The sequence below is a fragment of the Lepisma saccharinum genome, chromosome 5 (genome assembly GCF_977018435.1).
Source record: "Lepisma saccharinum chromosome 5, izLepSacc3.1, whole genome shotgun sequence".
In the NCBI taxonomy this organism is placed as follows: domain Eukaryota; kingdom Metazoa; phylum Arthropoda; class Insecta; order Zygentoma; family Lepismatidae; genus Lepisma; species Lepisma saccharinum.
In genome coordinates, this window is record NC_139233.1 from 8,085,337 (window position 1) to 8,151,807 (window position 66,471).

Below are 66,471 nucleotides of genomic sequence, written 5' to 3' on the forward strand. Positions count from 1 at the left end.
TTAACACAACTTATGACGCATAGCTGAATGAAATAACAAGTTTCTTGCCTAAAATATTGCCAATCAACCGAATTTGATTGAATTTCTGATGAGTATTGAGTCAGATAAAATCGAACGGAGCTAAAGGAACCTTCCTCGAAATATAGCTATATATAATAACCCATGGCACGTCATCCCTCGAAGGGCCTTGGCCTATCTCCCTCCCACAATCCTACTTAGTGGTGTGCAGTTCTTCAAACGGTAATGAGGTGACTGGGGGTCAGCACGTCGAACCCTCAGCCGTCATAGGAGATTTTTATGACCGGTTTACGCTACTCACTCGTAACTTCCTAATTTCCTCACGTTAGTGTGTTGCCATATACACAGGCCGAATACCCAGAGACTGAACCCAGGCAGACTCAAACCCATGTGTGAAGTTAAAACAATGCAAAATCTTCCGCTCCCCCACTTACAATTTTCCACTTTACACTACACCTCTATAGAAATGTCTATGTCTTCATCTCTCGAACAGTACTTAAAGTAACGTGAGCATGTCGGCGTGGTGTAGGAGGATCGTGTTTGTTTGCGGAATCAAAGGTCGTTGATTCAAACTTCTTGCTTCTTTGCGGAGACTTTTTCAGAAAGTAAACGGCCTTGGACGAGAATAGTTATCTACATTTCTGAGAAATTTCCGTTTATATTTATGCAATTTACTTCCAGCATTTCCTGAAGACATTTTAATCGTAGTAAGCAAGATGCAGCGTGGAATGAGAAGAAACATGTGATGTTAATTCTGAAGTGGGTAGTTTCAAACGCAAAATATAGCATAAAATTTGTGGTTGTATCATGGAAAACAATTTGAAGAGCGCAAGAAAACAACATTCTATTCGTATATATATTTGTATTGTTTTATTAAAACTACTTTATGCACATACAGACTTATCGGGACTCAACCTACATTATAAACTGGAATCCGAACCCATGTGTAATGTGACTCCACCGGGTGTCGAGCCCGGAACCCATTGATTACAATATCGTCAAGAACAGATGTCAATGACATGTAAGTTCTTAATATGTGTTAACTTATGACAGCTGAATGAAAGGAAAAGTTTTTCCTGAAATCCTGCCAATCTCTGAAAGATTAAGAACATTAGTAGAAGCATTACTTGAGGCATGCACAGTGGCGACGATTAGGGAGGTCTGGAGGGGCAGTTGCCCCCGCATTGTGCTAAACCAAGGGAAGAAAGTAAACTGTCCTTGCCCCCACCAGTTTTGGCACCTTACCCCATCAGTTTTGGAACTCAATCGCCGTCACTGAGCATGCATCGCATAAATATTTACAGTAATATCATATAATCTTATATTACGTTATTACAACACTTCGTACTCGGTAAATAAAATGGAAAAAAATAATCAGGAAAGGGTGGGATTTGAACCTACCGATCTTGTCGAAAACAGTAAAAAAAAGTGCTGTCATCTAACCAACTACTCCAGGTGATTACTAACGGAAAGCTCAGTAAAGCACGTTGAAGCAACCTTGTGCCAGAGTTTCGAACCATTTTTCGCCAAGAACCGAGGAAAAGAGACACTTTGCAGAATCGCTTGGTATTGTGCAAGGTATCTTTACTACAGATTTCGTATAAATCATCAGAAATTTGCCTCTTTGCATTCAAATGTGACGGCAGTTCTTTCCAGGTGGATGAGAACCTGTTCAGTGTTTCAAAATGCACATAAATTTCCCTATTTTCAAATTCAGAGCGAAGAATCGTGAAATATTTTCACCATTTGTATTTCTACTTAAGTTTTTTTTGTCTACTCATGTATTTTATTACTGCTTTAGGGTATCTTAACTTCATGGAATATGAAAGAATTTTATAAAAATCACAAGAGCGTTTCCATTTAGGAAGAAGAAATGTTGCAAAGTTGGCTCCGAAGCGCTATGCTGCCAAATTTACGAATTCCGGACTTTGAAATTTTTCAGGGCGGTCAAATAAGATGTTGCGAAGTGTACAGGAGGGGGAAGGAGGGTGTTGCCTATTTAAACGAGGCAGACGGTAAACCAAAGGTTAAGAACCGCAGTATGTAGGCTATCGAGAGTAAAGTACGAGGCGTATCCGGAAAGTAAGGTTACATCCTGTATAGGTCGAAAGGTGATGTTTTAGTGCGTACGTTGCCAACACTGGCTTTGACGTTCATCCTTCCGCTTTCGTCTCGCGGAAGTTCGTCTAGTTCGAGTAACACGTACTGACAATGGCTGCGGCGATTCAGAATTCCGCCAAATGTGAAGTGCGTTCCGTTATACGTTTTCTCCATGTAAAAGGAGAGTGCCCAGCGGATATCCACAAAGCAATTGTTCCGTGCTTGAAAACCTTATGACTAGGCTTCGGATAGTTATTCATCTTGCATATATCATATGAAAATGCATATTATCAGTATCTTCAGGATATATTGCATATTTTACCGATTTTTTCTTACAAGTGCATATTCTGCTGTTTCTGTCTGAAAATTCGTAGTATCCTTTCCTTTGGAGCAATTCAGAAACATGATTCAGTATGTGTTCGCGAAGAATTCTGGCTACAATCTCCTAAAGAACATTTGCTCTATTCATGAAGGGACACAAAATGTGGACGATATTCCAAGTGAAATGCAAGTTTCCGATTTGTTGAAATTACAACATGCGCCTATTGTTTCTTGTGATGTGGAGAGAGTGTTTTCAGAGTATAAAAGTATTCTCGTGGATAACAGGCATAAGTTCACTTTTAAGCATCTGAAACAATACGTAGTTATTAAGAGCAATAGTAACCTTTCATGCTGAGAAGAATGAGAGGCAGCTGGTGAAATTCCACCTTCTGCTATTCGTGACAGCTAAGTCAGAAACAGTAGCCTTGCTACTGATTTTTAGGTTCTAAAAAGTGTGCTCTTTGGTTCCTAAAATAGGTTCTAAAAATCCTATAATACGTCCTAAAAATCATAGGTTAGGCTCGAAAAACCTGAATTAGGTTAAAAAAAACTTAAAATAGTTCAAAATTCCTGAAAAATGCTGATTAGGTATGGTCACCGGCAATGAAAATGGGACACCCATATCCTGAAATACTGACTATCTTGCATAACATTATGTGTGTTGCCTAACCCTACGGCGATGGCAGAACTTATAACTTGACAATTTTTAAAAAAAAGACACCATATTTCTCCACTCCCTTCTCCGCGGCGATGTTGGTTCGCAGTGTTGCAACCTGGAGGGAGCGGAATGGTCTGAGGATTTTCAATGAAATTTTTATTCGCTTTTACCTGGGCTGTTTTCTACCCGTCGGAGTACAGAAATTCAGCTCACCTTTCGCCAACGACTATTTTCCTTCTTTTAAAACTTGAGAAAACATCCATTTAGATACTCCCGTGGCGGCGCTTGTGGACTAGACAACATTATACTTAAGTTTATGTAACTCCTTCTGATTTCGCAAATATGTTGCAACATTGTAGACAATTTCTCTGGCCTGTCCTCTGAGGGGCTTTCCAGAGCAGATACTGGATTTCGTTGGACCCGGCATGATTTGATTTTTGCATTTCAAAAATATACAACCAAGAGTAAAGAGCAAGAACATTTCAATGCTTTAAAAAAGAACACAGGCAAGAGTGTTATCAGATTGCCTTCTCGTAGTGATTGTTGTACGATAAACAAAAGAACCCCCATCCCACTCGGCTTTAAAAAAAACACGCTACTGCTCGATGTCGCATTCAGAAAATTAAGTCATTCGCCCTCTAGTTTCTCTTCGTTATAAACCTTAGCGCGCGTGCGTAATATTACAGTTTACGATCCGCGCACCGCACGCATTTTCAAAGACAGGATTAAATCAAATGAACCACTGATAAACTGATATAATATGAGCCGGTGCGGTACCGTCAATTTGCACAGTAAAAATAGTTTGTCAGATTTGTTTTAGTTTAATTTTGCTGAGTTGACATCACTGGTACTCTGAAGGCCAGACCAGTACGTAGAAGAGTGGTGGGGAGGATGACGTAATAGGAAGTGCTCCGCAGCGATCTGCGCATATTGGGACTTAACTTGTCAGGTTATACCATTGGAAATTTGCTATTAAAATCCACTCTTCGCCGTATAGTTAGGCAAAAATCTTTTTTCATGTTATCCACAGTCAAACTCCGCAAATTTGTCTGTGAGGATCATCTTATATGCTGAAAATAATCTTTCAACAAAAACAAAGTCAGTGGTGTAAACTTCAATGCTGAAATGTTAGTTTGCAAGGCGTGTTCCATGTTCACAACAAAGCACCGAAGTGACGCGAAAGTGAGCAAGACCACACAGATTACCTCTTCGGATTGTACTGGTAACAGTGGAACCAGACATTTTGCTTTGTTTAGAGCTTTGAAAAATCAACATGGACTTTGAGGAAGGAAAATCGACAGAGAGTACGTTTCAAATACGTTCGTTATTGAATTTTTTCCTGACTAAACAAAGCAATGTCTGTGTGTGACATAAAAATCCCGTAAAACCTTTAAAATATATACAAAAACATTTAAAAAGGCTTGATTTAAGCGCATAAACCTAAAATAGGTTCTAACAAGCAAAATAGGCTTTTAGGCGCTATAAAACTTCATCAATTGTTGCGTTTTTTAACGAAACGCTGACATAACTTATTATTTCTTACATACCTATAAAGGAGAAATAGGTTAAAACCTAAAATCCGAGGTCTAATTATAATGTCATTGTGATGTTAATAATAATGTCACGATTCAACATATGTGTGTATTAATTTTATTATTTATTAAGCATGCTATCTCAAACTATATTTATTTATTTGCTCCTGTTTTCAGTTGAGCAACTAGGTTTTTTTAAAAAAATAATCGGTTGGAAATTCTTGTAGCGAATACAAGTAGTATAAAAGTATATAGGATAAGGACAGAATTTTTCAGAAAGGAAGAGCCCCTCTCATGCAGATTTGGCCATACTTAAAACTTGCTCAACATGCCCATATGAGTTTTTTGCTCTAGTGTGGAACTCTGCCTAACCCAAGGATTTTGGAAAAATTCCCGAAGGGGATTTTTCAGAAAAGAAGAGCTCTTCTCATGCAGATTTGCTACACTTAAAACTTGCTCAACATGTTCATATGAGTTTTTTTGCTCTAGTGTAGCACCCTGCCTAACCCAAGGATTTTGTAAAAATGCCCTCGGGAATTTTTCAGAAAAGAAGAGCTCCCCTCAGATTGATTTGATGCACTTACAAAAGTTGCATCAGCCAGATTTTTGTCCATAAACTTGTCAAAAATTGATATTTTTTTTTGGCTACACCTGAAATTAAGCAAAACACCCACACACACACATATATACCCACACATATCCCCCCTCACACACACACACATACACACACATATACACCCATACACACACACATGTAATGCAAGAGCTCTTGCATCATGCTGTGCAACAAATTATTATTCAGCAACAAATTATGATGCAAGAGCTATTGCATCATGCTGTGCAACAAATTATTATCCAATGCAACAAATTATTAGCCATGTATTGTTTTTTAATTGCTTAATTATGATATAATATGATGATGTGTTATATTTTGATTGGTTTATTTGTTTCAGAAGTTTTAATTTGTGCTTAGGGTATATAAAGAGATTTTGTATTGCATCAGCCAGTATTGTGAGAGTGGCTGAGGGGAGCAGATGTGTTGTTACAGTCCTTCTCATACTTACAGGCCTGTTTGTTTTAATTTATATTTCTGGTATATTGAACAATATTTTGCCTGACATCCAGCTTGTTTATTGTAATCCACTCATATTTAGGGTCAGGCTTATATCTCTCCCAGCCTGTTATACAAAAAATCAATACATAACAAGGCTATTCTAGACATGCATGTCCGTGCAGGTATTTGCGGAGGGTCAGTTTAGATCAATATTTCTACTTGTGGGCTATTGGCCTTACAACTTGTCATAAGATAGGCATAGAGTTTTGATTTAAAACCCAAAAAATTATATAATAAAACCGAGGATAAAAATTAATAATAATATTAATAATATTAATATTAAGTATATACACTAAATATACAAATCACACAGCTGAACCTAACTGATATTTTTATTAAGTATAAAGTTTTGAATTGAAGCCCAGAAAATCTTATATAATAAACAACAAGAAAAATGCCAAAACAAAAATATTGTGACCAATGCAATAAAAATATATTTAGCTCTAATTGGGCCAGACACCAAAAGATTTGTAACCCAGACAAATGCAGAACTCCCACAAAAATTTGCCCCAAATGCCATAGAAAATATAACATGCAATACTTCACATATACACATAAAGGTATTTGCTCTGCACAGTCATCAACATTGCCCCCACAACCATCTACATCTGGTCTGAAAAGGAAGCATGAAACACCTGTTAATGCTTCACCTGCAAAGCAGCCACGCTATGAACCTATCCATAGCAGTTTTAATGCCCAATTAAGAGATTATCGGTTTGTATCAGAGCCAAGATGTGGCATTGAGAATTTTTTGAACAGTATAAATTCTGATCTGCAGGCAATTCTAAATGCACAAAATGGCTCTTATAAGCTATCCCTCAAATTGTTTACACAATATAAGAAGCCAAATGGCACAAAATTTTCACAGCCCCACATAACAGAAACTGTACCGGTATATTCAAATGCAAATTCGGACAGAATAATAAGCAGGTTGATGGAACAATTGAATATTAAACACTCTGAATTTGCAGCAAAAGAGTCTGGATGGAGCCTATGCGGATCTCCACACAAGTTATATGTTAATATTTCTGAATTCAGCCCATTACAAGGATCTACATATGTGCCATTACCTGCAAATATCAAAAACAAAAAAGTTGTGGTTAATATAAAAAATACCGACCAGAAATGCTTTTTGTGGTGTATTTTAGCTGCTTTGTATCCAGTTTCAAGCCATCCTGAGAGAATAACTTATTACAAACAACATGAACACAATTTCGATGAGGCAATGGAGGGTTTAGAATATCCAATGTCTGTTCAGAATATTGATAAATTTGAAAAAAGGGCCAAGCATATCAATGGCAAACAATTATCTATTAATGTATTTATTTGTTCCACTGGCCGTGGCAATTGCTTGATAGAACCTCTCAGAATCAGTATAATTGATGATGAATCTGCTATTCCGATTGATTTGCTCTTAATTGAAGGGGATGGCACAAATCATTACACTCTGATACATAATCTTGAAGCTTTGGTGAGAACACAACTAGACAAATCCAATACAATATTTAAGTTGTGCAGAAGATGTTTAAGTGTATTTGATGGTAAAAAAATAATAAAAGGGGTTTGTAAAGTGAATGCAGAAATTGCCAAAAACAAGTTAATTGAGCATCTAAAATACTGTAAAAACCATAAACCTGTTCATATGGTGATGCCAATGCCAAGTGAAAATTGCAAATTCAAAAAGTTTGAAGCCTTGTTGGAACACCCAGCATATATTGTCTGTGATTTTGAATCAAACCTCAAACCTCTTGCATTCTGCAATCCAGATCCTGAAGAATCTTCAATTACACCATACCAGCTACATGAACCTTCCAGTTTTTGTTATATAGTTATACGGGATGGTGTAGCTAGTGAGCCACACTTATACATGGGACCAAATGCCATCAAAGAATTTGCAGATAGAATAGAAAATGAGTGCCGTGACATAGCATCTAATATTTTATTAAAATCAAAGCCTATGTTGCCTTTAACAGAGAAACAGATTGAAGATTTCACCAATGCAGAAAAATGCCCGGTATGTGATTCTGAATTTTCAGATACAAATATCAAGGTGAAACACCATTCTCATACAGATGGTAAATTCAAAATGGCCCTGTGTAATAGCTGTAATATTAAGATCAAGAGACCAAGATTTGTCCCCATATTTTGCCATGGAGCATCCAATTATGATTTTCATCATCTGATCAGGTACGAGGGGTTTGACAAGCAGAATTTAAATATTTTAGCTGAAAATGATGAGAAATATATATCTATTAGCAAAATAATTAAAGTTAATAGTGTTTCTATTCACATAAGATTTCTTGATTCTTACAGAATTTTATCGGCTAGCCTGGCTACACTGGCCACTCAATTATCTGATGATCAATTCAAAATCACAAGTGCTTTGTTTCCAAATCAGGACCTGAAATTAATTAGGCGGAAGGGTGTATATCCATATGACTATGTTACAGATTTTTCTAAATTTGATGAGTGTTCCCTGCCACCACAAGAAGAGTTTTACAGCAAAATCAGAGGATCTGGAATCACTGATGAAGATTATCACCATGCCCAATTGATGTGGAACAATTTAAATTGCCAGACATTTGGTGATTATCACATGGCATATTTAAAACTTGATGTCACCCTCTTAGCTGATATATTGCAGGCATTCAGAAAATCTTCCATGCAAAATTATAAACTAGATCCAATATATTTTTTCAGTGCCCCGGGCCTAGCATGGGCCGCAATGTTTTTTAACACCAAAAAGCCATTGGATCTGATCCAAGATCAAGATACGTATCTGTTTATGGAGAAATGTATAAGAGGAGGGATGGTGCAATGTTCCCAGAGATATGCCAGAGCAAATAACAAATATATTCCCGATTATGATCCAGCACGGCCATCAAATTATATAGTGTATGTAGATGCAAACAGCCTCTATGGTCATGCCATGATGCAAAAACTGCCATATGCAGGGCTTGAATGGGTTGAAGATTTCAATATTGAAGATCTTCAGGACTTTGATGACAGTAATTATGGCCTATTCTTAGAAGTTGATCTGACAATTCCTGATGATTTGCACAATACATTTTCTGATCTGCCCCCAATTCCCGAGGTTCAGTGCTCACCTGGCTCTAAACAGAAGAAGCTCATGATAACTCTGGAGCCAAAACAGGGCTATGTCATATATTACAAAAACCTCCAGTTCCTGATGAATCATGGTGTTCAAGTGACCAAAGTTGGAAAAGTTTTGAGGTTCAGGCACTCAGAATGGTTGAAACCATATATTGATACAAACACAGAGCTTCGAACATCTGCAAAAAGCCAATTTGATAAGGGCTTGTTTAAATTGATGGTCAATTCTGTATATGGCAAAACTATTGAAAATGTCAGAAAACATACCGATGTTAAAATAATTACTGACCCCAGCCTGAGCAAAAAAATTGGTTGCAAAGCCTAATTTCAATTACAGAAGAATTTATGATGAAAATATGGCACTTTTCAACATGAAAAAAACAAAGATTAAGTTTGATAAACCTATTTATGTAGGGGCTGTGATATTGGAATTGGCCAAATTACATATGTTAACATTGTATTATGATGTGTTGAAACCTTTTTATGGTGATAATATAAAATTGATGTACATGGACACGGATAGTTTTATTCTTGATATTAAAACAGAAGATGTTTATCAAGATATAGCACAGCCTGAATTGTTTAAATATTTTGATACCAGTGAACATACAAAGATTCAACTCCACAACAAAAAGGTGCCTGGCAAGTTAAAAGATGAGACACTTGGTGATGTTATTGTGGAATTTGCTGGGTTAAGTGCCAAGATGTACAGTTTTGAAACATGTAGTGGCGCTATTGCCAAAAAGGCCAAGGGTATTGGCAAAGTAACTGTTGAAAAAGAGCTCCAATTTGAAGATTATAAAAATTACCTCAAATCCCAGAATTTAATCAAAACATCAGAATCCAGAATTCAGAGTGTGGATCACTTATTGACTAGCAATATTGTAAGAAAAGTGGCCCTGGACCCACATGATGATAAGAGATGCATTTTATCATGTGGCATACATACTCTACCATGGGGGCATTGTGATTTGAAAAATGGCAATCAATGCCCAATTACAGAGCATGATTTGAAATAAATAAACATGCCTATGAACTTATTTGGGTTCAAAAAACAGGCTATTATGGACCTGCCAACACCACAACCCTCTTCTGATATGATATCTAAACTGAGTGCTTTGTTAATTATTCATCTGAACAGCATATTTACAGATGTTGATGATGAAACAGGTAAAACATTGTACATATTTAACAATAATTTAAATCATTACCAATTACCTGTAGGTGGGCAATTACAATTTATTACAACCCCTGAGGGTGATGTCAAGATTTCAGTGGGGAGAAATATTTATAGAATTAAGCACTCAAACATGATTTCTGGCACTGTATATACTGTTTCTGCTGGTGACTGCTTATATATTGAGGTCCCTGGGTCATATGACAAGCTTATACCCTTTTTTATAGAATTAAAAATCAGATATTCAATAATAAATAACCACTAAAACAAAAATGCCTAATGATATATTTGGCCATACAAGACATGAAGATCACAGTGATGAGATTCTGATGCTTGATGTCAGAGTCAAGAAATTGAGAAGTGATTTACAAGCTTTACAAACTACACTCAATGCCAGTCTTCAATTAGAAATTACAAATTTACAATCACAATGCATGGACCCTCTTCTTAAAATTGACTCAGAACTTAAATTATTGCTTCAGAAATATACTGATTTGGCCACATTAGATAATTTTCAAAGTTTAGAAGAAGCTGTAGCAGCTCTTCAAGCCAAATTTAAGAGCCAGGCCACCAACTCTGACCAATTGAAACAACAATTGGAAGAGCAGATAAATAATGTCCAGGCACAGCTCCAAACAATTGTCAAAAGCATAAAATCACAAGAAGATTTTGATCTAGTGATTTCCACTCTAAAAGAACAGATTCAATCACTCCAAATACCTAATCTGGATCCTCTACACAATGCCATAGCCGAGGTTAAAGAAAAAATTGAGACACTTGAAAATTTTATGAACAATTTGCCATCTTCTGATGCTTTGAGTGCAATAACTCGGAGTGTAGCAAATATTAAGCTGCAACTTGAAACATATGAAGATTTTGGAAAAATTCAAAGTACCATAACCCATCTTGAAGGTACAATAGCAGCAGTGCAAAGTGATTTGGCAAATGTACAAGAATCTCTAGAATCCCGCCTGCCTGGGATTGTAGATACCCTTGTTAGTGTCCAGCAACAAATCACAAAGCTTGAAAACCTCAACACCGAATCTGAGCTATCTCATTTTCATCACTTGATCGATGATATCCAAACAAAGCTTGAAATTTTACAACAATCAACATCCTCTCAGGCAGATATAGCCCTGCTCCAAAATGCTATGCAAAATGTGGCTGATGCTTCTGAATTAAATAATGTGAAATTTGCACTTGAATTTTTGCAAAATACAGTATCAAATCTGCCTACATCACAGGAACTTAAAAATATTAAGAGGGCAGTGAATCGCATATTGAAATCAGAAGATATCAAGAATATCCAGACAGAGATCAAACAACTTACTCAGACAGTGGCCACTCTACCAACCAATAAACATATTAATGAACTGCATGCCCTGTTTGAGGATATCAGAAGACAGGTCCATGATCTTACTGCTCAAAATTCAAAATTGGCAGTTATTGAAAATTTGCAACAAATTGTAGCTAATATCAAGCAACAGCTAGGAACCATGGAATCCAATCAAGCAAATGCTCTGTCTGTTTTTGCCACCCAGCTACAAGAAATTGTGCAACAATACAAGAAACTTGTTGTGGACATAAAAATCAAGCCAGGCCATGATGATGTTGTTAGGACCATCAATGAGCACCTTGAATCTGTAACAAGCAGATTGCTTACAGCAGAAAAAGAAATAACAGGCATAATCGAGAATCCAAAACATACAGTAATTCTTGAATTGTACAGCATCCCCAACAAAGAATATGATTCACCATTTACACCAGGTGGCAAAATATATATGCTGTCCCCTGCACAATTTTATTACCAGTTTTTTGTTGGGGGCACACTGAGACCAATCAAGATCAAATATTGGCTTCAACCACAGGCACACCACTACCCCACCTTATCAATAACAAATGCTGACAACAAAGCAAAAATCACCAGTGTAGAGTTAGAGGATTTTACAGATCCCAATACATTAGAAACAGCCTATACTGAAGATGATGGCTCTCTGGAATTTAAAATACAAATAGGGGACAAATTATATTTAGAAAATCCTGTAGTATCAGCTGCTGAACACCCTATAGTTGCAATATTCTTGTTTTCATATTATGTCTAGAGAAATTATTGTTGATGAATTACACAGACAAGCCAGACATAATTATAAGAGACTGCCAGTAGTCACAAAAGGCATAGATGATTTATGGCAAGGGGACTTGATTGAGATGGCAAGTGGACAGCTGAAAAACTTAGACAAAATCAACAAGGGCTACAAGTATCTACTTACTGTAATAGACACATTTTCAAAATTTGCCTGGGCTGTGCCACTCAAATCCAAGACTGGAAAATGTGTTACAGAAGCCTTCAGGACAATCATCAATCAGAGTGGAAGATCACTGCGCTATTTGCAAACAGATAATGGCAAAGAATTTTATAATTCTGTGTTCCAACAATTTATTAAAAGCCAGTCAATAAAACATTACGCGAGTTACAGTGATCTGAAAGCCTCAATTGTAGAGAGATTCAACAAAACCCTAAAAAATCTTATGTATAAACAATTTACACTTCAAGGTAATTATAAATGGCTTAATATTCTTCCAGAACTTCTACATAAATATAACAACTCGGTCCATTCCACAATCAACATGAAACCCTCTGAAGTAACTTCATATGATGAGCAAAAATTGATCAGGACTGTTTATTATCCTAGATACCAGCCAACAACAAGAAAGGCCAAATACAGGGTGGGTGATCAAGTAAGAATCAGCAAATATAAGCACTTATTCAAAAGAGGCTTTACAAGAAACTGGAGCACTGAATTATTTACAGTGGTTCAAGTTAAACCTGGGGCCCTTAACACATATATAATAAAAGACCACCGAGGAGAAATTCTCAAAGGCAGATTCTATGAAGAAGAACTCAGCAAAACTAAACAGCCTGACACATATCTCATAGAAAAAATCATCCGCAGAAAAGGCAACAAGTTATTTGTCAAATGGCTAGGACTTCCAGAACACAGCTGGATCGATGCAGACAAAGTGATAATATGAGCACCTGGGATGTTATAAAGAGGCTGCCAGAACCTGAACAGCAGATTAAGAGAAATGGCAAGTTGCTGCCTGAAAATATTAGATGTCTTATTGTTGGGCCATCGGCTTGTGGTAAAACTACACTAATGATTGATAATTTTTTATTGGCACCCAACTGGTTAGACTGGAAAAACAGACACTTGTATGTCTTTTCTAAGAGCTTGGAACAATTAAAATATCAGCAGCTGATGAAGCTATATGATGGATTGGATATAGCCACTTTGAATCAGATGTTAAGCCACTTCATGAATGTCTCTATAATTCTGTTGTTGTGTTTGATGACATTATACTGGATAATCAAAACAAGGTTAGAAATTTCTTTACACAGGGCCGACACAAAAACATTGATTGCTTCTACCTGGCACAGACTTTTTCAAAAATACCGAAGCAGCTGATCCGAGACAACAGCAATTTTATATGTGTGTTTCATCAAGATCATACCAACCTCAAACACATACATGATGAATATGTAGGTGGGGACTTGAGCTACAATGATTTTTCCAAGTTTTGCAGTAGGTGCTGGAACCAGGACAGTTATGGGTTTGTCACAATTGATATGACAAGAAAACCCAATAGCGGCAAATACAGAAATAAAATCAACAATTTTCTAGACATTGAAATATAAATAAATAAACATGAAAAGGCCAATCATTGATGATCTTAAGTTAAGAGATTATCTTGTAAAAAGATTTAAGGGATGGAAATCACAGAACCGAGGAATTTATGAACAACACAAACAAACAGAACAGCCTATCATTGATGCTATTAGTGAATTAGGTAAGAATATCAAAACTGTTACAGAGCAAAATCAAAATTTGATCACAGAGCTTGTACCTGTAGCTGCAAGCAACATATTAGATTATCCATTCACCCCACTTTCCAGTATTCATACACCTAGTCCTATTGCTCCTCGAAGAATTGAAGCTACTCAGGATCCTATTGAATTGGGTCTTCTTGCTCAAAAATATTTAAGCACACCTAAAGACAACAAAGATGAGGTATTTGGCTTACATGCTGACACAGAGCGTGATGGTAGTATCATACATAGAATTGGCAATTTCAGAGTAACATTTATGGGGGATGATCTGATTGTTTATTCAGAATCTCGTCTCGGAGAAAAAGGTGCTTTTGTTAAGTACCCCGGCACACCTGGGTTGTGGGAACTGATGACTAGGAAAAGGCCTGGCAGCTATACAGATCAAGATTATGAACATTACAAAGAAATATTAATAAAATCAGATGCTCTATACCAGAACAATGATCCCACACAAAAAAGGGTCAAGTCTAGCAGTGGAGCAAAATACAACAATTTAATCAAGCCCATATGGTCACAAATTAAGACTGGCAGTGGAATCAAACAATACAACACCCTGCCTAAAGAATTTGTCTGGGTTGATGATGTCAGGAAACTTGTAGATAGGTTATTGGTGATAGCTGGGGAGGAAAATGCTGGCAACAACAATTTTTACAATGAAAAGGTTGGAATTATGGAAATGATAAGCACAAAATTGTCTAATTTTATAGTGAATGACACTAAGGGGATTGGATATCTTATAAAAATTATTAATACTCTACCCCCCAAATTTTGGAATATTTCTGAGGGTCGGGGCCTGGTTAATGACATTATAAACAAGCTGCCATTTGAACTACACATTCCAGGCTATCAGGATTGTGGTCCAGGCACAAAATTGGACTATAGATTAAACAGAGGTGATCCTGGTGTTAATCCTTTAGATGCTGCTTGTAGAGACCATGACATAGCATACAACACACATTCTGATCTTGACAAGAGACATGTTGCAGACAAGAAATTAGAAGAGGCTGCATTTGGTAGATTTGTAAGCAAAGATGCTTCTTTAAGTGAAAAAATAGCAGCATTGTGAACCACCATAGCTATGAACACCAAACAAAAACTGGGGTGGGGGCTGTGAATATATATATAATAAACCTACAATGAAGGCCAAGGGTGTTATGTATCAAATACCTTATGCAGGTCTTAAATCTCTTGGGCCTATTGATAGTCTTTTAACCAAAAAGCAGCGCAAGAAAAAAAAATCTTGTATTGCCAAGGGCCATGGTATGAAATTGTTGCTTAGTACCCCCCAATTAAAAAAATTACAGCAATCAAGAAAAAAATCACATGTGGGGGGTTTCATATTTACTATCCCGGCCATCTTAGCAGCACTCGGGGCTGTTGGGAGCTTGGCTGGGGGATCAGCTGCCATAGCAAAAACAGTAATAGATGCCAAGAAAAATAGGGCAGAATTAGATGAGCAGAAGCGCCATAACCTGGCCATGGAGAAACAAGGCAAAGGTGTTAAGAGAGCCATGAATAAGTTTAAAAAAAACAAGAGCCGCTTACAAACCAAGATATTGAAGCTTTAATCAAGCCACTGGGCATCAAAAATTTTAGAGGTGTGTACATGTCTGATTCTTTACCAGAACAACCACTCAACAAAGAGTGTGGTATTGTTAATTTGGATAAGTACAAAAATCAGGGCACTCACTGGATCTGTTATCTTAAATATTTAAAAAATGAGGCATTTGTGTTTGATTCATTTGGAGGTGTTCCACCTGAAAATTTAATAAAATATCTAAAATCACCTAATCTTTATTACAATAATGCCCGTGTTCAAAACTTCAAAGATGTTAATTGTGGACATTTGTGTTTATCTGTTCTTAGATATATGTCTCAAATAAATAAACCATCAATTGAAGATTTTCAAAAAGCCCTGTTGTATCTGAAACATCATGGGGGTATTCCATCTCACCAGCCAAAATTCAATATTGAAACTCAAATTGCATGATGACATAGTGTATCCCAAAACAATAGCTCTCAGAGCATTTTATGGCATGTACTTGATCCCTAATATTACACACCACAACAACACAATTGCAGTAGGGGATCAAAAAATTGTCATCACTCCAGGGCAGTATAATCTGTCCACTCTAAATGCTCAATTACCCAGAGGTATAGTATTAACTCAAAATTCTGTCACTCACAGAGTAGAGATTGTATCTGCTACAGAAACAGTGGATCTGGGTACTATAGGAGAGCTGTTAGGCTTTGAGAACAACACAAAACTTGAACCAGCCATCAAACACACTGCTATGAATATACCTAAATTCTTAGCCATAGAGACTCTGAATATTCACTGTAATGTGGCAGAGGGTATGATCACCAAATCAAATGGCATAGGCACTCACAAACAAACTGGCATCATTGCAACATTTAAACCTAATTCTGAATTTATGGAGCCCATCATCTACACTCCATCCCCAACATTATATTTTCCTGTGTGCCATAATAGAATAGATTATATTGAATTGATGGTCACTAATGAAAAAGAAGAATTAGTTGATTTTGCTGGAGCCACAACAACTGCAATCATAGAGATTAATATTTAAATAAAAATACATACAAGAAGAAAATGGAAAATATTGAGAGTTATGAGCTACAATCATTCCCTCCAAACAGGAGAACATTTTCAAATTTAAATCAACCCAACACAGAGATTGAGGTTGATCTTGATGTAGGGGATGGCTTTATACACCCTCACAGAGCAGATCTATACATCAAATTTGATGTTGTAAAGCTCGATGGTACAGATTATCCGGCAAATTCAAATATAAGATTGGTGGACAATTTTGTGCCGCATCTGTTCTCTGAAATTGAGACCAGAAAGCATGGCGTTGTTATAAACAGAGTGAATTATCCCGGCATTACCTCCACAGCTTTGGCCACATTAAAATTATCCAAAACCGAGGCTTCTTACTACAAAATAGGTGGATTTGAGGCTGGTGATAAAATTATATCTAAAAGCCACACAGTGCTGTTCCCTATGCGTCTGTTGCCAGGATTCTTCTCAGATTACAAAGATATTATGTGGAAGGGTGGTTTAAGAATTACATTTAGAAGAGCTGCCAATGATAACAATGCTCTGATGAGGTACAGTGCAATAAACTCTACAGGGGAAGCTTTGCCTAATACCCTACCTGATGCAGGCAAATGCATTATTCAGACTATGGAGCTAAGAATCCCTGTTGTTGAATATGAGGCCAGTTATGCTCTTAAATACAAAGCTGATATAATAAAAAATCCACAGATTCCTCTGCAATTTTATACATATCAATGTGTACAGAAGCCCGCATCTGGTACTTATTATGAGTTTGATGCTACAAATTCATTCTCCAGTATACAATATGACATGCCGGATTTTGTGGTGGTACTGTTTCAGACTGGGAGACACAATAATCAGGAAAAAAATTCAAGTAAATTTGATAACTGCAACATCAAGAATATATATCTTAAAAATGGCAGAAATGAGGTATTTCCTAGAGAAAATTATAATTTAGACATTTCCAAGGATGATTTCCTCAAATTATATGAGGCATTTTCATCATACAAAAGAGTCACCACTGGCAATACTGACATGTATTACACACCAGATGAATTCAAAGCACAGAGACCCATGTTTGTAATCAACACTTCAAAAAGAAAACAAGTTGTGGTGAATGACAGGACAAACATTAAAATTATCTGTGAATTCCATGAGGCATTACCTGATGACACTATATGTAGTGTTATTCTCATAGGTGAAAAATCATATGTTTATGATGTAAGAAATGAGAGAGTCACAGAACAATTCTAGAGATCCGATTCAAACACAGAGGCCCTTTGGATATAAAACAACACTTTACCGTCAGAAAATATATTACCTACCCATTTTATAGCACCTCTGCTCGTGGCAGAAAAGCTTTTATATATATTACCTACCCCCAAATAACACAGCACATCTGCCAAAAAGCCTAAATAAAGAAATATTGCAATTATTCTGTTGCGACAAGACCAAACCAGTTTGCATGACAATATCCGAGAAGGCAATACTAGGAATTTCCTCAATATGATAGATGGTAAGTAATTTTCCTGAAAAGAGCATAGTGTAGATAAGAATTTCTCTTTGAGTTCCATGACAAATGACATGTAATTTCCCTCGGAAAAGGCACAGTGTAGGTAATGTCAACAGATATAATCTCCCAGGCATGCATTTACTAATGATGATGAATAATATGTTATTTCTCTCTGAAAAGACACAATATAGATTATATCTGCTGGCATACAACTCCCGGGCATGCAATAATTTATTGCTGGCCGAAACATGGGACTGATCAAAAGATTATAAAAACATGGAAGCAATAAATTATGTTTGTCCGCCTCTCTCCCATTGTATTGATCAGGCAATTTTTGCCTGCATAACAGCAGTTAATAGCTGAGCTGATATGCACAACACTCCACTAAGTTCTAAGACCCAATACCTATGAGCTGTATATCAATTCAAGATTTTGACAGAAAAAACACACTATAAACAATAAAATCATATGGGAACTTGGCACTGTTTTAAGTATAGGCAAATCAATCTGAGGGGAGCTCTTCTTTTCTGAAAAATTCCCGAGGGCATTTTTACAAAATCCTTGGGTTAGGCAGGGTGCTACACTAGAGCAAAAAACTCATATGAACATGTTGAGCAAGTTTTAAGTGTAGCAAATCTGCATGAGAAGAGCTCTTCTTTTCTGAAAAATCCCCTTCGGGAATTTTTCCAAAATCCTTGGGTTAGGCAGAGTTCCACACTAGAGCAAAAAACTCATATGGGCATGTTGAGCAAGTTTTAAGTATGGCCAAATCTGCATGAGAGGGGCTCTTCCTTTCTGAAAAATTCTGTCCTTATCCTATATACTTTTATACTACTAATACAAGTAAGTTAGCGTTTGCTATTGAAACTTTACAGAGCAGTGCAAGTGATATGCACTTAAAAATCCACGACAATGAATGTACATTGTATTTTAAAAGAAATGTTAACGTCTTGTAATGGGAAGAAAATCACATTTCGGAATACGTCCCAACGCTTTTAACTCTTGTTAGTATATTTTAGAAATGTATCGCCTTAAACATTAACGTCTAATTACAATTATATAGTTTAAAATAACAAAAAGTATAAAACTCACCAACACTAAGGAGAAGAAAATGCTTTTATCTGACTGAGAATAACAATTGAAAGTCAAATTATTATTCAACCCCGGCCTATCTCCAATGTGACACGTTAAGTTCGTTGTACGTAATGACGTACAGTGGGACACACAAGTATTGCTGGACAAATTGTCTCTGGCTATTTTCATTAATATTTCTCTGGTAACACTATTAAGCCTTGTTTCCATGTTTAATAAAACAATAAAATGACAACCAAGAAAAAAATATTGTAGTGTTTAAAAACGTCATTTTACAATAAATTTTGCCTTGGTCGGCATTCTATTGTTTTATTAATTTTTCTCTTGCATACGTGTTTTTACGGACTGGGATTTTACGTATTCTGGTGCAGAGATTGTCAGCAGCTTGTTTTCACGTTTTGTAATTCTTGAAGTTTTCATTGCCCAGAAGAATGAGAATAAACAAACATGCTGACGGACAACTTGCTTGTTAATACTTATGCATCCCGCTGTACTGACGTCAAAGTTAATGTATCAATGGATGAGACGAGAGGAATGCAATGTCCACATATGAAACACCAAAACATGAACAATCACTAGAAATGGAAATCTAAGTATCACATGAAAAAGAGGATTCCGCAGTCACTAACGCCATCAAACGGTTTGGAAGCCAACTAAACGTCACAAATCACGGGCAAGTAACAACCTAACTACGTTGAAAGAAATGTGAAAACTTTATATTCTACCCAAGTCATTACATTGTGTTGCAATGCTTGGATTTTACCCAACCAGTGGCACCAACTTATATGGGCCTGAGGGGTTCGAGCCCACCAAATAATTTGCCTGTTACATTTCATTTTAGAAATAAAGTTACCGCGATAAAGAGAACAAACAATATATTTCCTCATTATATATCTAAAGAATTATCATATCTTAAACATTGACTGAGTGTAATCAGATATGTCATTAAAAAATTATTATGATACTTTTTGGTGTCCTGCGTTATTTATTTCAACTATCATTCGTACTTTAATCACATCGTTATGACGAAGGTAAGGGAGGTTAATTGCTTACAACTAGGATGAGAATCGATAAAACGTGCTTAGGCTAAAGGCACCGAAAAATACATTAAAACTGATAATGGTCTGATTTTTCTTAATTTTCCCGGATTAAGCAGTTATCTTCACAACAGTGAAGAGTAAAATAGGAGGAAAAGAAAAAAACACCATAAAATTCATATGTTCCTATTAGAAACGATCTTGAAATAAAAGCCTACATTTTATGGCCAATAAACAAGAAAAGGCATTTTAGGGCAACTTCTCAGCCTACTTACGGCTAGACCTCGGATTTTAGCTTTTTAAACTTATTTTTTTGCAGGTAAATAAGAAATAAGTTATGAAAGCGTTTTATTAAAAAGTGCAACAACTGGCAAAGTTTTATAGTGACTAAAATAACCTATTTTGCTTGTTACAACCTATTTTAGGGTTATGTATTTACCTAAACTAAACTTTTTTTAGGTTTTTATATATTTTTTTTAGGTTTCACATGATTTTTATGTCCTCACAGAGATATTTACTCTGTTTGGTGACGAAACAATTAAATGACTGGCGTGTTCGAAACATATTTTCTGTCGATTTCCCTCACTTCAAGTCTGTGATGTTTTCCTCAAAGCTCTAAATAAAACAGAATATTGGACGCCACTGTTACCCTGCACACACTGGCGGGGATTCCCATGTACTTTTTTGTCCCCGCACCATGGAATCTTAATGCTAAAACCATATCTACTAAAAGAAAGGAAATTGTACTTGGCCCCCTTAATAAAAGTTGCAATTTTTCACGTCTAGGGAGAAAAAATCTGCCTGTATTTCTTTTTCATGTTCTACCAAAATTCACGCATTGAAGGTGATGTAAAAGAATTAAAATTTGGTAAGAAAATTAATATTTGGTTGTTGTATAGCTATACCTATTAAAATTTCTTACGGTTCTTGTGAAATTTTGTTTTTAACGATTGTAAATAATCAGAATTTTTCAGGAATTTTGTAGCATTTAAAGTTTTTTAGAATCTACTTCATGATTTTTCGAGCCTAATTTAAGATTTTTAGAACCTATTTTAAGATTTTTAAAACTTATTTTAGAATTTGTGGAGTATTTTCGGAACCTCAAAGCACACTTTTTAGAACCTTAAAATCCGACGTCTACTTATGACATACATTATTGCAGATCGTTTGGTTGTTTTATTAATCTTCATAAAATATTTTTATTGATTAATTGAGTTTGTGTTTTAAGTCCACTTTATGCACGGTAAGGCTAATCTGGACTGGACCTACAGTTTAAAGTAGGATTTTTCATAACAGAGTACAGATGTTCACAAAGTGCTGCTAAACATAGCTAAAATTCCAGCAGCAAAATTTCTTATTCGAGGATACCGAGATGAGAAAAATCTAGTAACACCCACCTTGTGATATTTCTCTTTCAATACTGAGTCTCATTGTAAGGCAATAAATTCCATTTGAAAGTCATGACTTTGCACACGCAGTATCAAAAGAAAAGGGATACAGTGAACAAGAGAATTGTCCTTGGTAGTGTTTGACGTAATACCTGTTTTTAGATTCATCAAGTAATTTTTTTGCTTAGACTAGTATTGGTTTAAATCAGCTTCAGAGATTGGCTTTTGGTTTTCCAGAGGAAATGACAAATTATCTTGGCCTCCACTTCCTTCAAAATATCTTCTACTGTAGTTGTGTCACGGAGAGGAATTATGTCGAGCAGTTCTGTCACATTGATGTCCAATGATGAAATTTTTATTGTCAATTTTTTTTGATTGATTGATTGAATTACTTTATTTTACTTCGCTTTTTGTGCCACTTTTGGCTAATTGGTGAAGATGGGGATGAGTGATGAAATTAATGAATGAACACTTACAAACATCCATGCCCAGGCCGGGATTTGAACCCGGGACCTCTGGCGTCGTAGTTAGTCAAATTTCTATCACAAAAAAAAAAATAATAATTAAAAACCACCCCTCCAAATTTCGGGTGGACGCAACCTGCGTCCACAGACCGTTCTTAGGCACCCCTGTGCACCAGCATAAGTAAAAATACTTTTAAAACACGTAGAATCCAAGAGAAAAATGAATGAAATTTGCCATGCACAATTTCGTGAGTAATACTTGTGCACCCCACATTGTATTACCAGTGTGCTTTTGACATTTTTGAAATGATGTAACTTTCATATTATGGGTTTTCTTCTAACAAAAAGCAGCCTTATTTCTTAGTCTGTCATTTACAATGATTCTATTACAGTGGGTATGACTTTCATTTTTTAATATTAATTGATTTAAGAAGAAAACTGATGGGTGTCCCCATGCGAATCTTTCCTTGTTACCCATTGTATGGAACGTTCGGCACCAGCTAGCTACCTACTTACAATACCCCGCACAGCTCATGCAACAGAAGTCCCTCTACAATGATAGCAATTCGAACCCAAACCGAAACCTAGACGAGACGAGACCGAGACTCAGTGTCTGAGGTTCTCCGTCTCGTTCGAGACCTTGTTACGATGCTGAAAATCTACCTAAACCAAATTTGCGTTAATAAACTACTACTTCAGACATACCGTGGGAGTCAAAACACAAAAATATCATCAAGAAAGGTCGTTTGTCTGAATGACCTCTATACACTATGAACGCTTGTGCGGCGACACGTTGTATACGCTGTTTATACCACATTTGAGACGAGACAGTTATGAATTGGGCCAGAGACTTTATGTTATAACATATTTTTTATTTGGCATCGGATCGAATACTGGGGTGAGATCTTTACAAATCTGATGAAAATCAGCCGATATAGACGAGCTCGATAAGGCATATTTTGACATATTTTACAAATTTAGCGTTTTTACAACATATTTCTTCAATTTTCTCGTAATAAGACATTTCTGTATAGTTTCGTAAATTTTCTTGCATATAATCGGTTATTTTATAATTTATCCTTCGTACCTTTAGCGCAATGGATAGTTTATATTATCGATGGCATGATAAGGAAATTACGGACAAAGAAATTAAAAGCAGATGCCGTTCTTTCTTGCAAACTAGTACAGAATAATTATAAACCCCCCCATTTTCTTACCCCGCTGACAATTGATAGCCGTGCGAACATTATTCACGAAAAATGATCTCCGTCATTGGTGTGCGGGCACGAGAATCACAAGTTTTGTGTTTGTGTTTACACAAACAAGTAAACATGTTTCAATTGTTCTAATTTCTTTACCATTTTTTCACTTATCGCAACAGTCAAAGGTAAAGATAACATTCGGTACATTACAGCAGTGGCGCAGGAACGGGGGGTACAGGGGTACAGGGGTACATTGTACCCCCCAAATTTTTGAAGGGGGTACTGTACCCCCTAAATCCATAAATAGAGTTGTACCCCCACCCCTTTGGTAATTTGACAGCAGACGCAAGGTGCTACTGTTAAAATAATACTTTTTCAATTCACCCAATAAAAGTGCTTATAACTTATAAACATTATCTTCCTTACCACAGAAATTCAAACTTATTCTACTACATTGTGCTTGCTACTAGTTAGTTCATTGACCTATGTTCTTAGAAATCTCTTTAAGGAGATGAAAATTGTTTTAAATGTGTGTGGAACAATGGAATCAGATTTGCTCTCAGAAAATCACGCTGCAGACGAATGCTCCTTTGCGTAAGGGGGTACACTTTTCTAAAGAAGTGGTCGCGTCGATTCGAAGATAAGATACAAATCTTCATCAGAAGAGTATATGACTGACACCATTTTCTTTTGAATATTTAAAATGGAATTTTCCGAAACGAAATACTTACACAAACGAGACGAGACACGACACGACACACCAACTCGGGGGGTACAATGTACTCCTGTACCTCACCCATATTTTTCATATCTTTGTAAGAGGTTGTTCGGATACCTATACTTAAACCTATATATTAAGATATTTTTTTGAAAATAGAGTCCCGATTAGCCTATCTTAGCATGAAGTGAATCTAGATAAGTTTTAATAACTTCAGAGTGGAAACGGAAACAACAACAACAAAAAAAAACACAAACAAGAACGAGAAGGACCTCACCACACAGGAGACGAATTGAGACTGTGACAATTCTCGACTCATCGCAAAGCCATATCATTCCTAGGTAAAATGACATTTTCCCTAGACACTTAAATAGGGTGGCCGACCCTGTGGCCGAGTGGTTAGCACATCGCGCTGCGACGCCAAGGGTCCCGGGTTCGAATCCCGGTCGGGCGTGGTTGTTTGTGAATGTCCATTCATCAATTTCATCATTTCATCACTCATCCCCATCTTCGCAAATTAGCCAAGAGGCACAAAACGCGAAGTAAAATAAACTAAATCAAATCAAACTTAAATAGGGTGCAATTTGCGATTTTATCAGAGGGAGGGGGGGCTTATTTTTACCTATGTATTAGGTACACTTATACTAATTGGACATTAATTGCTTAAAATCTAATTTTGATATCGAATGCAATAATGCAACACAAACACAATGTCCTTTTTAAGTTAAACCCTAAAGTCAAACTGTAAGGAAATTACATTAGTCAGATGAATGAACGAGATAGGTGAGACTCACTGCAGGTTCTATTGGTAGATTTTTAATTGAATTCACAGGGTTTTTTCGTGAGATGGGAATGTTTGATTGATTTATTTGGTTTATTTTACTTCACTTTTCTGCCACTTTTGGCTAATCGCGAAGATGAGGATGAGTAAGGATATTATGAAATTGATGGACACTCACAAATAACACCCATGCCCAGGCCGGGATTCGAACCTGCGACCTCTGGCGTCATAGCGCACACAGTGCTAACCCCTCCGCCACGGAGGCCGGCGAGGTGGGGAATGTGTATTGGATTCTCTTTGTAGATGCGAAAATCTTTAATATAAGCAAAAGCATGTGCGCGTCACAGTTAAAAGTTTACCTTTTCACATAAACGAGAAATTGACATGTCACCCAAAAACACACGCATGCACCTGCATTTAATACGATTACATACGAAAAGAAACCTTGGCCGACTCTTCATAATGTCCACCAACGATTGAAAAGAAAAGAAAAACAACTTTTGAGCGTATGGCTTTCCTTGCTTTCTCTGAGATCTTAAGGATTTCGGTTTTGTATATGTAATGATAGTACTTTCAGTGCTTGAAGAGTGTCATTAGCTACAGCTAATTATATAACAAATAAATGATTTGTCAAATGTTTCACAAATATTTCAAAGTTAGACATATACTTCTTAGTCTATGGTTAGACTTCTTACGAGTTGATCGGGAACCATCTCAACTCAGTTTTTTTTTTTTTTTTAATACAACGCCCTATAGATGGCTGAAAAAATAACAAATGAACAGCTTCTAAAAGGCATTGGATGTGGTACACATCTGCCATAAATTGTTTAAAGATATTTTTATGTGTAGCTATGGGACATTATAATTAAAATGAACTGAACTGAGGTGAAACTCTATAAATATGATAAATTCAATAATGTGGTTTCTATATCCAGTGGGTGGGAGATGATTATTCCTGGTTGGGGTGGCTCAACCTGCATTAAAATGAATAGATGTGTTTTGGTTCATAATTTTCACATTTCGAACTCCTGATTTTCCATTCCGATAAATTCAAATAAGCCCGAAACGAGGTCTACAGTTTTACATGTTTCAGAATTGTTATCTTGTTTTAAAATCTGTTTTTTTAAAAAAACGTGAATTCTAAAAACAAACAAAAATATTTATGCAAATTTTGCATTAAACAACAGGACATTCGTGTATGCTGTTCTAAAATAAAATATTTCTCATGGCTTCACGTATCACGTCCGGACCCCCCCTCCGAAAGATTTTTCAAGTATTAAAATTAAATAATGAAAAATATATTCTTTTAGCCTTTGTTGTAAAATTTCCTCTGAACTTATTGGAAGACAAGGATTATATTGGGATCATTCGGCTTTGAAAGACGTATTTAAGGGGGTCCAGGGGTGCGGATTCCCCACCCCTCAGAAAGGCTTACGAAGTACTAAAATTAAGTAATGAAAATATTAGTATTTGTTGCATAATCAATTGTTATTAATTTTCTCTGAACTTTTTAGAAGGCAAGGATTATATTGGGATCATACGACTTTGAATGACGTTACAATGAAGATTTATGTACACTACTACTCAAATAATATGCATAAAATATTAATCAGAAACTTACTTCTCTCCATCTACATGTAACATCATTTTTGTTATTCGATAAATATTCAATTATTCATCTCCTATTTGAGAATAATTTAATTGCCAGGGCAGTTGTTTTTATGTAAATTATTCCGATCTTAACTACAAGTAAGCTACGTAATGAATATGCGCTGTTATACCTCTATTCTTATATAGTCTTTTTACCTATTCGTGTTATAATAATAAAATATTAATTTATGTATTGTATTTAGTATTAATTTTATTTAATATAATTATTTTAATTTAAACATTATTATTATTATTATTCCTGAGACACTTGGATCGGACCCCCCCCCAAATATTTCTAGATACGTGCCTGGTACCAAGGTCGTATTTAGGGACGTCCAGGGAGTCCGGAACCCCCCCCCCCCCAAAGACTTACCAAGTAGTAATGGTAAATAATCAAAATATAATTCTTTAGCATTTGTTATATAATCGATGGTTATTTCCGCTGAACTTATTGGTAGGCAAGGAATTTGGCTCATACGGCTTTGATGGTTCCAAAGATTCATGCCCACTACTAATGATAATATACGTAAAATATTAATCAAGAACTTTACTTTTCGCTTATTGGATCTAACTCCTTTTTTGTTATTCAATAAATATTCAATTTCTTTTCTATTTGACATTAAATTCCTTGCCAGGACAGTTGTTTTTATGCAAATCTTGGCGATCTTAACTACACGTAAGCTAGATAATGAATACGTGTAGTTATCTCTATTATTTTACTATCTTTTACCTGTTCATGTAACAATAACAATACAATATTAATTAATTTACATATCTAATTGGTATAATTTAACAATACAGGGAATTTCTCCTATTTGTTTGAAATTTCGGATACTTACTAATTTGGGTCTCCTAATCACGAATCTGCACTTAAAATTTGGCGCTCACGTATAGATATTCCTGAATTATGGCTAGGCCCACGGACCATTGGCGCTAGCCTCACGAACCATTGGCGCGTGGTTAGGTTAGGCTAGGTTAGGTTCGGAAACATAGTTAATTTTAGGGTCGTAGTAATATCAGGAATATATATATTTCGTTCTTTAAGTATTCGAAACGGAAAATCTTGCGATATATAATGAGCAATTGTGCATTGTCGGTTGCGATGACTGACCCTCTTATTTTGCAAGTTTGACACGTGAGCGCCAAAATTTAACTTCAGATTCGTGATTAGGAGCCCTAATTTAGTGAGTATGCCGAATTTCAAACAAAATGGAGAAATTCCCGGTATTGTAAAATCGCCCCCACCCCCGAAATGTATGTCCAGATACGTGCCTGCTACGTAATATATAAATACTATATGGGGAGGCTGAATTTTGTACGCCCCCAAATGAAAAACGTTCCTGCGCCACTGCATTACAGCCCCTACTCTATCGGCAATCTAGTGTAATGTTTACCTTGTTTGTTAACATGCCGGTATGCTTTTGCTGTTAAATGTTCCTTTGTTTCTCGTAACGAAGGTGGTATGCGTTCAGTTCTGTGAGCCGCTGTACAACAGGAAACCAGCAAAACCTCATAATTTTAAACCGCCTTGACTACCCAACATCTCAGTTGAACGAAGTTGTACAAGAAATTGCACCAACGAAGAAGCACACGGGAACGAAATCAACATAAGAAAAAATGGATTCAAAAAGTGTTCATGCTCACCTACCTTAACACCAGCAACGTCTCTCTGAGAGTCAATAATGAAAGCAGACTTCAAATAAATGGATTGTTTCTTCAATTTATCACTTGACACTAGCACTTGCACTCTCCTCAGTCCCTACACAACAGTTCTAATCAGGGGGTGCTCGTTGCTATGTGAAGTACGTATGCATTACGTCATCTGGGAGGATCGGGTTTGACGGTGCTCGTTGCTATGTGCAGTAAGTTTGGTGTGGGGTACGTCGCAAAAATCGGAACAAGCAGGTTGTTGATTTTGTAGCGTTCGATTTATTTTTATTGTATTTTTGTACTTGTAGACTGCAATCATGTCTAATTGTGCTGTAGCAAGCTATGAAAACTATAACCAGAAAACTAAAGGAACTGACATAAAATATCATAGATTTCCAGTCGATGATTGCGTAAGTAAACAGTGGATTCATGCTTGTAGACGAAATGTAAAAAAAGTGCAAGTGTGCAGTGCCAATTATTGTGAAGAAAACTATGTGCGAGATCTAAAGGCAGAATTTCTGTATTTTCCACCAAAGAACGTGCTGAAGCCAACTGCAGTGCCATCGCTAAAATTACACCCAATTACTTTAGTACCAAATAATCGAGGAAATGGTGTAGTTCTCCTAAACACTTATCTTTTCGCTTGTAGGACGTACTGATAAGGTTTGCATAGCTGTTCTCTACGAAATATATGCAATAAGGAGACGTGCCCTAAACAAGCTAAAGACTATGCTGCCAGAAAAGAGAAAAATATATAGACAAAGGTATATGCACAAATTGCAAGCAATGGTTCGTTGTTGGAAAACATATTCAATCGTTTACAAAGGAGAAACACACATCTGCATAATGAAGCAAATAAATTAAAGATTACAAACAACCTCTTTCAACCTGCTTTAACTGAATAAAGAAGTTCAAAATCTACAACGTAACCTAACCGACAGTACCACAAGAAAAGTTATCAATATCTTCAAAATGTGTTCAACTAGTGCGAAGTACGTAGTGAGGCTAATTGATTTGTTATGTACATTTTATGTAAGTCGGATTTATAATTATTAACAATTTCATTTAACACAACACAGACCTATGTTGATTGTGATTTGTATGTTCACATTATTGTGAAAAACGTTGTCGGAAATGGGCATTTCGAAGATCGCGTACTAACTTTCACGCTATTCGAAATTAAATTCACTTAGTACATCTTCAATTCGAGTTACATAGCGTTGTTTGCACGATGGTAAATATTGCATGAGTGAATATTACACCCATCATTGAAATTTTTGCAACTTTGTTCAATTTTGATATTTCACAAATATATTGTGAATAATTTTGTACCCTTGTACTCAATATAAACCAATGGATGTTACATTATTTCTTTGTGGTACATTTCTGTCAAAAAGAGGAAGATCTAAGATTAGTGTAATGCAAGTTACTTCGTTAATGTACAAATGTGTGTCGCATATCAGCCTTGGAGTATATTTTCCGGTTATACAACTCAGACATGGAAATGGAAATGGAAAATCTGCGGACAAAGTCCTTTAACGAACAATGATTCGTACAGTTGCACGGTCAATCATTGTGAGTTCATGTAACTTTTCTCCTTTATTGTTTAATTAAACTAAGATATTTTCATAGATATTCTCAAAGCGTTTCATTTACCATGTGAGCAGAAATCTATTTCTATAGGCTTGAATTAGTAGGTTAAGACATTTAAGATTGATGTTCCTAGCACTCACCAAGTATTTCGAGTAGGTTAAGTTAGTTCAATTAGTACTTGTACACTTTGACTCATCTTCAGCACGCGTTTGTATGTAAAGTTCTTAATACGAAAAAATACTTTTTAGAACTATGACAACGATAACTTGCAGCCAAATTTGAACCAGAGAAATTAAAAATATCTGCAAATTACAAACTGGAATTGCGTTTTCAAAGTCTGAAACTACTATCTTACAAACTATTTCATCATTCTTCCTCCACATAAAACTTCCCAAAAAATTTTTGCATGTGGAACTTTGATCCGTACGTAAATTATTGTACAGTAAATAAATATATGAAGAAGGTTGGGATTTCTTTCGAATTTAGAGTAAGTTTCAAATGTAGAGTAAAATTTTATCTAGCTCGTATATTGCTTCTTTCACTTGATAATTTCAAAAATAAAGTTACATTATGGAGAATGGTAAAGATTGGATTTTAAGTATATCAGTATAATTTTAATACTTTCTGATGTTATGTAAAATTTGAAATGTTCCTGGAAATGATTGCAACGTTCTGAATGAATAAGAAGGAACTATTCAGTCAGAAAACTAAATATTAGGCTTTTTACTGCGTTGTGTTAAATGTTGTAAATAGATTATACCAGACTACTATCGGATTAAAAATTACGGATATTCAAGTTTGGACTCCAATTAAATGTCAATCAGTAGAACAACATAAAAAAGAGTTACATCAAAATTAAGCTTATTCAATTCTGTGTCAATCTATAGTTAATCTAATTTATTTTTGATTATGCCTTCTATTTTTATCATCGTGAGAACAAAATAGGATTATTTTTTAGTTTAGCAAACTATCGCTCTCTTTGAGATTCTATAAATAAAGAACGGGTGTTTTTTTATTTATAAATTATATATTATATAATTTATTTATTTATTATCCAAACTCTAATATCCATAATTTATAATCCGATAGTACTCCTGTGACGTTTTGTGAGGCCCGTAGTATCTCGGAGGCCTCTGTCGATATCCTTGGCGTAGTGGTTAGCACATCGCGATTCGACGCCAGGGTCCCGGATTCGAATCCAATCGGGTAACACATTGATTTGTCCTTAATGAGAAAATTGAGAATTTAGTAAATGTGATAGTATATGTGAAAACAAATATTGATTGATTGATTTGCTTCATTTTACTTCGCTTCTTGTGCCACTTTTGGCTAATTTGCGAAGATAGGGATGAGTGATGAAATGATGAATGAACACTCACAAACATCCATGCCCAAGTCAGGATTCGAACCCAAACCTCTGGCGTTGAAGTGCGATGTGCTAACCACTACGCCAAGGAGGCCTGCTTGTGGAAACAAAGAAAGAGATCGAAGGGGGGGACTACCTCTTATGGATTTTCCTTTCATATTTAAAAGGAAACAGAAAAGCAAAAATAAACCAAATCTGTCAATCAATTCTTTCTTTGTAACTCTTTCACAATGCAATTCTTCTTTAGCAGGCAACGTTTCTTATTAAAATCATAATACGATTTATGAAATGATGAAATCTGAAATTCTAATGAGAACACGGACAACCTTCTTTGTAATATATCGATCAGGTTTCAGAAACATGAATTTTTACAATACGTTTGCATATGCAATTTTCCCTCTTTTAAAAGTAGCATGTTTTAATTATGTTACTAATCATTAAAGGAATACCTCAATACCATCCCGAAGTATGATAATTAATATTTACCCCTCAAAGTAATGAAACACTTTCGCTCTCTGAAACTCGCATAGAAATGATAGCGGCCGTTTGCTTCGGCCAAGCCCCGAACGAACATAACCGAAGGGGCACCGAGCATAACCGATCCTCCCACATGACGTCACGCGCTCGTGCATGATCGGCAATTTTCGGATGACGCTACCTTATACATTAAGTTACCTTGATTTCTAATAACCTTGCACAACAGTACCGGACAAAACGAATAACTATATCGGCAAGAGCACACGCCAAACTCCATTCAATGAACTAACACTTGGCGGAGAGGAGGGGGAAGGGGAAGACAAGAGGCAAGACCACGTGAAGAAGCCATCAGCTGGTTTTGACAGAGCGAGGTGCAACTGGCTGCAGCTGAACAATGTTGCCAACTTGCACACTTCGAAGCAAGATAAGCTCACTCTGTACTGGTGTTTACAACGTGACAGCAAAGATGTACCGTACAAAAAATAAATGAATCAACGCCTTCGGGCAAAACATAACTACAAAGCCTAGTAGTACAATATGTAGTTATTTATTTTGTATGAAACTATTACACACGTTGCTCAAGGAAAACACTTTAAAGGGGGGAAATTTGAGTTTTACGGTTTACTGTGTGAGGTCTGACCCAGAAGTATAATTTTTGGAATTTTGAAAACATTTATTCCTTGTATTAAACGGTTTACCCTCAAGTTTTTCGATCTTACACACCTTTTTACTTTGGTTATTCTGTATTTTAAAAAAAAAGAGAGAAAAGAAGCTTTCTGCCCCTTTCAACTTGAAATGTTGGATGTCAATTTCTTGCGGGGGGGGGGGGGTAAAACGGTTCGATTCCACCCCCCGATGCTCATGCTGTACACCAAGATATAGTTATGGAGATAGAGGAGAAAAATAGAAACACACACAGGGAGGAGTAAATACAAAGAAACAGAGGAAGCAAGAGGGCCAGGCTCGTAGCTAGAATTGATCTCCGGGGGGGCTTTGTAAAGGAAATCCCTTTTCAAAAGTTTAACAGTACTAAATTAAGGTAAACTGAGTGTGTTTGGTGGGCATTAAGTTACATAGAATTTAGAAATATCATACAAGTAAATACTACATTTTTTATATCTTTAAAAACATCGGTTGAAGTGTTAGACTGCTACTGAAATCATCCCTTACCAGGCTCGTACCCAGGGGGGGGGGGGCAAGGGGGCCATGACCAACCGCCCCTCGAGTCATGAAATATGTTGATGCAAATCTACAAAAATAACATGGATAACATGGATTTTGCAAGAATTTTGATTTTCTTCTTGTATAAATGAATGGGTTGTCACTGGAGAGAGGCAGACTCCAGAAGTCTGCAGTCTACTATATTTAGTAATTTTAGTTTTATAACCATTTATGCAAAGCTACTAAATGTTCCAATTTGGTTAGGACAGTTCACCATATCTCCTCTCTCTTTTGACATTTTTTGAACTGCAGTCTTGATGAGAAAATGTCCTCTTTTTGTGGTTAATTCACATTCATACATGGTCCATAGCGTTGGTGGTCACATTCAGGGTACTAATTCCCATGACGGAAGGGGGATCTCCCACCTTCCTACCAACGATCTTGTTCTATTAAATATTTTTCCCCATTAAAATTTTCCGAGGGTAAGAGTTAGTGTTATAACAACAAAGATAAGCAATTAGTTTGGACTTCAAACATACTTTACTAAGAATAAGATCATGACCACATACAAAGAAGGAATAACAAAGAATGATGTCTGCCTGAGTGTCAATGTTCCATACATCTTTTGTTCTCTCTCTTTTTATGGCTGGTAACAGCACGAGGTAAAAACGTACAGTCATAGATAAGATTTTAAAATTATATCAAATTGGATTAGTAAGAAATGGAGCTGTAGCTGCAAAGGTGGTTGTCATTGTCACCATAGGCCCCTGGAACATAGAAATTAGACCGACCTGTTATTTCTCCTCCATTTCTCACATCCCTTCATCGGGAATAAAATATAGCACATACATGTTCATTTATTAGGAAACTAATGTCTTCTTAAAGTTTCTCATTTTCTGTCCCTCCACCTAGTTATCTTTAACTTGCAATCGATTTTGCAGATGTGAACAATAGCACACACTGCTTCAATGAAGATCGTGTGGGATGCACAACCGACTGTCCTTTTATTAGCCACATTTCTTGAGTGCTAAGCAGTGGCGTAGCTGCCGCCCCCGCAATGCGGTGGGGCCTCCAGGTATAGGGGCCCGCAATGTTCTCCTGAAATTTTATATAATAGCAGAAATTTCAGTTAGTGTCGCTTACAAAAAAAAAAATGATTATTTGCGAAACAGAAATCTGGTTCCCAATAACATCATGTAAGGACGTCTGCGATAATAAGCAGTGGAGTATTGTCTCAGCCAGAGGGGCCCGGTTAACTTGTCATATAGATCCCCTCCGAAATGCAGAATGAACTTACTTGCTCGCAGATGGCCATCGATAGGGAAATATCCCTCATCTCACACCTTTATAGCTACACAGTTTGTCGTAAGCGTAGTGTGGTGTCAATTGTCTACAGTTATGAATCCTGTAGAAAGATTCAGTTGCTCAACCAGTCGATTCCTTATTGCTACACAATAAACATCAAACTTGGTAATTCATGATCTTTTACCGCTAACATTAGCGTTACACGTGACATTTAAATTTTAACTTCACATTAAATATTTTGAAGGGGACCCCAAGCCTTTTCATATTGAAATACGAGTTGAAATTAATTTCCCACATTGTCTACACTTGTTACATTTTACTTCAAAGGAGCCCAAAAACCCAGTAGGAGGTGGGGCCCAGGGGCAATTACCACATTGCCCTAACCTGAGGGCCATTATCCCTTCCTCTGCCACGCGGGATACACAGCGTATGAGTTACATGCGTCCATCATTTTGTGAAGTTCATTTCTCTTACATATTGAAATTGTGGAGACATTTCTGTCGAACCAGGTTTTCTTTTCCAATGTGTTACGATTTTGTGATCTGCAGAGTTCGAAGTGAAAATTCCTGTCTGCGAATTTCCTTGTTCAGAGTTTGGGGATAGAAGGAAGAGGAGGAGGTTGCTTATGCAAATTCCAGCACTGATGATCTATTAATAAAACGGTTATTTCTTTAAGAAATATATGATCAATGGTCTATCGAAAAGAAGTGGCAGCGTTAAAATTATGAATAATGATATTAAGGTCGAACCTTTTTTGGTGGGGGGAGTGGTTCAGTCCTTCCAAGCGGCAAATTTCCAGTGAATAGGGTCCTATCGCAGCTTTATCTCCCAAGACCGGAGGCCGCAACCATTTTTTCGTACCAGATAGCAATTGACTTTGTGATGTTAGGTCACCACCGGAAATCGAGAGGTCCAGTTGAACCCCCATAACTGCAGTGATACGTTTGCTTGAGTATATTGGTCACTATCAGTATTAGAAGGCTAATGTGAGCGACTCTTACGTTGAATCTTGGCCTGGCGGAGCCAGGGATGGCTTAGGGGCTGCAGGCACAACCACCTAGCTCAAAGTCCATGAAATGAGTGTTTACTATTCCATAACAATTCCCCCAAACAACAGTATTTTTTAATATCTGTGTATTATATGTAACCTCATTAAAAAATGTTTCAAGCAAAAAACACAAATGATCACGAACAAAATATTTGGCAGTGGGAAGCTTTCTCCTACTCCAAAAAAGATTCCTGGCAGTGCCGCTGCGTTTAAATACGAGAAAAGATTTCCAGATTCTTCTTCCAGTTATTTATCAGAGATTCAGACCATCCTGATTTAGTTTCAAGGAGGTAATACACTGATACTCTATGTGATCAAAAATATCCGGACACCAGGCAAATGTGTATTGCTCATAGTAGGCCACTCTGTGGTGCCATCTACAGCGAGCTAAGGCAAGCAAGGGACCACTACAGGCAGCATAGTGCACGAGACAGCAGAATGGGTCGGTACAGACTTCGAACGTGGTGAAGTGATTGGGTGCCACAGGAATAACAACTCATTGCTCGAGATATCCACCCTCCTAAACATCCCAAAATCCACTGTCGCCGATGTGATAGTAAAGTGGAAACGTAATGGGACGTGTACAACCGCAAAACGTTCTGGCCGAGCGCTCATGTTGACAGCCAGAGACCGCCGAGTGTTGAATAGGGTAGTACGAGAGAACCGGCAATCAGCGATCGCCACCATCACACAGGAATTCCAAACCAGGGCAGGATGTAATCCTAGCAGCATGACTGTGCGACGTGAGGTACGACGACTCTGTTACCGTGGACGAGCGGCTGCCCATAAGCCCCAGTTCACCCAACGAAACGCGAAGCACCACCACGCATGGTGTAAGGAGAGGCGCAACTGGTCGTTAGAACTGGAAATCCGTGATGTGGAGTGACGAATCGCGTTATACCATGTGGCGATGCGATGGTCGTGTGTGGGTGTGGCGAATGCCTCATGAACGACATTTAGCATCCTGTGTTGTGCCGACAGTGAAATTCGGTGGAGGTGGGGTGACAGTGTGGGCATGTTTTTCCTGGAAGGAGCTTGATCTCCTCGTTGCTTTGCACGGTACTGTCACGGCACATCATTACGTTGACATTTTACAAACATTCATGCTGCCTACCATCGAAGAACAGTTCGCGGATGATGATTGCGTGTTTCAACACGACAATGCGCCCAACCACACTGCGGGCCGTGTGAGACAGTGGTTTCAAGATAACAACGTCCCACTTATCCCAACATCCACTGCTCTTCTCATCTGGGCACTCCGCGAAGAATGGGCCGCCATTCGCCAAGATACCTTTCGCCACCTGATTGCCAGTATGCCTGCGAGAGTGGAGGCTGTCATCAAGGCCAAGGGTGGCCCCACACGGTATTGATTGCCAGTGCATCTGATGGAGGATGCTTCGAACTTCACGCCGTAATTCCAGTGAGTGTCCGGATAATTTTGAACACATAGAGTATATAGGCTAAGTACATAACAAAAAAGAGAGTATTCTGGGTAAAAGTTAATTTCTTGTACAACTTGGAGGGGGGGGGCGGTAAGGGGACTAGCTAAAAATTGTACGTCCGCCCCACTCCGGCATCATAATTTTTTTGTCAGTAAAGAGTATTTTGCTTGCAGGGGGGGGGGGCAGAGAACTGCGCTACGCCACTGGTGCTAAGTTTTCTTTTCATCGGATTCAGCGGAAAAGAGTAGGTACATAAAATTTGTACAATGTCTAAATATGCCAGCTATATGTAGGTGGGGGGGTGCAAATCTGGTGCAGGGGGTGCGAAAATCATTCTCGTCCTGGGCACTGAAATCTCCAGTTACAACTCCGATAAGGAAATATTTCCTTTCGAGAGACTATTAATAGATTTGCAGTTATAAAAACATAACACAATAAAAGTATGAAAATGTAATTATTATTTTTAATAAAAATCAATAATATCCAACACTTATTAAAAACATTTCACCTATCTTCTAAAACCAGTCGTTAAAGGAATTAATTTGCTAGTTTATATATGTAGCAAATTAATTTGTTGTTTTTATATATATATCTAAAACCAAGGTTTCGGGCTTGGCTTCCCCCTCAAAAAAATCCTGGGTTCAGGCCTGTCCCTTACTACACACTCCATACTATACTTTGATGATACAGATATTTATATCACAAAAGAAAATGAAGAAAATGCACAATATTCAATAACAGTGCCTATAGTGCATTCAACCACCAGCCGAAGCAATGAAGTTGTTGACCCTTGACATAAATGTGGAAGGAATATGGATTTCTGTCTAACCAGGAGGCCACAACAGGGGAAAGCGAAGGTACAGATGAAGAAGCTCCTCTGTGAAAGAACTTTCTAAAGTCTAGAGAAGAGACTCTTCCAAATACTTGCCGCTACTTACACTTCTTCTTATAAATAACATGAATGTAATAGCTGCTTGTTCATTTTCTGTGAATTTATCCTTCACCAAAGTTGTGAGCAAAATTATTCTGCCGTCTACATTTTCACTCTTCAAAATTGTTTTACCAAATGCCAAGGGGGCTGACGGCAGTTTCAAGGGGGGAGGTCAGTCCCCCTGGCCCCTGCCTGGCCACGGGCCTGAAGAGGGAAGGAATAAGAAATATATAAGAAAGAAAAGTACAGAAGAAAGTGAAAAGTGCAAGAATCCTAGCAATCACAACTTTCAAAATAGATATTTTGCCTACCTGAACGTAATTCTCTGGATGCCACAAAGGCCCGTAGCTAGAATTAATCTCCGGGGTGGACTCGTGGGTTATCAGGGGCGCTTTGTAAGTCAAGTCCATTTTCGAAATTTTAACGGTATTAAATGAAGGTAAATTACGTGTGTGTGTGTGTGTGTGTTTGTGTGGGAGGGGTGGGGGTCATCAAGTTAATGGAAAACAAAATTTTGAAATAGCATGCAAATACTAGTTTTTTCTGTATCTTCTAAAACATCTCTTGAAGGGTTAATTGACTTCTACTGACGTCATCCCTTATTACACACTTCATACTACTTTTGATGATACAGATATTTATATCATACAAGAAAAAATACAAACTATTCAATGATAGTGCCTAAAGTACATTCCACCCCTTTCCGAAGCAACAAAAATTGGGAGCTGTTGACTTGATGCAGATGTGGAAGGGGCAGCGAAGGTACAGATGAAGAAGTTCCCTTAAAAAAGAACTTTCTAACGTCTAGAAAATCTTCTACCTAGACTTCGGCTCATAAACAAGATGAATGACTGTAATAGATGTCTGCACTTTCACTTTTCACTGCAAACAAATTATATAAAAAATAGTTTTACCTAATAACCTAATGACAAGGGGGCTGATGGCAGTGCCGGGGGGGGGGGGGGCTGACCCCCCTGGCTACGGGCCTGATGCCACCAAGATGAATAAGTGTGCATTGACACAATGCATGTCCTCCATTCTAATTACTTACTTATGGATATACTAATGCGATTCCTCTTTTCGCTCATCCACTGTTTTTCTGTCGTCGGCGTTACTGATATCTTCCCTTATCCACCTTGAGTTAAAAAAAAATAACCCCACCCCCAAAAAGTTCCATGTTTCCTTTCATAACAATTGGCACACTAAAGTATAGCAGATGATGATGTTCAAGCCTTTGCAAAATATGAATCACTTTGATATCTGCAGTATATCTAACAGTTGATTGATCTATATATACACGGGAGGGAAGAGAACAAATTCTACAACAGTTCTCTTCTTGTGTCAATAAGATGATCAAATCAAGGTTGTTAAAGGTGCAGGAATTTTTAAATTGAATTCTGGTCGAGGAGAGAAAATCAACAAGCGTAAATGGGTTCACCGTAAAGAACCTTTTTATCTGTAAAGTATTTCGATTCGGTCCAGGATCCTTTCTACCAGATCAATTTAAATACGGTCTAGAAAACTTTTTTTTTTCGAATCAATTTAAATAGGGTCCAAATTCCATATTGAAATGAAACAAAATGCAGCTTGGATCGAATTTAAATTGTGCGAGAAAAAAGGTTCCCGTCCTGCTACGGAACCAAATACAACCCATTAGAATTTATGGATTTTGTTAATTTCCAGGAATTGTAAATAAATTCAATTCCAATCAGAAAGAGAGAACCAGCAAGTGTAAATAGGGTTGTAAGTATTTCAATTCGATCCAGGAACCTTTTTACCGGATGAATTTAAACAGGATCGAGGGATCTTTTTTCCGGCTCAATTTAAATATGGTCCAGGAACATTTTTCCGGATCAAATTAAATTCGGTCCAGTAACCTTTTTTCAATGTAACAACACACAACTTGGACCAAATTTAAATTGTGCGAGAAAAATGTTTCCGGTCCTACAGCGGAACCCAATAGAACCCATTAGAATTTACGGATTCCCGGACCTTTAACAACCCTGGATCAAGTTAACGAAGGGCAGCATTGAAATCATCCATGAGCATTGCCCATTGACTTGTTCAGTTCAACCCTGCCCTATGTCCAAGGAGAACAGCTACGTATTGCAACATATTCATAGTGTTGGTGGGTGACCTGCTACAGAAAATACCTATACTGTCCAAGTGGATATCAAAATTAATTTATATTTGCAAATTATCAAGAAAAATAAATTACTCAAGTAATAATACAACTTACATTTATTCGTGGTTTCTTATACAACACACAAAACTTGTACCGGTGTCATAAAAAACACACATTCATTACTTACAATAAATAATGTTTTCAGAAACTTTTACCCACATTATCTGCTAGGAAATTCTAATCTTAGCCTGGTAACTATGATGCAGTCTAACCCATATAATAACAGTAAACATGAACATACATGCAGCCATCTTTTTAACATCAGAGCAAAGTATTTTCGCTTATTTCATGGGAGAAAATTTGGTTTGCTCAAGCAACGTGCATTCTCCTCTTCTCAATGTAAGATTTCTTTTCATCAGGATGAATAACGAAACTTTCAATTCTAGACACATTTTACGACCAATGTTCATTTTCTGACTTTGGCACTTGAATTAAAAACACATTCACGACCATCTGTGTTTGATTAAAAGAAGGTACACAACATCAGGTGCCATTACCTAGGCATACCAACCTTCAAATAGTTTTTGCATAAGATAGCGAAGGCCTCTAATATCACATGTTAGTTAATATGAGCACAATGACACAAAGATGTGCAGATGACTTTTCAAATCTCTAGTAATACAGAATAGGACTAAACCGATAGCGCAACGTTGAAACGAGAAAGTAACAGTTGGACTTATTTCACTGATACCAACCAACACTTTTTGGAGTCTGCAAAAATGTGCAGAAGTTTTCAGAGCTTGAATATCATGGAAATTATCCCAAGACCAATATGGAGAGAAATTAATTTTGTGATTCACAGACCAGCATTTGATGAATATCACCCAAGAATAAAGACCACTGAATTGAAAACTCTGGTAGATTGCTATGTTAAAGTTCCATTGGAATGCTTACATATTAAAATTAATAAATATTCTAAACTACCTTGAACTGTTACTATTTTCAAATATCCACACCAGTCACGGTGGGAAATGGTAAGAGTACAGATAAGTTCAAACTGCCATTGGCCCATTCTTTCGGCTTTACAAAGTGGTTTAAGTTTATGTATCATTTTTACTGTTCATTTTGTATTTAAAAACAGATTTAATGGAGAGACACTGCAAATTACTAAATATGCAACTGTATATTTCACATACACATTTTAGTGAATGTAACAATTGAGTAAACTGTCTGAATTAATAATATAGTAAATCCTCTAGGGAACAAGAAGTTCAAAACAATAATGATGATTTCACATTGTGGGATGAAAGAATATAATATTCCATACATACAATTCTTTACAGATTTCTAGCCATCTGAAGTTAAGTTTGAAAATTAAATCTACAAAATTAACCATTTTAAGCATGTAACATGTACATGCATCAAGGTAGGATGTACAACTTACCTTTATTCCCTACCAATGTTGTTAGTATTTGTTATTTTATGTTGTTTTTCTGACACCCTTTCGCTAACTGTCACGATGTGGACGAGTGATGAAACACTCGTTTGACACTCACAACACCTATGCTCAGACCAGGACTCGAATCTGGGAACCTCAGTGGTATATCATAACTTAGCCACATAATGTGCTTGGCCATCGAATCAGTATCAATGCTATTTGTGTTTTGAAAAATATATACCGTATTTCATCGTACAATCATCGCACATTTTATGCCAATATTTTTTGGCAAAAATTAGGAAAGTTTTTTTTTTTTTAAATAAATTGTGCTGGTATTACGGGTACTTGAAAATAATGTCTTATTTTGTAAACTGTCTTTAGGGTAAAACTAGGATGACCAGAATACTTGTGAATATACATGAAGATTAAATAGTCCAAATCGATGTACATAATTTCTTTGTGGCAATTTCTAAAACATTTTTCCAGTCTAAAAAAAGTAACACATTAGTTGTTATTGATTTGTACATTATAGTGGAATTGTTGAAGATTATGCACACACAGGAGATGTACTATGTAGAATTTTCTACGTAGTACATCTCCTCTGTGTGTGCCTAATCTTCAATAATTAACATCTCTACACTGGGAGGAACCAAGCAATGTCGAAGTCTACTGTGTTTCAAAGGCAACAGATCCCGTTGCGGTAGCACTGGCAGAGACGAATCCACGCAGGTAAAACAGCGATAGCGAAAAATCAGGCGAGGCCAAGCCGGCTCGGTAGCTCAGTGGTTAAAGCAATGTCACGGTGTGCCAGAGACCTGGGTTCGAGTCCTGGTCGAGCCTGCATTTTTCGCTGAAAATTTCTACGTATTATAGTCGAAGTATTACACTTGAGGAAAGTTACTAATGTTGCAAAGTACAGACTTAGAAAATATAATATTCTGTTTCTGAAGATTCTCCGTCGCCATTGTTTGTTCCATTATTTGATGCACTAATGCAACATTACACGATGAAAGGTTATAAACCAAGTTTCTCACTGAAATGAAAGGGTGCGGCGATTATGCAGTGAAATACAGTAATTACTATAATGTCAGAAAAGTATGATTTATGATCACAAATAATAAACATCATTGTATTTCTATGAAGATCAAGGATTTCTTCCAAGCATATTTCACTCACACTATGTTTTAACAATTTTCATTTTTCTTAACATTACTCATGGCAAATTAAAGTAAGCACATTGTTCATATTTACAGTCCAGCAGAATTAAGTTGAGCGAAATGGCTGCTTTGTAAGTGATGCAACTGCACTTCAATTGGCTAGAGCGGGGGACCTCCCGCTGTAACGGGCCAACGGAAACTCTACAAACTCTACTCTAGAGTTTCCGATGGCACCTAGCCAATTTGAGCGCAGTTGCATCACTCACAGAGCGACCATTCATATCAAGTTAATTCTGCTGGACTGTAGTGTGAAATTGAATTCAACTGAATATATGGCGAACTGAGTTGGATCAACCCACCTTGAGGTTTCAGGGGTTCAAATACAGTGAAATACAGGAATATCTTGTACCTATAATTTCAGAAACTTAAAATTTGAGGATGTACGATATAAAAGTCTCATGCTTCAACACTTCATCTTGCCAAAAAGCATTGATTAGGAACTTCTTTTTAAAGAAATTTTTACTGTCTTGAGTGAAAAATTGGATACATTATACTTTAATTCAACTGACATATATAAAGTATTTATAAAAACATTTGAAATAATGTTTCAATTTACATGCTATGTTTATCAAGATTCTTGTAAATAAACTCACAACATCAAGGGAAAAAAAGGGATATTTTTAATGTTCAAACACAAATCACTAAAACAAACACATACAAAATCTTCCTAGCTGTTCCGAATATCTGTCCAAACCCAAAAGAAAGATACTTTAGTATTTATTTGGTAAACACTTTGAGCGGAAGAGCTTAGAAATAACCACCATATGCCTAAAAATATAAAACCAAACATTTTTTTTTATTCCTAAATTCAGGCACAGTTTCAAACCAAACATACAAAGCATTCCCTGACATTCACTATGAGACTCGGCGACAAGCGGCCCGGCATCAGCGATTGTCTTTCCCGGTGAACGGGGTCCGCGACAGTCGCACACTACAGTCTGTTTCTTTTGCTCTCCCTGCCTTCCCTCTCTTTCCCTTTCTGTTCACGTTGCAGACTGACGCCAGTATAATCCTCCCTCAGAAGTTGTGTTGTGTCGTGTCTGTGTGCTGAAGATTGTGGCTTAATATGGCACCACAAAAATTTACATTACAACAAAGGATTTATCTTGTCGAGTGTTACTTCGGAAAGAGGAATTGTGGAGAAGTGCGACGACGTTTTGCAACAAAATTTCCTGGTGTTCCCGTTCCACATAGAACCACTATATTAAACCTCGTAAAAAAGTTTAGAGTAACAGGGTCAGTTCTGAATAAAAGTGGAAAGAAAAATGGGGAAATCTAAAAAGTATGCAAAGACAATCCGCACACCATCCGTGAGTTAAAATAGAGTATTGTACGAGAAATCGGAAGAATTACAGTAGACGAACTTGCGCGTATAAATGCTAATTTCCTTCGGAGATGCCAGGAATGTGTTGCAGCAGAGGGACATCATTTTCAACAACTTCTGTAGTTAAGGTTAGTACACAATATGAAAACTGTAATTTTAATAGCTGACTAGCGACTGTCGCGGACCCCGTTCACCGGGAAAGACAAGCGGTGATACCGGGCCGCTTGCCACCGAGTCTCGTAGCGAATGTCAGAGAATGCTGTGTATTTCAAGTTCACGTGAAAAAATATTAAAATAGAAATAAGTGAAAATGTTACCCCAATATAGCCTACCCTAAGTTTGTACATCTGTTTCAAGACGATACTTCCTTTAATTCAGAACTGTTATACACTAAATTTGTCTTAAACTTGACAACAAAAAGTACAGAATTCCATTCACAAGATCACATAGGAAGACATAGGTATCCATACAAATACAGGTAATATGACAAAATCATACAGAACAATGATTTCAGGTACAAAGGCATGTTCAAATGTATACAAAAAAAAAAAGTTGTACAATTGGAAAGGAATGCAATGAAAGCTGTGAATAAACATAGTATAGTTTCTATATTATTCTTTGTTAGGATTTTAGTACTAGGGGAAAAGTATTTAGCCTATACCTGTGAATTGTGCCCTGAAGGTGCATAGGGAGTGGGGGAGAAAGGCCCCACACATTCTCGATCTCAAATGGAGGTCACGTGAACAGCATCATGCTCCCATTCCTTTTACTTTCTAAACAGAGGCTGGATGAGTGTCAGAGCAACTTAATGCTGAAACATTACCAGTTTTATGAACAGACTAGTAATCTTTCACACTATTGAGCTTTACTATTAAAATATTTTATATTAGTCTTAAAATTTCTGCTAAAACACAAAGTTCCCAAAATAAAAAAAAAATACATATTTAAGATTCAACTTTTTACAATATCTACACAATTTACAATCCATTTTGATGGAGGTTGGAAAATATGATATATTGCTGATTAAAATCAGATAAATACACATAAGTAGAACATATTTTTGACAGCAGTTTGACTGTTGTTACAAAGATATCCCTTTTAACCCATGGAAGATAATGACATGTCATCCTTCTTGATCCTATTTATTACTGCACATACAACATAGGAACATTAGCAAATTCAATATGTTTTATTCTCTTCATAGAGTACAAACACTGAATAATACACAATTATAAATTTCAAACACTGCAAAAAAAAAATAGAAAACTTACTTGTACTTATATTCTTGTGCAGTTACCAGATTTAATTTGACCTATTTTAGGAACAAAACTAAAAACTAGGTTTAAAGCAAACAGGACAAGAATCCCGAGTGTCAAATATTGGATTTCCATGCCAGGCTTCTCCTGAAAAACATGACCACATCTACAATTTTATCGGTTCTCCCAGCAACTCAAAAGTTGCTCTCAAAAGCAAAGCCTCTCGCCACATATTTATGAAAATACAAAAGACAGAATTAATAATAACAAGCCTATAGATACATATATTTCAAATGAGATCCATGGTAATTACAGGAAACATTTAGAACACTCTTCATTACATGAGGTGATGCATTCTAACTTACAACTTTACAAATAGAGCCTTACTGATTGGAATCTGAAAACAATTAAAATATCTTATCTTGCTCCCTAGAGAAACAACTTCACACATGTTACACTTTCACCATATCACCCTGTGCTGATGATAAACCTTGTGACTACTTGGTGTCATGTTTGGCAACACTGCATTGTAGTTTATCTCCATCAGCAATAAGCTGCAAACAGAATGAAGACTACAGTAATATTCTGTTGAATATACACATCAATATTCTCTATAAACTTCCTAATTTCACCATGCACATTCATTATCCAAATTGTCTGCAGGCAAAACATATATTTCATGAAACTGTGCAGCAAATTAAATTAACTTCTAGCAAAGCATAGGACTGATTTCATGTCAAATCAACCAGGCCATGCCACCAACCGATTCAGACATGAAACTTGGTGTATTTGTTAATACTAGCAAAGTATGAAAATATGCAAAAATTTTCTTCGGTAGATTTCAGTTACTCAGAAGGTTCAACTTTCAGAATTTTGCATGGATCAGTCATTGCTGAGACCATTTTGGTAGCTCGCAGTGCATAACTAAAAAGGGTATGATTGCATAATATAGAGAAGGTCTCCAATTTTGTTAATATTTGATATACTAACTAAATTTGGCCTTCTAATCACAAGTCTGTTGTTAAAATGTGGGGGTCACGTATAGAAACTTAAACATTATGCACGAGTAGCCACACAAACCATTCACATGGATAGCCCCACAAACCATTTCCAGTAAGGTTAGGTTAGGCAAGCTTAGTTAAAATTTTGTTCATAAAACAATGCGATACAGCTCTAAAAAAAAAAATTTCAACTTTTGCCGATTTTCACACGTAACCTCTGCATTTTAACAACGGATTCGTGATTAGAAGGCCAAATTTAGTTAGTATACCAGATATTAACAAAATTGGAGACATTTTCTATATTCTGCATTTGCTCTCTAAAATGTTAATATTCCATTTAAAAAGTTATCAAGATTTCTTTGCACTGAGAGTGAGAAACAATTCTTGTATATAATGTTGATTTTTTTTGTGTCAATGTCTCATGTTACTAAATTTGCACTATAACCCTCTAACAGTTATCATGACAGTTTTCAATTTTCAAATTGAAGCCAAAAGTATGTTCTGAAATGATTCTATTAATAAATCTTATTTAAAACAAGTCTTATGATCATGCATGTTGGTCATTCCATGCCAAATCATCACAAAAAAGGAACTTTTCAAGCCGAACATTCCAGATTTTCATGAAATTTGGTACGATAGTATAGGACATAAAGTAACTTACATAAACATGCGATATTATAAATTTTTGTACTGCTGCTATTTTAAAATCTGCAGCAATATGGTAGAGTTGGCCATGTATTAGAATGTATTACATAGTTATTTATACTGTTACCAGTTGAGCCTTCTCTAGGAAGGCCACCCTGGTGCACGAATTAATTACATTTAATCCAGTCTTGTATTAATTAATACCATACATTTCAATTTTCCTTTATTAAAGGGCGAGGTTCAGCCTGCGGCTGTTCTAAGATTACACTTCAAAACATGTAGCTTTATCTTAGTTGCATTCATGCCTTTCTTGGCCCATATTTGCAAAAGGACGAAGAAAAATGCTGTCTCCTGAGAAAAGGGGGCTGGCGCCTGAATTATTTTAAGTTTTGTCCACCTCTGCATCAGTGCACTTTCTACCTCATTCCTGAATCCCAGAACGTTTTCAACAATCCTTCTCTATGGTAACAATTGCAAATGAAAACATACCCCATGGCAGCTATTTTAATAATGGAATGTCTAAAGAATATTACCAGTGCACACACATGAATATTTGTAACTTATCACATCAAATAAATACATGTACTTACCAAAACATTCAAATGCTGACCATGGCAAACTTTTATAGTATAAAAATATATATAAAAACGTAACATTTCCACCCTCTAACAGGCTCTTCTTCAGACGGTTTGCCTTGGTCAGAATTTTAATGTTTTATTAACATGGAAACAAGGCTTAACAGTGTTACCAATGTACTTACCATTTTCTTCCCTCTCATTAGCAAATGGAGGTTTGGTTCTTCTCACAAGTACACTTTCAAAGTTCTCCTCACATCATGACGGCACATGGGGCAGGCTCCATTAGTGTCTAAAAGTGTCCGACAACAGTTCTCGCACAGACAAAGATGTCGGCATGGTAACAAGGTAATGCACTTCATATTATCTTGACATACTATGCATAACTTTTCTTCTTTTTCCCGATCTAGCTGCCTTTGAAGCTGATCTCGAGACAAGTTTTGCCGATTCAAATGACTCCTTAAAACAGGTCTGGAGCGTAAATTTAATGTTGGAAAAAACTGTGGTACATATTCATTGTTTACTTGATGCCTATTATCCTCTTCCTCATCTTGTGAAGCTTCAGAGTCTTCTTCACTGTCCGAAATATCATCAATTTCAGATTCATGTGCATCTCGTTGGTTTGTTGCAATATGAAGTATCAGCTGTTCAAGGTGAGACCAGCCTAGATGTAAAGTACTTGTCAAACTTCGATATAAAAATAATAAAACCACCATCCCATGGTCTATCAAAACACGACGATGCTTCACAGTTGAATACAGAATTAATGATCCTGCTACTAAGCCAATGTATGCCTGAATAGGAATGTCCACAAAAAATTGAGTAAAATCTGTCAAGGCACATAAAAATCCATTAATGATAGAGGATCCACCATTATAAATGGTATTTCGAATATTACAAAACAGAAAAGTTAAAAAGTCTAGAACACTAGTTGCAATATACACAATTGACAGTGGAATGAGCTGTAATGCTAGCCAGCTCCCTGAACCTAGAAGAATTATGCTCTGCTTCAGAAATTCCAAACATGTTCTGAAGAGCTCTCCACATTTCACGAAAAATGAAATCACAGTTAATCCTGTACAATTCACTATATCGCACACCCATTGGATGCTTGATTTGAAAACAAAACCAATATATTGCACAGCTGTAACTGCCAATGCTATCAGATATTCTACAGTTTGAATGCACGAAGTTATTTTGTTGGATATGTCTAACATAAAGATGCAGAAGTCTTCATATAAAACCATAAAAAGCGACCAAGCATTTGCAACAAATGACACTAGCGCGTACCACAACGCTACTCCAATCCATGTTAAAAACTGTCCAACTGCACAACTTAACACAAATCCTGCATAAACCAACTGTGAAAATGTATGAACAGCAGAAACCAGCCAGTACAATATCTGACCGACAAAATTCATCTTGGTAACGATCGTAAGTTTAGGATTCTTAGCAAAAGAATGTTGCGTTGCAAATAAAATAAAAAAAGTGTTGATGTCAAACACACGATAATGGCATTATAAATAATTGCGCTCCACACGAATAAACATGCGTAAACATGCATACATCGTCCCTTCATTACAAATTAAAGTTCCATAACAAACTTCGGCAAGAAACAAATTACAAACGCATCCCGTACGATAATGACCACTGTACGCTGGTACAGCATTCTTACAAATTGTCCTTCAGTATTGCGCGAAGATTAAAGTGCTCAAATCTCAAAGTTTTCTTCATTATACGTATCCAAAATTACTTCGGAATAGCTGGTTTCATTCCATTAATACGAACACAACTACTTAAAATAGAAATAGCGTGTACAATGTGAGATTCTCGCCGTATCGAGAAAATATTGAGATTGAGCTTTCGCCCGTCCTTGAAATTTCAGTCGAAACCAGGAATAGTTTTGTAATTGTTCTGTACATCACGATCAGCATTTCCGTTACGGATAAGGAGAATATTTCGAGCGTTACATTTTGACAACGAAGTTAAACTTCGTGTTTCATATGAACATGACGTGACCGAAAAATAACCTGGAACGTAGATATATTAAACACACAAAAGGTAAATTACTTTGCGTTATATAATTGCCTATTGCACGGCAGTGAAATGCTCGATATTTTTTTCACCAGAGTTTTAGACATTGAATAGCTTGATACCCCTTGTTCTTCTTCCACTCAAATATTTTCAGTTAGCAAGTTGCAATTTTTGTTAATTTAGTTTTGTTGTTATGCTACGACTACTGGATTTGGAATCTGTAATCTGGGGAAACCTGAGATGATTACCGAGGTCGACTATATGGATCCCCCCTTCCCCTTTGATTCTTTCTTTTCTGGAGACTTAATAAATAAAGAGGTGCTGTTTAAAAGAAATTTGGGGGTAACTGTTCAGATTGTCTAATGATTTGGTAAATTTCTCGTAAGGGACAGACAGCTGACATTTTGTAGTTAATTTAATTTGAAGGTACTACTTTACTATACCGGAGAGACATATCAATGATTTATTTTGCAATTTTTTACATTGATAACGTACTATTCTGCGTTGCAGAACATTTCTTTAGGTGAAATAATGGATTTCTAACGAAAATAATGTATATTTCTTACATACGATAGTCCCACGAACTATCACGGGGACGAGGTATGCCTACTAGGTTAGGTTAGACCTGTTAGGTTAGGTTCCATTAGCACTCCTTTCGTTCAATTTAGCATATACGGACAACATCGGATTACAAATTCCACGGCATCTTCCACACCCGGCAACAACTTCACGACGCATCCTCGACACATCATGTAGCAGCAGCAATAGCATGTATTGTGCTCTCGTGCAGAAAGGAAATGGCGGCAGCAGCAATAGCACGTCGGAAATAGATTTTCGTAGAAAACCACATGCATTCGCATTAACATGGATCAAAACTACATTCCCGAACATCAACAACGCTACAGAAAATGATTTGCGTAAGTACTTTCTCCTGTAAATTTGAAGAAATCCGTCTCCGGTATAGTAAAGTGTTACCAATTTGAATATTTGTACTTACGTATTCTGCATTGAGAAACATTGCTGAAGGTGGCATTTCACTTATTTCACGGAAATAAGCTCTATTTGCGACATATCTGGTAAGTTTTCTTAGTTTCTTTTTTGCCTTCGGTAACACACAAAATGGCGGTCACAGTTTCACTACCTACTCGGCATGCAGTTTTTCCACTCCACTGCACCCAAAATTACCTACGTAGCCCCACGAACCATTCATACATAGCCCCACAAACCATTTTCGGTAAGGTTAGGTTAGGTAGGGTCACGTATAGGTTACAGTAGTTAAAAATTGGTTTCGAAAAAAATATGCGTAGCCCCACTCGCCATTCTCGCATAGCCCCATGAACCATTGACACACACAGCCCCACAGACGATTTGCGGAAATGTACCTTCTTCAGTTACAAAAACACATGTTTGGAAACACTGACCGGGATTACGTCATCACACGCAGGTTACATCCACCTGGAAGTAAATGGATGCAAGAGCTTTCGTGCATCGGTCACACATTTATATCGAAAAATAGATGATTTACCAGCAAAATTCAATGAATGATGCGAGAAAACACTTCCCCGAACTTCCAGAAGTATAAAGAAACTACATTCGGCAAGTAATTTCTCATGTAAATTTGATGAAATCCATCTGTCCTTTACGAGAAATTTACCAATGATTTTTTCAAATTCTCCTAGCAGAAAGACATTGTCGTAGAACTTAGGTAATAATTGTCACACGAAATTTGAACCTTTCTTAAAGGAATAGGTAACAGTGCGATCTCCGCCGAATAGATTTCCATTTTTTACACAAGAAACTACTTACGGAAATGAGTTTCTGTAGCATTCTGAAAGTTCGTGGAGGTATTTTCTTCCATCATGGAATCTATTCGACCGGGAATTCGTGTAATTTTGAAGAAAAATATCTCTGCGACGCACAATGACGTTGCTTCCTCTACGTGAGCTGGATGTTCCGTACGTTTCATGACGTAACCCCCTGTCAGTGTTTCCAACCGCGCCGTTGTTTTGCAAGAAGTGAAGGTGATTTTTTTTTTTCAAAGCTGTATCGCATTGTTTTACGAACAAAATTTTAACTATGCTTGCCTAACCTAACCTAACCTTGCTGGAAATGGTTCGTGGGGCTATCCGTCAATTGTTTTTGGGGCCATTTGTCAATGGTTTTTGGGGCTATGTGTCAATGGTTTGTGGGGCTATTCAGGTGTTTTCGGTTACGAAGGTTGGAAACACTGTGTACCCACATGATGCACGACGCAACTCAAGCTGTACCCGCTATATTGTGTGTTACGGAAGCGAAAAAACTAAGAACAATAATTACTGTTAATGTGAAAAATTGAAATTATTTTTGTGAAAAAAGCAAAATGCCACCTTAAAGAATCTTTTGCAATGCAGAATAGGTAAGTATGAATGTTAGAAACAACAAAATAAATGAGTGAGAGGTGTTCGGTGGAGATCACACTGGTACCAAGGAATGAATGAGCACTGTCGATTAATAAAAAAAAATATTTATGTTGGAAAGAAAAAAAAAATTTGGCTACCATGCATGCATGCTTCCCCATGGACAAAGCATTCTCCGTTAATAGAAGCGACAATAAGCATTGTAGATTATTGGGAATGAATGTAGAAGTAAATTGAACCTTCCTGAAACTAATCAGTGCAGTTTTCATTTTGAAAAAGTCCAATTTATGGGCAAAAATAAGATGTTCGAAGTACCTTCTTCAAAACTCTCTGTTTCATAGGCATGGCACATTCCATAGAATACTACCGCTATTTCTTAATGCTAAGAAAATAAACCTGACCCCTCCTAACTATGAAAGCATGTAAGGTAGAAAAATTATGAATATTATTTTAATGCTAAGAGAATTAAACCTGACCCACCTAAAGAATTACATAGAAGTATATGGAAATGAAAAACCAGTGTCAAGGACACTATAAGTTATTGCTATAACTCCGCATCAGAAGAAAATCGTAATTGAACCATGTAAAAAATGCATACATAGCATGATGAAATCACAATAAAACAAAAGGAACTTGAGCCCCAGGCTACATTGTCAATATAATAGTAGTTATTAAGGAAAATGATCAAAATAATACATCCTCTTTAAACTGTACAACTTGTCATGGGAAAGTTCCCCAAAACTGCAATAACGAACACAAAAAGCTCACAAATTGCAATCACAAACACAAAAAATACTGACCACTTTCCACCCCTATCAAGGAACTCCAAAAACAGACAACGTGTGAAAAGTGTAGGCAGACCTGACCAGCACGATTAGAACAGTACCACAGGATGTCAGAATCATTGATTTCAAGTTCTACTTTTTCTTTGTTTCTACACCAAAGCAGAGCTTAACATGTTTTATTTTACAGGTAAAAGATGAATCCTGAACTACTTGCTAAACTGGTCCCGCAGGGGAAGGAAGGGATTAGGGCCGCTTGCAAGAAGTGCGGCTATGCTGGCCACCTCACGTATCAGTGCAGAAATTTCATCAAAGTGGACCCCAACAAAGACATAGTTCTCGATGTGAGCAGCACGAGCAGTGACAGTGCAGAGGACTACCTCACTCCACTGACGCAGTTACGTGAGCAAGAATTGAAGAAGAAATTGAAAAAGAAGAAGAAAAAGGAGAAAAAGAAATCGAAAGAAAAGACGAGGGACAGGTCGCGATCGAGATCAGACCATGAAGATAGTGATAGTGACGGTGATCACAAGAAACATCACAAGAGCAAAAAGAAAAAGAAGAAAAAGAAACATTCGCACAAACACCACAAAAAATCGAAAGAATCAAGCGAATCCGATTCCGAAAGTTGATAGTTGCATGTTTTTTTCCTCGTAATAATAAAAAATGACTAATAAAGAACTCATATTCATAATTACCTGGTGTAAAGCAATGAATCATCCAAAAGCTTTTAAGGGTTTTCCAGACACTAGGAAAGCCATTTTCGAAATTTCCTCCTTTCCAAAAAAAATGCTTTCATATTCCAAATTCTGAAACATTACATCTGCTTGGAATTTCTTCCTGAACAATCCTTGCAAGACTTATATAACCACGAAACTAAATAACAGTGAAAGCAAACAACACAAAGCTTCACATGAATGCTCTAGATGGTATTCTAAGCACATGTAATTATTCAGAATTTGGTATGCCATAATATTTTTTCAAAAGGAGAGAGAATTTAAAAAATGGCTTCGCTGGCATCAGCCAAAGGTCCAGCTAAGCCTTAACATCAGATTTTTTTAAAAAATAGTTTCTTTGCATATTTTATACCATTACTTAGGTAAACACATTGTTACCCACACTAATCACAAGTAATTGCTCTCATGGCAGAAGTAACAATATTAGTCTGGTGAACAGACTAATTGCTCCTTTTGGTAAAATTGAAATGAAATAATGATAAGAGTTCAGGGTAACAGTTTCATAGATCGAAGACACATTTCTTCATTTTTACTAAAAAAAAGTACTTACGAAAACTCGTTTCTGAAGAGTACTGAATGCTGTCGAAACTTAAAACTTCACCGTAGAATGCAGCAGAACAATAAATAATCACTTTTGATATAATGATATTGCCTTTTGTGTAAATCGACAACATAATGTTTCCATTATGTACCTGCAGATGGCTCTAGCGTTGGAAGTCGCACGATCTCGCTAGTAGAATCAGGGTTTTCAAACGTGCCCTTTTTTTACGAGAAAATGGCATGTCCTGGATGTGACGTGAGGTTATTATTGGGCGTAGAATCCCTTGGATTTTACAATCCAACATGGCATAGTGAAGGAAGAAGTTGATTGTGGAAAATGTGGCAGTGCATGTAAGGTGCACGTTGGGCACGATGGAAATTTTGTTGTATATTTGTTCAAAGTGAATCGATGGACAAGGTAAATTTTATATCGCAAGAAAGTTCCGTGCGGATTCAAACGTTCCGCAAGAAATGGCACATTCATAGGTTCCAGTAACCTATCGGTGGATAAGATAATTAATTTTTGCAATCTCTGGCTTCATCTGCCGTACCCAAGACAAGCTGTAATAGAAGAGGAATTAGACATGAGTAGAAGAACTGTTGTTGACTGGTCGAACTTTTGCAGACAGGTTTGCGAGGAATGGGTAACTAAAAATTCTCGTCCCATAGGAGGTCAAAGAGTTGTTGTCGAAGTAGATGAAGCAAAGTTCGGGAAGACGAAGAGGTGTGTAAATAGAAGAGGACGTCCAGTTAACGGACAGTGGGTGTTTGACGGAATAGAAAGAGGAAACCCTAAAGATTTCTTCATGGTCCCAGTAGACAATAGAGATGAACACACACTGCTACAAATCATACGCAAATTCATTCTTACAGGTACAACTATCATCTCAGACTGCTGGAAAGCCTATATAAACTTACAGGGAGCAGGCTACAGGCACCTCAGAGTGAACCACAGCATAGAGTTTGTGGACCCACCTGCAAGTGGACATATACAACACGAAAAAATGCGACGAATGTTGTGCTATGACATTCCAATCCACTCCCAAAACATCGAAAGAGCATGGCGTAATGTACGTTATTCCATACCAATCTTTGGACGGAAGAAGAGTTACTTCACAGAGTACCAAGCAGAGCACCTATTTAAGGACAATTTCCCACCGAATGCACGAATTTTTCAAACAAGCCGGTACCATGCAGTACATGTAACTTGAAAACATGTAACGATGTGTCGTGGAATAAATATGTGAAAGATGCTGTGATGGTAAGTTAATCTCTCAATTTTTACTAAACTAACCTAACGTAACCTGCCTAACTTTGCATGTTTCGTGACTTGAAAGTATAATTTCAAAAACCCAATAATTCGTGGAACATAGGTATTTTCATGCATAAGAGTTGGAAACACTGATATTCGAAAACAGAAGCGTTATCATTTGCAAAGCAAGCGATATCGCACCGTGACGGGCTTTCGGTAGCATTTAGGAAAATGGCTTATTTTAGTAGAAAAAGTGTTTCTCTTCGTGCAGAAACCATAATGGCACCTTGGACTATGTTCCGCAATACACAATTGATAAGTACTAACCACGAGAAACACAAAATATCCAATTTTAATATGTCTCCGATCTATGAAACTGTTACAGAGTTCAGCTGGGATGCATACTACAATATCAATGATGGATGCTAAATGAACAAGTTTATTTTGTCTTTTTTTAACATGATTCATTTACATGTCAAGAGCAGTATATTTTATTTCTCCACATACTTTTTAGGATTACTCGTTACCTCTAGTTGTTGTTGTTGATTTGTGCAACTTTTATCTGGACACGCGTGTGAAAATATAATTGATTTTATCATAAAAAAGTTCCAAATTGCTTAGGATAAAAAAAAGTAATAATACCCATCAAATCATCAAAACCAAGGAACAAAAACTTTAATTTTTAATTTCACTTTCATCTTTAGCATAAGAGTGATTTATATTTGTTTTCTGTCCAAGGTGATTGGAGAATGAGTGCACCGTCACCAAACATCACAGAAATTCTGTTATCTGCCAGATTCAGCTCAGCAGGCTACGGCCAGGCCAATGTATCACAACACAGCATACAGACCCAAGCACTTTGTGGTCTTTTTCCTACCCCTTTCCCCAGCTTCATTTTACAATTCAGTTCTTTGGCAATTACCAGAGTGGAGTGCATAATTTTTTTGTATAACATAAATGGTAAAATTCATTGCACTTTAACCCTAGAACACTAGTGTACGTAAAATTTACGTGTAGTGTGCCCTTAATTCCATTCCCTACCTCCCACCCCTCCACCTAGCAGTGCGGCGAGTAGTCTGTTAGACGTAAGGCAGCACTGTGGTAAGGAGGCTGCAATCGCTGATCGTCTTTGTTATGTTGTGCACTGTACGTCAATTTTAGGAGCTCTAGTAAAATGAGAAAAATATTTCATGTAAATTCGACTTGGATGTTTAGATTTTGAAAAAGAAAATAGTTTAGAAGCATGCACTATTTTTGGTACTACTTCAGTATAGTGAAAACACCTAGAAATCATTTCTTTTGCACTTTTTTACATTGCAGAACATTTCTTTAGGTGTAATGATGAATTTCTAATGAAAATAATGTCTATTTTTAAAATTTACGAGTACTCAGTTTTTCCTTTTTCTGGTTCTGTAACACACAATATGGCGATAGCATACTGGTTCATCACACGTTGTATAGTGGAACCACAAGGAAAGAAACCTGCGCAGACCCCATCGCGCTGGCGGGTGGGGGAAAAAGACAGGAGAAAGGAGCCTTCAGAGCGGCCAACGTCAGTGTTGCCAGACCTATTGATTTCTCGGTAGGATTCCATAATAAACTATTGCTATGGAACCTCCAACGGCCAGCTTAAAAACACGTTTCCTGCTCATCTTAATTGAACATGGAGGGGAGATGTGGAGTGGAACTTCACTCAGCCGTGAAAAGTGCTGTTTGAACTGTGAAATTATGTCAAATTCTACTCACGGGCCTCCCCGATGGCGCAGTGGTATCGTCGTCGCCTTGTAATCAAGGGGTGTCGGGTTCGATACCCGGTGGAGGCACAAGTGGTTCGGATCCCACTTTAAACTGTAGGTCCAGTCCCGATTAGCCTTACTGTGCATAAAGTGGACTTAAAACACCAAATCAAAATCAAATCAAACGCTACTCAATTGTGCTAGGACATTATTTTATTACTTTTACTACATTACTATTTTTAGATGGTTGTATTTTATCCCACCCCAAAACTCTATTTCTATTTTAGTTATTTTACGTCGCTTTTGTGCCTCTACGGGTAAGTACGACAATATGGATGAAAGTAATACTGATGAAATGAATGAAGTGACACGAACACAGTGAAATGTACTTGCCTTACGAGGTAGAAACACTGACTTCGTAGCGTGGGCAAATTATGTTATACATGCATGTGTTTGTGTGTGTGTGTGTATTTCTAGCAGATGGGGAGGATGGGTGGCACCCTAGGATAAGCGTTGCTATCTTGAATTATTGAGAAACACATGCTGTCTAATTCACCAAATATATTTCACATACGTAATGCATTTTCTCATTATGGTGCAGGACGCGTGCCCACCCCTATCGATAGCTGTACACCGAACACCAGCAGAAGACAAATTGATTTGTTATTGTTAGCATTCGACTTGAAAGATTGTGGAAAATCGCCGACAACGAAAGGCGGCACGTTAGCTTCATCTGTGAACACAACTTTCTACCATTTCCTGTCATAAAAATTCTTCGCGGTAATAGAGGCATCACAAACCCCTTGTGTCGGTGCTGAGAAAGGGCAAATTTGAGGGTGTTTTCCACGCACCCTCTAACCGGAAAATGCAGAAGAGATGAAAGATGTTGGTTTACTTTCTTTTGTTTGAAACATGTCCACTCCTGAAATGGAGATCTTCGGTTTATTTTCGCCAAGCACAGAGTTCTGGGTTTAGCACCATTGTTACAAAAGTATCAGTGACGTTTACACCGTAAACAATGTGCGCCACTCCCCTTCCCCCCCTAGTGCGCACGCCTATGCCGCCCCCAAGAACGTCGTTCATCCGCTACTATTAGATCATCGGATTTTGTAGCAGATCTTCTGGTTTCCCAAGGAACAATCTCCCGAATTTTTCAAATCTGACCTGGCAACACTGCCCCGAACACCAATAACGTCAGGGAAGTTGCGCGAACGCTTTGGACGGAAGGTTTTTTTCCTTGTGGTCCAGCTATAGCAGTGTTTTGTCGATTTGGAGTGTGTATGCAGTGTTTCCAACATTCTTTACTGAAAAATAGCTAATTTCATGCCCGGATTTTAAATTATGCTAATACCTCGTTAGCCTCACAAACCATTTTCAGTAAGGTTAGGTTAGGCAAGCATAGTTTGAATTTTCGAAAAATAAAAAATCTTGCAACAAAAAGGCATGTTTGGAAACATTGACAGCAGGTTATGTCATGAAATGCATGGACCATCCTTGACATTTAGAAGCAAATGGAAGCAACAGGAATTGTGTGCCAAAGAGATATTTCTATAGAAAAAAAATATTACACGGCGAAAGAAAACACATTGAGGAACTTCAATGATGATACAGAAAGTGATTTCTGTAAGTAGTTTCTTCTGTAAAAATGAAGAAATCAATTTCCACTATACAGAAGTGTTACCCTATTTTCTTGTAAGATATTTAAATTTGATTAGTTTCTTAATTACAGTGTGATTAATATTATTATTGTTTGAACTTTTCACCTTCATTCTTAATGTACATACAGGCTTGCCAATGAAAACATTCGTTTAAAATATTCTATATTTTTTATATAGCCATGTATATACATTTTAAAATTAAGAATATAACACCAATACAAGGAAAATAAACAAGATAATGTTAAAAGAGAATCATCATTTTGTTTTCATGATGTAGAAGTTCTGTTGAAAATCGATTTCTTCATGTACGTAAAATGTACGTAGCTCTAGTTACAATGTAATATGGGAACATGCTAGTGTTCTAGGGTTAAAAATATAATTTTTGCAAAATTGAAACATATTGGCAATCAATATAAGTTTTGACCTTTGATTTTATTTTACATGAGCATCGTAGATATGAAACACCCTACCTTGCATTGATCTACATGACATGTTAAGGTTTTATGTAACTGCTTAAAATTACGTTATTCATCCTACATATTAACATCATGATGTACTGCATTGCAAAGCAATGTTTTCGAGAATGTACTATTTAATTTTAATGATTTTTTTTCCTAAAAGTTCATTTCAAAAACCTGTACATACTCAGTTACATTTGTGACAAATCATATTTTTTTCTATATTTGATGTATTTTTTATGATTTAAGTGGCTTAGGGATGTAAACATTATGTACTTGGTAATTAACATGTTGAGTTTCTCTCTTCTAAAGGTTCGTAATATATATGTATCAGGATTAGCATTAATTGTTTTTTACATTTGAGCTGCAAATGAAAAATAACAGTAAAGTAGAAAAACATGAAAAACATTGTTAACTGGAGTGAAAATTGAGGGGAAACTGTTTTCACTTACATCTTGCAATTACACTTATTTTACAAAGTTTTCTTGTAAATCAAGAGGTAATTTTGGTCACTTCCTTGTTTAGAATAAAATGCATAGTTTGTTTATGAAGTTTGCATTCAAAGTAATTATTACACAAAAAAATATTTTCACATGGGGACATTTTTATGAATAATTCTACATTAAGTTAAAAGTAGCATGTAATGCATAATTTAAATTTTATGGATAAAGCTATGTATAATGTCTACACAAGAGATTGTGGAAAAGAAGAAAAGAACTGTAATTTCCCAAGAATGCTTTAATAGTTTCAGAGTAATGCATAAAGCTTTCTGTAAGAGTCTTGAGCAATAGACATGCATTTTTTATTAACTTAAGATGATCCTCAAATGTAGTACTATTTGATAAATTAGAGAAACGTTATAGTTTATACATGTAACTTATGTATTGAATTTTTAATGCATTTTTTTTTAAATGTGCCATGTTTGTTTATAATGACAATATTGAAGAATATCTGTAGTGTACTTAAGACTGAAAAGCATATTCAAAAAGAAAAATAATAATTTGCATTTTATTGTGTTGGAAGATATCTATGCACTGTTTGCATGCTAAATATGACTGTCTTACGTTTAATCCACAATTGTATTTCATGTGTATAAAGTACAGAACTTGTAAGAGATTGACAACAGTATAAAAAAAACATTTAGTTCTAAGAAATCATAAATATATTCAGTCAATAAAAGAGGAATTTTGCCAAACTTCTGGGCTCTAATTTTTAACTGAGCATTACAAAATATACCTGTCACATAACATAATTAATAGAGCCACATATTTATGAATAAAAGGTCAAGATTTGGGTACAAAACGACATATTTCAGGATCAAAGTCTGTATATAAAATAGCATTTCAGTGTCAAAATAATGAATATAGCCCTAAATTTGATTTAAAAGTACTTATTACACAATAAACTTTGCCATTCTAGTAGCACATTTATGTAGTTGTCAGAGTATTAAGTTTATTCGTGTAAAGGAGTCCAGTTTTGTGTTCCTCGAATATTTACAGCGGAATCAATCAATTTTATCTGATTTGCATAACTCACAGGATAATTCAGACTTCAGAAAGAGTCGTATCAGTAAATAAAATCTAAATTTCATGTTTGAGTTTATTTTGCACTTCGTTTCGTGACAAAACATGGATGGAAAATGCACCTCACACCTTTCAAAACCATGAAAAATGAACATTACAGTGTGTTATTTCACAAGTCATGATTCGATCAAAAACGAAATATGTGCCTTTAATTAATTTTACTTGCTGTATTGTGCTTACAGCAATATGTAAAACTAACTTACTAGAGGGTAGGTTCATTTATTCTACAATAAATGTCCAAAAATGCAATAATAAATTGTGATAAAAGCCTTAAAAATGTATAATTTACTAAAACTAACATTTCATAGTGAAACAAACAAATTGACTAGAGATGTACAGGGCTCAGGACTGAAATTCATTTCAGTTTGAGTTCTGGTTTCGGTCAGACTGAAATCATTCCTTGCTTTGCCAGTTTTAGTTCGGTGCCATGGACCGATATCGGATAGTTAATTCACACTAATTGAGGGAGAAAAAATTGCTGGCAATTTCTACTCTGGCCCAGACTAACCGAAACTCAAAGCTCCTCATGCAAGAGCATTCTGGTTCGCACCACTCCAGAAACCAGTTTCAAGGAATAGTTAGTTCATCATATCGGTTTGAGATTACAGTCCACGCCACAGCTGAGGCAAGTTTTGGTCCAGAATAATGGTTTGAGCGACTGAAATTGGTCAAACAACTGCACAGAACCGGTTCGACCTTCAGAATGTCAGAAAGCTGTGATGCGCGCAGAGGAAAAGCGATTCAATCTGTACAGAGGACAAAAGACCAAGCCATTTGTCAACGCTCGCTGGTGCCATGGTAGCCACATCTATTATTATTATAATTTTCAAGATAGAAACTTTGAAATTAATATGCTGGTTATTTGTGCAACTTTGAATATAGTTACAGGGGAGAGTTTAAAGTAATTGAAAATTTCTGCTACTTTTGACTAATCGCGACGATAAGAATGCACAATTATATGAAGGAACACTTACAAATAATATCCATGCCCAGGGCAGGATTCAAAACCGGGACCCCTAACGTTGTAGCAAGCTGTGGAATCCACTCCACAACAGACACTAAAACAGCGAAATAGCGAAGCTAAAAAATACAGAAATGCCAGGTTGCCATATTTAACATTTTAATTTTTGAAGCAGAAATGTGGAATTTGGTATGCTGGTTACTTATGGTAATGTGATAAGAAAATTGGGGCAATTTGGAAAAAAAAACAAATACAGATTGCTATAATATGTTTAACTTTCTGAATCGAGGAAACTGAAAATGGTGTACTGCTTAGCTATCAGAAATATAACCAAATTGTGAAATATTAAAAAAGTAAAATGGTATGGCTGTTATGACTAATTTAATTGTAAAGTAGAAAGGTGAAATGTGTGTGCTGTGAGAACAACGCCTCCCCGATAGTGTAGTGGTAAGGTTGTAATCATAGGGTCACTGGTTTGATACCTGGTTGAGGCACATTCCAAAGTGGTTTGATTCCACTTAAAACTGTAGGTCCAGTCCCGATTTTGTCTATTTGCGCATAAAATGGACTTAAAACAAAAATTTAAACATGAACAGGAAAAGTGAAATTGAAACTTGTACTTAGATCAATGGACAATTTATCAATATCTATTACAATTACACGCAGAAACCAAATACTTGGTTTTGTTTTACATATATATATATTTGTATTTCTCCATTCTCTTCTTGGAAGAGGTTTAAATGAAAACTTGGTATGATTTCCTTAGTTTAATTATTTCTACTATAACCCTTTCCATGTTTTTGATACACGTGATAAGATGTTTTTGTTCTTTTATATTGTTTGCAATAATTCTGGACATCTCGTAATTAAGATTAATCGAGAGGGGTTGAAAATCATTTCTTCATTCATTTTTTTTAATCTTTGAATTCTCATGTGTCACAGCTCACAGGCACGCACAATATGGATAAATCTATGTAAGAGAACACATCTTTTTTAAAATGCTGCTTGTTATGAGAGAACGGAACAGCATGCATAAGTTTAAAAATTAATACCCTAGCCAGAGTTGGTATACCACAATTCGAATACAATTGGCAACACTGGATCAGATTGCAAATGCGATGATTTGCCTGTGCAGATGAGAGATCATGACCGAGTGTAATACACATTGCCATGCAGAGAACCTTGTTTGCGATTGCCAGACATTCCACTGCAGTTTCCTCCACTCACCCTCTTGCAAGCAGCAAATCAATCTGCTAGTGGATAGCACCGATGTCGGTAACCTACAAGCAACAGATTACGAAACAAAAGTGATCGTGTGAGGGAGGTAGGAAAATGGTCAACCTCATCATGCAGAAAAACTGATTTCTTGAACTAGTTCACATTCTATTCCACACCGATCAAACCCGAACAAAATATCCTGTTGTATTTACACTAAGACAAACTAAAACCCGAACCTAAAAATTTCGGTAATTTTTGAACTGAATCTTCCTCTCAAAAATTTCATTTCAGTGAACTGTTAATAATAGTGCCTTGCAGTAAACCAGTACAGGGTACCAAAACTGAAATTATGTAGAAGCCAAATCCAGTCCGAACCAAAACTCTGCGCTCACTCCCGTGAGACAAACGTGCCTCGTGCCATTTTAGTTCAGGTTCAGGAAGACTGAAAATACGTCAGAACCAGTTTTCTTTTAATGTTGGTTCAGTTTGTCGCGATCCCTGGAGATGTATATAAACATTTCATAATGTCGGAACCGATATTTGCATTTCTTTCACACTTCTTGCATGTTAGAAAAAGACTAAAAATGTTTACACCAGTGTTACATTCTGAAAGTTTGGCCTGGGTTAGCACAATAATTCTTATATATATATATATATATATATATATATATTAATTAGATATAATAGAAATAAAACATCAATGCAAGTAAAATAAAACTAGAAATCCGACAACTCAAATTTTCCGGCAATTTCTATGTGTATGTGAAAAGAGTTTGTTTACCGACAATAAACCAGGTAACATGTGAGAATACGTCACATTACACTTAATGTTTCAACTCAATATCATAGTCTTCATCAGACTAAGAACCAAACTAAAATCTTTTAGTTTGCTTGTTAATTCTGAAGAAGACCCTGATACAGGGTTGAAATGTTACGTGTAAAGTGTTTAAATGTATAATCAACACTGCCTTGGTCAACATCCTTAGTGTTTTTCTAACGTGGAAACAATGCTTAATAGTGTTAACATTCTGCACGATTAATACCTATTCGAGTGCTGCAGGGAGAGGATTTCTCTCGCCAGATAGTTTGCACGGACAATGCTAGATAGTGTATGCAATTGAGAGCTCTTCGCGCGAGCGAATAATGCTCGAACAGGCAAAACAAGAGGCACACATTCGAAGCCCAGCAGTGCACGTATAACCATACTGTAATTTGTCTGTGGTAGTGGGCCCTCAAATATAGACTGTCAAGTGAAAGACGTAGTCAGGGTTCCTACGCATCCTGGAAAACCTGGAATTTTAAAATATTCCTTCCAGGCATGGAAATGTTATGAAATTTCACATTTTTCCAAGCTTTACCTGGAATTTTGGGGATTGTCCTGGAAATTCCTTTGCCCCATTTTATTTGTATGAATTACAAGTTTTAATTTAAAACAGGCCAGTGTCACAACAGTGGTTTATTTACTTATGTCACGTTGCTTATGTATATTTGTGTTTATTTTTTCTACCTTTGTATTTTTTCTGTAGTATTGTAAAAATGAAAGGTGTGGAAAGGAGCAGGTGTAGGGGAGTTGGGAGCCTGCATTAAAAAAAAATTAGAACTATTTTTTTTAATAAATTAAAATATGTAATGATGTGTATTTTGCCATTTTTACTTTCTACACTTGTCCTGGAGCAATTGTAGAAAAACCTTGAAAAGTCTGGAAAAAATTGCATGATTTTGTGTAGGAACCCTGCGTAGTGAAATTGGAATTTACATGAACATGTTAAAATACAGTTTACTCTATCTTAACAATAATCTCTTCTGTACTAATAAGCAATGTCAAATCTTTTTTTGAAAATTTTCATTCTTCATTTTCAAATTATGCCTCGTTACCAACACTATGCGTTCACCCCTATAAATTGATTTATTTTTGAAAACTGGGAAATTTCTGAATTAACCTTAAAATTACTTCCAAATTTTATTATTTTTTATATAATATAAATATGTATTATAGATCCATTGTACATTAATCTCACATTTTCTGGGTTAAATGTGCTCAGGTAACTATTTAGTACATAATGATTACTCTATATTCACATATTGTATATCACTCTTGAATATTCACTTGTCATAGAAACTTTGAATTGAAGTTTTAAGTCCACTTATGCACAGAATAGCTAATCGGGACTGGACCTAGAGTTTAAAGTGGGATCGGAACCACTGTATATCGAACCCGGGACCCCATGATTACAAAGCAACAACGTTACTACTATGCCATCGAGGAGGCCCTTGGAAAAAATTGAATGCGACGTCCAACAACATATTTGACATGTCCAATGTGAATACTCCTGTTGGACCACCAGCATACCACACATCTTTCAAAACCTTCCTTTGTGTTGTAATGGGCTGCCATGCCCCCTTAGGTGCAACACGTAATGATGCCACATAGTTTTGAGCAATTTCCATCCAAATCCAAGCTGGGAGAATTCTTGCCTCTGAAATTCTTGTAGAATATACATAAGAGGGGCAGCAGTCTATATAAATTTGTTTTCAATATCAGTGAAATCTTCTTATACTCTTTCCAAAACAAATGAGGCATCCACGGAAGGTTTTCAAGCACAAGGCAGGCTTTGTAACCAAATCTTATAGGTTTACCTCTAATAAATAGCTTGCAGGAATGTTTTCCATAATACGGGGTCACAGACTCAAAGCTGAGCTACTGAATAGGCACAATATGTTCCATGAAATGGTCATCTATTATTAGTTTTATTACTATTATTTTTATTATTAAAATAACAAATTATAAGCAATAGAAAAAAAAGAAACCATACAAAAGACTACAAGAGGCTTTACAACTTAAATTTCTTAGTTTACATGCAATAATAATAGAATAAATGAAGTAATTGTTGAAAAGGCCTGTAGCTACTGTATCTGCATAGTGTTACCATATGGTAATGCCACCGTTAGGAGCAAAAATTGAATAAGTGATGCAAATTCTTGAACAGAAAACATCATTAGTTTTAAATTACAAGTGTTTACTAAATTCTGAAAACATTCAGAACTCCATAATGAAAGACAATCAGATAAAACACCATATTTAGTTTCCAGCATATGACATTTTGAATAAAAAAATTGGTCAAAATAAATACATCCTATTACAATAATGCCGTTGCCTGGATTGAAACTAATGGTCTCAAATACAAGCTTTATGCTTCGTAGAGTGACTTCTGGCAGTAGGTTTGCCTACACACTCAATATAGACAAGCCTCTAGCACGAAAGTGTGCAAATGTTGAGCGTTACCATAGACTTGCTGTCAAATATAAAAGTAGATTTAAATTAGTAGTCAATCCCTGGGTGCAACCGACCTTGTCCAGACCGGCGGTTGAAAAACATTGGCACTAAAACTGAAGCAGACGTAAATAAGTGAATGGCAAGTAAAAAATGGCAAAAAAAAATCTAAGAAATCTGGACTGAACCTACAGTTTGAAATGAAATCTGAAGCATTCTGCCTCCACTGAGGCTTGAACCTCAGACCCCTTGTTATTACAAGACAACAGAATTACTTTATGCCACTCCAGAGGCCCATTCATGATTATGCAAGGAACCTTCTATTGAAACGCAAGTTTTTTTTCCGACAGAACTTGAAATTTGTTTTCTGTAATTTACAGTCTAAATTAAATCTTAATCTCTGATGAAGTAACTAACAATCTTGTTAAGTATAGAGAACATTCAGACCGAAGGAACACATTACAGTGGAGGTGTAACATTGAAGTGACAAGCAACATGGGCCCTTCAGTCTATAAGCATGCATTCACGAAACATGCACAAACAAGACCAAGGCGACACGTGTGCCACTGAAGGAGCTTACAGACTGAAGTCACAGATGACAAGCGACACAGTCTCCTTCAGTATAAAGTAAAGCATTCACCGTGCATGTAAGAACAACAGACTGAAGCGGCATGATGCACACCATTGAGAAAACAGTATAGTTCGAGCAACATGGAAGTGACATGTTTAGCTCATTGTCGCACTTCGGTTCAAAAGGTTGAATGGATTACTGAGGGTCTGCTTCTAAGTGTCACTTGTTGCTTCAGTCTGAAAGTTCCCTGAGAAAACTGTACAGACCAAGTGACAAGAGACACTTGCAGCTTATGTTGCTTCGGTTCGTAAGATTGCATTTACTTCTAAGCGTTGGTTTCCAAGAGCCAAGAGTCGCTTCCGCCTGAAAGC

At 36.6% G+C, this 66,471-nt stretch overlaps 2 protein-coding genes across 2 annotated transcripts; one reads left to right on the plus strand and one right to left on the minus strand.

Moving 5' to 3' along the window:
* Positions 1-44,681: 44,681 nt before the first annotated feature.
* LOC145987639 (uncharacterized) lies at positions 44,682-48,525 on the minus strand. Its single transcript, XM_083122106.1, has 2 exons — positions 47,089-48,525; positions 44,682-45,236 (listed from the first exon to the last, which is right to left on the minus strand). Exon 1 carries the CDS (start codon positions 48,322-48,324, stop codon positions 47,131-47,133), a length of 1,194 nt encoding a protein of 397 aa, XP_082978232.1. The 5' UTR covers positions 48,325-48,525; the 3' UTR covers positions 44,682-45,236; positions 47,089-47,130.
* A 250-nt stretch (positions 48,526-48,775) lies between these two features.
* Positions 48,776-56,096, plus strand: LOC145987640 (uncharacterized). Its single transcript, XM_083122107.1, has 2 exons — positions 48,776-48,964; positions 52,306-56,096. Exon 2 carries the CDS (start codon positions 52,313-52,315, stop codon positions 52,745-52,747), a length of 435 nt encoding a protein of 144 aa, XP_082978233.1. The 5' UTR covers positions 48,776-48,964; positions 52,306-52,312; the 3' UTR covers positions 52,748-56,096.
* The last annotated feature ends 10,375 nt before the right edge of the window (positions 56,097-66,471 follow it).

What these genes read in the sequence shown, in the direction of transcription:
- LOC145987639 (XM_083122106.1), bottom strand. Translation starts at nt 48,324, where the DNA reads ATGAATTTTGTCGGTCAGATATTGTACTGGCTGGTTTCTGCTGTTCAT.
- LOC145987640 (XM_083122107.1), top strand. Translation starts at nt 52,313, where the DNA reads ATGAATCCTGAACTACTTGCTAAACTGGTCCCGCAGGGGAAGGAAGGG.